General features: G+C 35.8%; 8 protein-coding genes across 10 annotated transcripts; 5 read left to right on the top strand and 3 right to left on the bottom strand.

Moving 5' to 3' along the window:
• The first annotated feature begins 8,055 nt into the window (after positions 1 to 8,055).
• Positions 8,056 to 8,734, top strand: LOC140892221 (histone H3.2). The gene has a single exon (XM_073301038.1). It carries the CDS (start codon positions 8,146 to 8,148, stop codon positions 8,554 to 8,556), a length of 411 nt encoding a protein of 136 aa, XP_073157139.1. The 5' UTR covers positions 8,056 to 8,145; the 3' UTR covers positions 8,557 to 8,734.
• A 1,090-nt stretch (positions 8,735 to 9,824) lies between these two features.
• Positions 9,825 to 10,641, top strand: LOC140888632 (uncharacterized). Its single transcript, XM_073296331.1, has 3 exons — positions 9,825 to 9,894; positions 10,210 to 10,521; positions 10,625 to 10,641. The coding sequence occupies exons 1-3, from the start codon at positions 9,825 to 9,827 to the stop codon at positions 10,639 to 10,641; spliced, it is 399 nt and encodes a 132-aa protein (XP_073152432.1).
• A 947-nt stretch (positions 10,642 to 11,588) lies between these two features.
• LOC140892216 (SURP and G-patch domain-containing protein 1-like protein) lies at positions 11,589 to 19,075 on the bottom strand. The gene is made up of 9 exons (XM_073301033.1): positions 18,917 to 19,075; positions 17,940 to 18,364; positions 17,295 to 17,421; positions 15,465 to 15,571; positions 14,796 to 14,960; positions 13,484 to 13,618; positions 13,164 to 13,343; positions 11,937 to 12,115; positions 11,589 to 11,856 (listed from the first exon to the last, which is right to left on the bottom strand). The coding sequence occupies exons 2-9, from the start codon at positions 18,325 to 18,327 to the stop codon at positions 11,830 to 11,832; spliced, it is 1,308 nt and encodes a 435-aa protein (XP_073157134.1). The 5' UTR covers positions 18,328 to 18,364; positions 18,917 to 19,075; the 3' UTR covers positions 11,589 to 11,829.
• Positions 19,076 to 19,795: 720 nt separating this feature from the next.
• Positions 19,796 to 23,332, top strand: LOC140892219 (uncharacterized). Its single transcript, XM_073301036.1, has 7 exons — positions 19,796 to 20,071; positions 20,212 to 20,312; positions 21,551 to 21,619; positions 21,756 to 21,814; positions 22,051 to 22,111; positions 22,195 to 22,248; positions 22,903 to 23,332. Exons 1-7 carry the CDS (start codon positions 19,936 to 19,938, stop codon positions 23,182 to 23,184), a joined length of 762 nt encoding a protein of 253 aa, XP_073157137.1. The 5' UTR covers positions 19,796 to 19,935; the 3' UTR covers positions 23,185 to 23,332.
• A 1,497-nt stretch (positions 23,333 to 24,829) lies between these two features.
• Positions 24,830 to 26,230, top strand: LOC140892217 (uncharacterized). The gene has a single exon (XM_073301034.1). It carries the CDS (start codon positions 24,915 to 24,917, stop codon positions 26,019 to 26,021), a length of 1,107 nt encoding a protein of 368 aa, XP_073157135.1. The 5' UTR covers positions 24,830 to 24,914; the 3' UTR covers positions 26,022 to 26,230.
• Positions 26,231 to 28,190: 1,960 nt separating this feature from the next.
• Positions 28,191 to 29,697, bottom strand: LOC140891647 (large ribosomal subunit protein eL31). The gene is made up of 2 exons (XM_073300244.1): positions 29,597 to 29,697; positions 28,191 to 28,611 (listed from the first exon to the last, which is right to left on the bottom strand). Exons 1-2 carry the CDS (start codon positions 29,680 to 29,682, stop codon positions 28,335 to 28,337), a joined length of 363 nt encoding a protein of 120 aa, XP_073156345.1. The 5' UTR covers positions 29,683 to 29,697; the 3' UTR covers positions 28,191 to 28,334.
• Positions 29,698 to 41,266: 11,569 nt separating this feature from the next.
• On the top strand, positions 41,267 to 44,359 carry LOC140891698 (sm-like protein LSM7). Of its 3 annotated transcripts, none has more exons than XM_073300304.1 (6): positions 41,267 to 41,391; positions 41,806 to 41,871; positions 42,006 to 42,087; positions 42,936 to 43,001; positions 43,468 to 43,520; positions 43,983 to 44,359. In XM_073300304.1, exons 2-6 carry the CDS (start codon positions 41,869 to 41,871, stop codon positions 44,070 to 44,072), a joined length of 294 nt encoding a protein of 97 aa, XP_073156405.1. In that variant the 5' UTR covers positions 41,267 to 41,391; positions 41,806 to 41,868; the 3' UTR covers positions 44,073 to 44,359. The 3 variants fall into 3 exon arrangements, with proteins under 3 accessions (XP_073156405.1, XP_073156403.1, XP_073156404.1); XM_073300302.1 differs by having other exon boundaries at positions 42,930 to 43,001; positions 43,983 to 44,345; XM_073300303.1 differs by having other exon boundaries at positions 41,284 to 41,401; positions 42,930 to 43,001; positions 43,983 to 44,348.
• A 1,379-nt stretch (positions 44,360 to 45,738) lies between these two features.
• On the bottom strand, positions 45,739 to 48,749 carry LOC140887140 (zinc finger A20 and AN1 domain-containing stress-associated protein 4-like). Its single transcript, XM_073294203.1, has 3 exons — positions 48,665 to 48,749; positions 48,463 to 48,518; positions 45,739 to 46,555 (listed from the first exon to the last, which is right to left on the bottom strand). The coding sequence occupies exon 3, from the start codon at positions 46,541 to 46,543 to the stop codon at positions 46,031 to 46,033; it is 513 nt and encodes a 170-aa protein (XP_073150304.1). The 5' UTR covers positions 46,544 to 46,555; positions 48,463 to 48,518; positions 48,665 to 48,749; the 3' UTR covers positions 45,739 to 46,030.
• Positions 48,750 to 60,948: the final 12,199 nt, after the last annotated feature.

The following is a 60,948-nucleotide window of genomic DNA, read 5'->3' as shown; positions in this document are numbered from 1 at the left end:
ATTTGGCCTCGCTCGATCGATCAAATCTTATCGATCGAGCGAGCAAGAAAAATAAAGTTTTTGCTCAAGAAATGCAGGCCTCGCTCGATCGGTCAAATCTTGCCGATCGAGCGGCCTCTCTGCCTATAAAATCTGCATGACTGATTTGCTATCAAAGCTGAATTCCAATCCCATAATTCATGCAAGATCAACTCAAAACATGATATATAAGTTCCAAATCATGCATATAAACATAAACAAGGTCTCAAGCATCTATACATGCATTTGGTACATCGAACAAGTCTCTAAATAACGATAAAAGACATAAACTATCTTAAGTTTCATACATGCATTCCAAAACCAACAAGATCTAATGTTTAATGCTTCTAGATCTCAAGACTTCATTTACAACCCGAGTCCTCACATGCTAGACTCTCTCCCAACTGTCAATGACGTCGTTGATCAGCTCCTGCCCTCTCTGTTGTCATGCACACATACAAAACAAGACAACAGCCGGATAAACTCCGGTGAGAAACAATTCTCAGTATAACCAACATATAGAAAGCGTTAAATAAATCACATTGACTCTATTTAAAACTCGACTCAATCAAATAGAGTAAATAACGCTTCAATAAGAATTGATTCATATCACTTCATTGCCATCAAGATTCGTAAACGATCTTGGCATGGATATCCATCTAACGAGTTTGTAAACGACTCGCAAATAAGGTTAACAGCAACCTTGGCTTAGAATCAATTCAATATAATCTCATATTGACTCAAATTCAAAGATCCACTACCTGAGATGGATCGACAACATCACAATCAAATCAAAAACATAAACAAGTATGTGGTTTTTGGCGGAACAACTCAAGAATAGTCGTTTTTGAGTTTCAAAATTCCTAACTCTCGATGTCGTCATTATACCTTCGTTTATCTCGATTTTGAACTCTTCAAATCTAAAAGATACAATCAAAATACATATATCAAACTTCATTCCAATCTATCGTATCAAAATCGAGTCAAAAACATCATAAGATCATCAATCAAACTCATTTCAAACCTCAATCAAACTTCTTCGGTACAAAGTCGACGTCTTGATTCGTTGGCCTTCCAAACTCAACTGAAACTGAAGAATAAAAATGCTATAACATTCATAACATCTATATAAAGGCTTCAGATCAGATATAGACCATCAAAACAGTCTAAAAACTCAATTCAACGGCGTAGCGATTGAAAATCGGTAACCGACGAAATACCGAAATCATTTTTATCTTCAAAACCATTCATACGTGCATCTAGCTCAATAAATCATCATCCAAATCATCCTAACATTAGCTATAAACTTCAAATCATAACTGAATTCAAGATTAAGAACAAATATGATAAACTCTTCGATCCGATTTCGAATATAAAATTGTATATACGTCGATAAACATGATCAAGAACTCAGAATCTGATATCTGGCAACTACTGATTTCGAAATCCATATAAAACAACACAAAAATTACACGAGATCGAATCCCTCGTTGTAAGGATTCCAGAACAATTTACGAAACCAAAATCGGATAACCGGAGCAAAAGTTACAAGGATTTGAAGATCACAATTTCAAAGGAAAATGAAAATTCCCTCGGCTATGTTCATGCTATTCTGAATTCTTAAGGCATGAACACGTATCAATCCGACTAAAATAATAAAAATCGGATATGTTATAGAATAATTGCAATTTAGTCCCTCGTGCTTCAAAAATTACAATTTAGTCATCAACTCTCTTTTTAATTTAATTTCAATCCTAAATAATTTAAGAATATTATAATTTAAATCGAAACTCTAAATATTTCCAAATTAAATATACTCGGATTAAAATTAAATAAATTCGGATTAATAGTAATTAATCTCGGGCCTTACAACAACAAAGCTCATTGAAAGAAATATTAATTCCTTGATAATCTTTGCCTAAGCGTGAAAAGATTGATCATTCGAATTTTGCCTTCTAGACAAAGATATGATATGATATGTTAAATATTTCTATGTTATTATCGAAAATCTATGTGATAAATATTTACCTAGATTGATTATTATCTTGATAAGGAAATATCGTGTATCATTGTTATTATATATTAATAAGATATAATCAAAAGAATCATATTCCTAATAAACACTTGTTTTCTTATTTGTATAGGACTCTACAAATAATTCTTTCCAAGCTTGGATTCCTGTTTATAAAAGAATTAATGCGCACAAACAAACCAAGTACTTCAGACAATAATTCACAAAGCACTCAAAGAATAATCACGTCCAAGAATTCAAAGATTTCTGAAGCAAGTTTTGTAGCAGATCGTCGCTGCTTTTCCCGTGTTGCCGTTGGTGTTGAAGACATCGGAGACAACACTTAGTGCATAGTGTTGATCGACGATTTTCGTGTTCTTCAAGTTTTGACATGCGGGAGTTACATCTGATTAATTTGTAATTCTTATAGTTTAGGATACGATTTGATTTCTCAACTTGTTGATAAATTTAGTATTTACTGTAGACACCCGCACAAGTACTAGTTGGCCGAGTGCCGATGATTCTTCAATCTTCATCGCGAGAGCTGAAAGGCCAAGTGCTCGAGAGTTGAGAGTCGAGAGTCGATAATGCTGGACCAAGTTGAGAGTCGAGCCCAATCCGACCGACAAACAAGTATAAGAGTCAAGCAGTGGCTCGCCGCTCGTGGCCGTGGGGTGGGGAAGAAAGTGAAACCCTAGCCGCTATTCTAATCGGGAATTGAAAGAGAGAAGAATCAATAAACTACGAGCTCATGACTTACACTTATCAGGGCCCTCCGTCTATGAGCTTCACATTGCATAGTTCATACTATATGTATATATTTATCAAAAAAGTTGAAATGTACATCGAGTAGCAAAAAAACTACCGACACCAACCCTACGTTCAAATTATCTGACCCGATCAGTTAAAACCTGATCGATTAAAACCCGATCGGGTCGGATCGGATACCCGAAATCCGACCACAAACACCCACCCGTAGTTATACCTTACACATCTATACGATTCAAAGATCCATCTTAATGCATCAGCCATAAAGAAGGTTACATCTCATCATTATTGTCTAAAAATTACAAATCATTTTGTTTTTTTATTTAAAAAATTACATATCATTTCGTTGACCCTATTTTGATCCCTTAGGCTACGTTTACTTTGAATGATGGATTGAGCAAGGATAGATTAAAGTATGATTATTAATATAATTTGATAGGATAGAGAGTGGTTATGGATAAATAATAATATGTTTAGTTGGATGGATTAATTTTGGGATTGAATTATACTTAAGAACAAATTACAATTTCACCCTTAAGCTATCATAATAATCATATGTTCTGCAAAGAAGGGAAGAAGATGAAAGATAAAAAGGAAGGTCATAATTGATTTTTTTTATTCTCTCACTCCATAATATTTATAATCTCATTAAAAATTTAGGACTAAAAATCATCTCACAATCATATCATTAACGGGCCTAAAGATTTATACAATTTCTCAATTTTGCAAGTAAACATATGATTAGTTGATATTATCTATGTTATCCTTCATTTATCAAGGCAAGTAAATGCAGCTTTAAAAAAAAAAACCAACTAATTAGTGGGAACTATGTTTCAACCCATAAGAGAAAGATATTGCAAAATTTAATGGGCATTAAGTACGGTACAATTAGTTTATCCATCTTGCTAGAACTTTAATATGGACTTTGTAGCCCGTCGTCTATGGTACTAGGGTGGAATCCAAGCTCAGTGTAGCCCACAAAACGAGGTAAGAGGTATATTCAACGTGAGAAATTAATGATTTTAAAAAAGTATGATTACTTTTTTAAAATTTAAGATGTATTCAATTTAAATTATTATAAATTATGTGAAAAATTAGTGGTATCCAAAATGATTTTTAAATAAAATTTTAAAAAACATATAGTATTATTTAGACTTTTAATGACTTTATGAAAGTCTTTCGAATACGAATATTAAAGCATAAAATACAATAATAAGATAACGTGGTTTCTCTTTGATTTATTAAGCCAATGATTTTGGATGAACTTCTAATAATTATTTTTTCATCTCTATCTCTTCACATTCAAATCATATTTATAAACATCTCTCGTCTATATTTCAAATAACATTTCTATATCTTTCACCTCTTCTCTATCTCTCCACATTCAAAATTCAAATCATATTCCTAAACATCTCTCCCCTCTTTCAAAAACATTTTATTATTATTTGTACAAATTTTTATTTCACTCTTTAATTATTGTTTTCCGTTTTCAATTGATTTAGGTAAAAATAATTACAACTTGGAACCAAACGCAAAGAGACAAATTTCAGTTTGTTTGAACTTTGAAAGTTGGAGTTTTGGAATTGATTGTGTTAATGTTTATATATAATTTACACAACCAATTATAATATTAAATTATAATAAAATTTAGTCCAATAAAATAAATAATTTAATTTTTTAATATGAGAACATTCCCAAACAAAAGTTTTTTAAAAAAAATTCTATAAAATTTGTTTCAAAAAATGAAAAAGTAATATTTTGTGATATGATTAATAAAAAAAACTTAATATATCATATATTATTCTCTTTATTTTGCAATCTATTATCTTAAAATAAAATTAAGTATAAAATTATAATTATGAAATTCTTTAATAAAATTATCACGTTATGTATAGTTTAATAAAAAAAAATTTGCCATGGAATCGAAAGTTAATAATTTAATTTCAATAATCAAATGTCATTTGTATTCACTATAAGGATGCTCATGGAAAAAAATATATAAATATGTTATAATGTACTTTTTCCGAGTATAGTTAATTTATTGTCAATATTCAAATTCCAAAATTTATGAAAAAAGTTTATAAAAATAAGGAAATATCTCGTGCTACTTAAATACTATACCGTAATTATGTCATCATATGATCACAAGAGCATGTTCAATTATGCGATAATGTTACTGTCATGAAATTGATAACTTCATTGCATACTAATGTTAGCAATGATAACTTTGTTTCATGGTTCTGCGATGGTGAGATAATGAAGCAGATCTAGATGATGTTAAAATATTAATTTTTTATGTTGAAATATTAGTTTTTGATTTAATTAAATACATGGATAATTAAACATAAAATAAAATTACATATGATTGAAAATTTTTAATATTACACAAAATTAAAATTTAAAAGCTTACACATAATTTTAAAAATTAAAAATAAAAATATAACACACATGAATATAAAAACACACATAATTAACAAAAAAATACATAATTAATTTATGCGTCCTCATGTAAACTCTAGATATGTTCGATCAAATCATTTTAAATTCTACTATGAAAATATTTGTCCCGAATGCCGACACATCATTCCAAAAAGACTTTAAACTCTATGGTAGAATCTCTCGAAAACATCCGATGACACATATTCATCATCTAAAGCAGGAAAATCACGATCTTCGGTTATATCATCTCTTTCGTCCTCCACAGTCGTGTTACAGAGAATGATGCAAGTCTTCATTATATAATCTAAATCAACTTGATCTCACATGCGAGATGGACCTCTCACAATGTGCCAACGTGCTTGGAGTACACCAAATATTCGCTCAATATATTTTTTCACGCCCTCTTGATATCTTGCAAAAATCACATGCTTTTGTGAGAGAGATCGAGAGATGGTTTTGAAAAAAGTAGCCCAAGATGGATAAATATCATCGCCAAGATAATACCCCATGATGCACTCGTTGCCGTTCACCTCAAATCGTACCGGAAGGGCTTCACCCTTTGCAAGTTTTTAAAACAAATTGAATCTCTCCAGCACATTAATTGATGTCGTTATTGCATCCTGGTACGCCGAAGTATGCATGTAAAATCCATGAATCTTTCGATGCAACTGCTTGCAGTATGATTGAAGGTTCTTTTTGTTGTCAAATTTAATATTGTCATGCCCAAGCTGTTGGACAGTTTTTCCAAGCCCATTGCATACAATCAATGTTTCCGATCATATTGGGAAATCCCTTTTGAGTATTTTCAGCAGTTAGTCGAACAACATCTTCACATGTTGGTTGCCTCAAATATTGCTCAGAAAAATATATCATACATCACTCTGCAAAATATTTTCAAAACATTCCAACGTTGTTGATAAACCTATTCTCAAGTATTCGTCAATGATATCACTCGATACATCATATGAAAGCAGTCGAACTACAACCGTAACATTCTGAAGTGATGACAACCAAAGCATATCGGTTGCGTCCATCCGTTGAACAAATTAAAGCACATTTGTTTGTAAAACTTCAACAATTCTAAAAAAAAAAGATTTCCTCGGTCGAAATCGCCATGAAAACTCTTTCTCGCTGTAGACAAGACTATCGGCAAGTAATCTTTATACAATTTCTCAGCCCCGACAAAACGTTCTCGATCTTTTTGTTTCCCTTTTTAGCCACATTTTCGGCTTTAACTCTCACATTTGATGGAAAAAACGACGTGCTCAAAAAATCGATAGCTTGATTATAGTCTTGTCGTGAATAAAAATTGATCAATCATTGTGGGATCAAGGATTTCATCATCCAATGATGTCGATGAAGAAGAAGAACTCTTGTATGCCACAAGAAACAAATTGCGCTTGAAATTTGTTAATTTTTTTAAAGAAATTGGACCGTATTTTAGAATGAAAGTGGAATAAATTTTAATTTTTGAAGCTAAAATGAAGCGAATTTATAGGAAATTGAATAATATAACCGTTACTAGCCATTGGAGATTTCTATGCAATTTTTAAATTTTTTTTAAAAAATTCTGAAGGCTAAAATGATTTTGACCATTGATCCATAACAACCAAATAATCTCATTCACTCTTTTATAGTTTTTTAAAAATATATTATTATTATTTTTAAAAAAATTAACAGCTAGATTGAATATGATAAGGTTAAAAAAAATTAAAAAAAGAAATGTTGGAGACAAACTTCACCACGCGGAAAGAATCTACACGGAGCTCATCTGCAACATTGCACGAGAGCCATCCCTCGTGTAACATTCTCGCCCCTTGAACTTGAAGGGGCGATGATTGAAATGGGTGAGAGCCCGCTTCATCGCATGAGCTTCCTCGCCCAATGCACACGACCAAAGAATAACGAGATGGAATGTTAGCCTAACTTTCTTATTGGACCACACGTCCAAGTAAAAATATATATAATTAGATGCATTTTTTGAATATACCTCCAAAGATAACATTAAATTTTTCATAAAAATCCCAAAAATCTTTAGCTATTAGATTGGCTAAACTTAATAAAAAAAACTCATTCAAATATTTAGACAATATTTTTTCATTCACTGAAAATTTATTTTATATATATAAAATTTACCGTGTTTCACTGTTTTTTGTATCGCAATTTTGAATTAATATAAAAATTATGAATTAATATAATATAAAAATAAAAAATATCAGAAAAATAAGTTACCGACGTTCATTATTTTAAATAATAAAATAATAATAAATTTATAATCTAATCAAATAAAATTTACTGTCAAATTTGAATACAAATACCTCTAAATAAAAAATATTCACAATTTTTGTTAAAGTTCGAAGAACATAGAACTATAATTTTTGGATTATATATAAATGATAAAGTAAAGATAAAATTTACACGAATTTAATTCAAAAGAAAAAAAAAACATCAATAAATCATATTTTATTAAATTATCCGAGTCATGTATACTTACACAAGGTTTATAAAGTTTTTGTTATAATATAATATGTATAATATGCATTAATTAAGTCACTTAAAACAATTTATACATAAAAAAGGTTAAAGAACCTGAATCAAAGCACAATCCACGAAGAGCCTCTCTCTATCCTATGTGGCAAAGTATCATTCGATATGAGATCAATCACGCGGATCAAGAACCCAAGTGCGTCATCTCTTCCAATTCCAACCGTCAGATCAAATCCTAATCAACGGCCCACCGTCCTCTACTCAGTCCCCCAAATTCAAACACCCACCAAAAATTTTCACCACTCCCGCTCGTTCACCTTCTTTATAAGCATCGATCCACTCCATCTCTCAATCACTCATCTTCTTTGCAAGAAATCTCTCCGATATTTTTGGGTTTTTCTCTTCCTGTTTCGATCTTTGAAATGGCTCGTACCAAGCAGACTGCTCGCAAGTCCACAGGGGGCAAGGCTCCGAGGAAGCAGCTCGCCACCAAGGCCGCTAGGAAGTCCGCCCCTGCCACCGGCGGAGTCAAGAAGCCCCACCGTTTCCGCCCCGGAACTGTGGCTCTGCGTGAGATCCGTAAGTACCAGAAATCCACCGAGCTTCTGATTCGAAAGCTTCCCTTCCAGAGGCTTGTTCGTGAAATTGCGCAGGATTTCAAGACTGATCTGAGGTTCCAGAGCTCCGCCGTGGCCGCGCTTCAGGAGGCCGCGGAAGCGTATCTGGTCGGTCTGTTCGAGGACACTAACCTCTGTGCCATTCATGCCAAGAGGGTTACTATAATGCCTAAGGATATCCAGCTTGCGAGAAGAATCAGGGGTGAACGTGCTTAGAACGAGTATTTCCGTTCTGGTGTCCTGTTTCGTTTTGGGCTTACGATGTTTGTTCTCAGTTGGTGTGATATTAGGATATTAGCTTTTAGCTTGAAAACCTCTGGTTTTTGGTACAATGAATTTCCTATGTAATGAAATTTGAATGGTATTTGGTTATAAATGATCTGTTTCTTGTTTATTTTCTTTGAATTCTTTATTATCTTGCTTCTGATTTGTGAATCCATTACCTTCCAAGTCAAATTGTTAATGATATTTCTTCTGCTGTGATGAAAATTTGAATTGAATTTGTGGTTGCTGCTCTGTACTTTAGCTGGAGGATTTGTCTGTGTATGATATAATTTCGTGCAGCCAAGAAACATCTTATTGCCTTTCATTGGGATTAGAAACAAGCGCAGAGTTTGTAATATAATTCTTTCTTCCCTTTTTGGCAAAATGAAATGGGCAATCGACGCTAACGGAACACCAGTAAAATGATATAAGGCAATAACATGAAAAAATTGCTATATCAAATCCTCCATCTGAATTAAACCGATGACTTTGTAAAAAAACTCAACTTTAAAACTGAGGTTTGGATTGGATTCCCGAGTTGAAAAAAATCTCAAATTGTAGGCTACAAGACTACCAGTTCTTTGGACTGGATCAATTGGTGATCACAATGTCTATGGTTTCAGAATTCAGCATTTTGCTTCTGTTACCCAAATTACAGACCGTGTTATTGTACAAGGGGAAATATACTAACATCCAACCAGGGTTGAATGTCCAATTGAGGGTTGGGATTATTGTATTCTCAGAGCCATTGCTCTTCATGTGAATTTATCTAACGATCCATTGATTCCAACCTTCATTACGCGTTTTACCTTCTGGGTTTAGTTATACAAATATTGCATTTCATTCCTCAATAATTAGAGCCATTCCATTCTTCTAAGTTCCAAAGCCATGAAATATTTCAATTCAAACATAACCTAAAGGGTGTCAAACTCTTGTTTGACTAACTGTTCTATGCTCATGGTGCAAATCTGGATTCAAGTACTTGATATTGCATTTTAAGCGCCATGTTACTTGTATATCTCGAATAATCTGATTAGCCTTTCGAATTCGTTGACGCTTTTGTTATTTAGGTTACCAGTAATCTTGACACTTGACATAAAGCATGAATCATGTATTTCCTTAAAAATATAGTCGTTCTTAAGACTATTCTCACTATGTTTTGTCCCCCGTGGTTGGTTTAGTAGGAAATTTTATCTTTAACGACAATGGTTTAGGGAGAAATGCCAAGAAATAACATGGTCCGATACTATACATCTATTGGAATGAAAGTTATTTCAATAACTAAGTGTAGTATGAAATCTGTTTAAAACTGGACGTTGGATGAGCATTGGATGAGCAACACAGACTAGTATTTTCGTCGAAAACTGAGAGGTGATCGATAACTAAAACAATCCAAAATTAGGAAATCAACTCAATGCCATAGCTCTCAACCAAACAATGTGCTCACTAGAAGCATGAATCAACTATAACATGGAGTTAGATAAGAAACACCAAACACGCAGCCATTATAAATCAACACTCTATAAAATCCAAACACTGCCCACATCCAATTTCCACACCAAGAAAACTTAACACCTTTCATCAACACCCCATTCCAAAAACCAGCCAAAATGAGCACTTCTATCTCCAAAGCTCTCCCCTTTTTGATGCTTGTAATGCTGATAACATGCCAAGTTCAAGAGAGCAAGGCGCATCCATGTGGTGGCACGTTTTTCTCGGCTCTCATTCAGCTCATTCCTTGCAGGGGAGCAGTGAATCCATTCAGCCCTGTTCCACCAAATGAAGCTTGTTGTGCTTCAGTCAAGGCACTTGGTCAGCCTTGCTTGTGCATTCTTGTGAATGGTCCCCCGATTTCGGGTGTCGACCGTGAACTCGCCAAGCAGCTGCCTGAGAAGTGCATTGCAAACTTTGAACCATGTATATATATACTATAATTTACTTGATACCCCCCACTCCACCTCTATCTTTTATAAGTGGTAGTGCGAGTAATCTGTGCTGATTTCAATGTTTCGTTGTGCAGGTGAAATTGCAAAATGAGAAGGTTAAAGCGCGGGGAGAAGAAGTGCCTGAATAAGCGTGTGGCTTTATGAAGTTCTTTGGCCACTCTTTATTATCATATTAGTTTCTTATGGAATTGTGGTAGTCTGATATTTGCTGCTTATGTTTTCTAATTTTTACAGTCTTTTTGGTGATTCCAGTTTAATATATTGCAATTGCAACGATCATAAATTGAATTTGAGATTTTTATGCATTCGTCAATTCTATTAACGTTCGAAAAGTCTTAGAATGTGTTCTCGAAACACAATTTAAATTGATTCGATAGACTGAAGTTAATTTTTGAAATCGTTTGTACGGAGAAACTTTTAAAATTTCTAGTGACACGAAGAATGCTTAATTTTAATGCGAAATTATGATTGATTTTGTTTGTTTTCCGAAAACAATCAGTTTTTGCAAGGGTTTGTTTCAATTCAGTCATACATTTTCTCGAACTTAAATTTTTTTTTGATATTAGATAAACTACGACCATCAACGAAAAGATAAATAATTTTGGGAGAGGTTCACTGCAAATTATAACAAAATTCAGAAATTTTTTTAATATTTAATAAACTGTTTTGTAAAATAAAGACAAAAGTAAGCTTGACAAATAACAAGCAACAATTTTTGATAAAAATAGTTTGCCTTAAATACTGCTTCTTAACATATAATAATTAATCTCTAATAGATTATTTGAATAAAATATTTTTAAAAACATATTCTAAACAAAAAAATAAAAAAATTGCCTAATAGATAAACAAGAGTGATATACACAGAGTAGACCACTCTTTTCAAGACTTGTCATATCTCAGTATTAGTATTCACGGTAAATCATGGCCCTTAAAAACCTGGGCACAGCGGAAAGCAAATGTGCATCTTTTGAACTGTGTTGAGATCGAGATTAAACGTTAGTATTCAAATCTATTCCGAATACAAACCATTCATCGAAATAAACAAAATAGATGATCAAAAGTCAAGCCTTAGGTTTTGATTACAAGAAATTGAATTTATGGAAACTTTCAAAACAAATCCCACTCCCAAATATGGAGAAATAAAAATTCCAAGTGCTTGATAGAAATCTATATAAGAATTGGCGTCGGTTTCAGAAACCTTGATATGACGACCATTTGTTTAGGAAGAACACACACAGCTCTGATTGTTCAGAAGTTGATGCTGCACTCCGAAAACATCTTAATAATACGATTTTCGTGGATTATTCTGCAAATCGAACAAAATGGCATCGAGTAAAGACAAATTAAAAGCCTCTTTCAGGAAAAAAGAAGGTATGGAAGCAATACCAATGGATTTGGTCTGTGACGATAACCCAGCATCATTCGTTTCTTATACTGCTCATAAATGTCATCATCGGCAGTGACCTCTCCTGGAGCATGAGCACCAACACCCAGGTGATCTTTTTTCACTTCGCCTGCCATGATTGGAACTGAAATTCCACTTCTCGAACTTCCCAGTCCCTCGCCTACAGTTTACAACCAAGTTACAGTAACACATTAGATGCATTTTCCACATATCCTTGCATGGAGATAGAGAGTGTAACAACCATAGCCATCAGCGTAAATAACCGTGAACAATATATCCAGTAATATAATTGGAAGAAGACGAACACTGAGGAGCCACTCAGCTGTAAGCCTGTATCCACAAAATCTTGGAAACATCATCGAGGCTTCATTTGAGTTGAATATCAAGTTCGCAACCAAACTAAGGCTTAAAGTTGAATGTTGAAGCACACGGTTTGGTCTTATTATTGGAGGCCCCGATGCGCCCAGAGTGTTCTTCGTGGTTTCGTTACAAACCAAAGCAAGGCATTCAGGTTAGTATCAGAGGCCCTGATGTGATTACAGGTGGATCTTGCTCTGGCGTGAGCAGTCAAAATGGTTAAGCAATTGGAGTACAAGTTTTTAACCGAAGGCTCCTTCCTATTCTTAGCTTAAGTTCCAATTTTATGACCACCGGTATGGATAATCGGCTCCAATTTTGGAGCAGAGACCCCGATCAACAGGACTAAGAATATCAATACACGATAATGGCTAGCTTGAGCCTTGAAAGTGGTTATATCTCGGGGTTACAATTTAACGTATTTGGGCCAAGTCGAGCATAAAAAAGTGTTTTTGGACTGAAGAGAAACTTCTACAAGTCAATGGTGACCAAAGTTGGCGCAAGTTTCGACGCCTAATTTTCCTTCCGTACCTACATTTTTACTCATACTAGTTTGACATCCATTGAATTCAAAAATACCCCAAGGAGCATAATGGGTTTGGACCATGGCATTAAAATCACTAATTTTGAACCCTCGAATCCAAACACATCCCAAGGATCCTTTTGTCTTAAACAACGGATGAAAAGAAAGAAACAATATCTCGTAACAAACCATTTAGCGTGCAGTGGTTGGTTTCTAAGGACTTAGATTCAAATTCAAGAATCATAGAGTGCGGATGTGAGTTAAGAAATTGGAAACAAGAAACATCATCCATAAATTAAAATCAATGCGCAGGAACAATTATGCTTACCTTCTCTCCAGCCCATTCTAGACAAAAGTTTGTGACCGACATTATCAGCCTGAATTTTTGCTTTATCCGCCATTTCCTTCAAGGCTTTTTGCGCAGATGCATCATTACATGAAGCAAAAAACTTGTCCAGCTCTTCAGGAGGAATAAAATCACCCATGTGATGCCCTTTCTCCACAGGAGCTGCATGAAGCATATTTATGAGAAGCCATTAAAATAAAAATAGGAGCAGAACTATGTCCAACTGAACTCTGCATACTGCACCAGGGATCAACTATAACGAGGAAAAAGTCCTTCGAGTAAAAAATAAAATGAATGCCAACCTTGGAGGGAAGCAGGTGGTGGCATCTCATCCTTTGAGGCTTTTGGGGGCCTCCGCATCTCTTCTGCTGCGGCCTTCTTCATGTAATATTCCATCATTGCAATAGGGTCCGAACCAGTTGGCGCGCTTGATTCACCTACCAGTTGAATTGGAAAGAATGAGATGCCAGGCATTACTAATTGCTTGTGTAAAACATTAAATGGACATTTTGATCCCATTCACTTTTGTACTGAGAATAGTATGGATTATTAAAATAATTAAATAAATAAAGATCAGTAGTATCTTATAAAGAACTGCCAACACTTAGTCGAAAGTATAATTACAACCGACCAAGAAAGTTCCACAATTCACCAGTCAGTACCTATGGCTATAACAATGCCAGAGCATGCAAGAACATTGTAAATGAAAAATTAAATTGTACTAAAAACACATGCCTGAACATTAAATTACACCAAAATCCAACGACCCTAAGTGAAACTTGATTCATATCATAGGGGAAATTACCAAAAAAATTCGCTTAGTAAAACTTCATATAAAAAAAAACCATTAAATAAAAGCGTCATCTAACTCAGTGCCTGTTTGGTCAAACAATTAAAATTTTTCCCTAAATCACACTTATAATATGCTTGGAAAATTTATCATTTTGACTAAAAAAAATCTTAATTTGATTAAAACATCTTTCAAATTAATTATTTAAAATAAAAGTATTGTGATAATATTTTTAAATAATGAATACACTTAACAACCACATATCATTTTATGCATAGTTTAATACTATATCATTAAATTTTGATTAACAACCACATATCATTTTTATACACAGTTTAACACTATATCATTAAATTTTCATAAAATAAACCAAACTTGTATGAAAATAATTTATTTTTTAAATATATTATTAAAATACTTAATAATTTAATTTTAATAAATCAAGATACAAAATAATCTAAATATAATTTTTTGAAAAAACTGAAACAAATGATGGAAAAATAGTAAAACATACATATTAATATATAATCAGCTCATAAGTTATTATCTACTAAAACAAATATAGAAAATGTATTACATTTATATCATATAATATTAGTAGGTTTAATAGTATTTTTATCTAGGAATAAGATTTCCATTAAATAACATCATAATACTTTTACTTAAATGCATTTGACTCCATTGATTTTTTTAATATGAAATTTTATAGAGTTTTTTTCATAATTTTCTTCCACATTATAATACCCTCACAGATGCACCCAGAGATTAGTTTTAGAACTTGAAAGCCAAAACTAGAAAAAACAAAGGGAAAATGTAACAAATACCATATCTTCCACTTGTCTGCGATGAGGCACGAGTAGATCCAGCACTCTCCGTGGCTTCGAACAAAGCTGATGCAGGAGTATGATACTTGGCATGTTGATGATAAGATGCCTGAAAACTACTTGTTGTACTGGGAGTTGCAGCGCCTATGTTACCCGCAGATCCACCTGGAAAATATGACAAACGATGGATTAGAAAGAGACAAGTTTTGAATGCAAATGATGAATGCAAATATTGGATTACTAGTTCTTTGACTCACAGTTACTATTCCAAATTAGAAGCTCATGGTTTTACCACCCAAAACAGCAAAAACTAGTTTGTTCATGCGACCAATAGAAAATTAATAGTCTTTCTTATCGCATCTAACATGAAAGTAAAAGTAAACAGTGGATGTTTTATAACATGTTGACTCCATGTAAACCAGCCATTCGTAACTCAACGTGTAAACAGTAAATTAGCTCCTCGTCAACTATTAGCTAACAATAGGCTATTTCATCAAACAGCAACATGCAACATAATGATTAATACTGTTCAATCAGGGCAGTATTCCTCATATGCACAAGAATTACAAATAGTTCATACTGTTCAAGTTTAATTTCCTTAAATATATTCCACTCAAAGCAATCAGCAGGATCACTTCAAAGCAAAACTCAAGGAACCAATACACTAACCACTTGATGATGATTGGGAATCCCTGGTTTCAGACAAAGCCGTTTGCTCTTCTCTAAGCCTATATTCATAATACTTGAAATCCGAACAACTTTCATCAAATAAAAACCTGTAGGAAATAATATCAAATAAAATTTGGGTTATAAAATTAAGCCTTTACAAAAATTGTACAATTAAAAATAAAGAAAAAAATCCTTTTCCAACATCAAATGGCGTAATTCCCAGAAATCAGAAGGATGATGAAAAAAATCAAGTATAAAAGAAGGCCTTGGCAGGGTCAGGTCCGACATGAATGATCAATAAATACATTAGAGTGATCTACTTGTTAAACAGCCAACCCATGTTTTGAAAGAACAATATTCTGTTGGTCTAATCATCTTATAATCACATAAATTGATGGACCAATGAACCTACAAAATGCGACAAAAGTTTGAAGTTTAAGTAGAAGCAACCTATAATTTGTTATTGCATATGTGGTGGCTTCTCACAAACCTAATAGTGAATCTTAAATACTGAAATAAATAATCACTGTAAATAAGTAAAACAGTCAAACTCACATTTAATACAATGAAGCTTTCTTAATAAAACATTTTAATATTTTATCATCACACAACTGATGCCCACAAAACTCTAACCTCAAAAATTGTTGTAGGTGGAGAGGACGTGGAAAAGGAGGACATAATCAACGGAATCATACTAAGAGACGTGGCAGACATTTCAGGGCATCATTGATAATTACACAATTCTTCTAAGTATGTAGTAACATTACCCAGGGTAACAAAGTACAAGAGCAAAACATAACACTAACAAGCAAGCGGTGTTGAGGAAGAAAGATAATAGCTAGTAACTTCTTTTACAACCATGATCACTTGAAAAACTTCTTCAACCGTCTCATTTGAAAAAATAATTAACAGGCTATATAAATTTAAATAGAAAAAAAGAGAGGACAATGAAACATTATGATGCTGTTTGAGGGTGAGAGGGGCATTATTTATATTGGATTAAATTCTCTATCTCAGTAGATTAAGTTACACCTCTTTTTTTACCGAACTGATTAATTTTTAATGTTCACAAAAACCCGAAGCATACCAATACGGCTATCTTGCTCCACAAGAATGCCTAATGATAATACTCCATAAGTAGGAGATTTTACCAACCAAGTCCCAGAAGCTTTAAATGGATTGCAAGGCACACAACATTGCACACTGATCTCTCTATTAAGGCAACTCATAATGCCTTGTAAAAGAAATAAAACAATGACGGGAAGGGGCTGCTGAGTGCTGAGCACCGGTGCGTGTTTTATACTTTTGTGAGACATGAATCCTGCTCAAAGTTGATGTTTCAAACAATCATAAGTTCTTAGATTGGCACACTATCATTAGGTATTACCAAAATTGGAAGATTCATCATGTGGGATGCTTTCATAATAGCATGCATCGCGATTTTGACACATACATGGAAGCTTCCAGAGGTGGAAAAGCACTAAGATATACCGATTAAATTCAAAAAACTTTACCCGGCACAAAGTTTACATATGGGGACATTTCCACTTACCACACAGCAGAAATATCTTTCTAACATCAACTTGAGTTAAGCCTTTTTCTACATGGTTTATCAATATTCCTAAAATTAAAAAATAGATACCTGGGCTCAATTTCACATGAAATTTAATTTCTAAAAAAACCACAAGGTTACCGAAATAAAGTAAAAATAACTATACACAGAAAATTTGATTCAGAAGTGTGTGTCATATGAATGATAATAAGAAAAATACGTCTGTATAACAAAATATTAAATAAATAATTTAGCCAACAGAAATATAGACTACATACTTGAACGGAGTATCTCCAGGATTTTTCTGTCGTGTTACATGCTCAAACTGCCTTCCATTCTTGGCCACAAAACTTGCTAATTTGTCTGCAACTTTCCTCACTGTAGGATCACTTGGGAAAGGAGGTACTGCATGTACTTAAAGAACTGATTAATACTCAAGGGCATGCAAGTGAATTCAAATTACTCTTGTAGCAGCCGTGCCACAATATCCAAATCTTTCTGTGAACATCTCTTCCCACCCATGTTGATAGAGACTTAAGATATATGCTGCATTCATTAGATAAAAGTAATTCAAAAATATCTTTCCCTATTTCTCTTTTATCAGTTCAGGCAAAAATTTTAGCTACTATGCCCAAAATGTAATGTGGTGCTCTAATGAAGACTCTATAGAAGAGCAAAGCAATAAGAATATAAGACTCCAAGCAACTCAGAAAAGCTTTGACTTCAACAAACATTTAAAGTCAAAACAATAAAGGGATCAGACTGACTATGACAGAAACATGAAGGGCACAAACAAAATTTTTGGAAGTGTAATTTGAGGAAGCGATTACAAGTACAGACAGCTAACAAACTAAATTCGAGTGATAAACTAACAGGAATTACAGAAAAAGTGCTTGAACTCGTAAATAAGAGGGAGTATTTACCAACATCAACTTGCTTAGGTGAACTATAAGATGCATCAGGCTGACCCAATTTCTGCCGCTTCATTGGAACATCATCTGAGTGATTTTTAACATCTTCATCCTCGTCCTCATCAAGCTTGACAGCAGGTGCAACAAGTTTTGACTTTTGTTTCAAGCTAAAGGCAAGTTTTCCACTCGAAGATGTTTTAATTGTTTTTTGGATGCAGTTTGACTTCAATTCCATGGCTGTTTTACTAATGACAGTTTTTGGAGCAGAATTTAGAAGCGTGCTCGAGACTGCCCTAGATTTATTGGGTATTTCATTCTTCTTTTCCTTTTCCTGTTGAAGCTGTTTGAATCTCTCCAAGAACGATCCATCATTGACAAATAAACTAGCATTTTTATCCATCGCGGAACTCCAAGTTCGTTCCCGCCACAAATATCCACTGCGTGAAAAATAACCTCAAAAGCTATTAGGTCATAAAACCCGTAGTTTTAACTGTTCCAACTCTTAAAAATGCATGTACTGCAGAATAGAACAAACATTGTCTCCAGGAAAAGAGTGTTTTTTGGATCAACCAAAATACGACCCATAATTGTTAAGATGCAAAGTCAAACAAAAGGGCTACCAAAATTAAATTTTGACGACATTTCCATCAATTATGACCCCCATATGGATTAAATCAAACAAACAAAATTACAAAAAAGAAAAAGAAAAAGAAAAAGAAGACGACATGGGGCAAATCACATATTCTATACAATCGATGACCGAATGGCAAAATTGCGAAGCAAACTTGGAATGCACATTTTAGAAACTAAACGATTAAAATCATAAGCGATCCACCAGAAAAACCTGGAAAAACAATGAATAATTAGCAAAAGCAAACCAACCCAAAGGAAGAATTTACACCCAACAAATTTTTTTTTTTGTTTCAAAAAAATACAAAAACCAAATACAAGAACAAACCGATTCGTTTTCATCTGATAATTATTTTTACCTGTCAATGGCAAACTCACACGATCGATTCCCGCAGAGCAGATGAATAGAAGATAGTGAGCATTCAGAAGGCCAATCGAGTTTCAAGTTTCAACTATTCCCCAATTTCCCAAGAAATAAAAGGTTGCTACGCCGGAGACTGTTTTTTTATTTATAAAAAATTGGATTTGGATTTTGGATTAAAATATATAATATATATTCTTTGTTTCTAATTTGTAGTCTCAAACATTCTTTCACTATTTTGTATATTTGGCCTCGGATTTTAAGATTTTATTTTTTTGATTAAAAGGACAGTGAGGACTGAGGACTTTATCACGAATCTCCGTCTATTCACGAATTGATACGATCAATTGGACTACAAGCTCAATCTCAATTTTGAGATGTTATTAAAGATAAATGTTTTAGCGTTATTTGGAATAAAATTTATATGTATTATAAAAAATAACTTTAAAATGTACATTAAAAATTTGTAATTTTTAAGTAACTTATTAGTTATTACACAAAAACTCTTATATATCGTCTCACGATCATGAGTGATTCTTATAAGATAAATATCTGACCAATCCATCGAAAAATAAATTACAACTTATGTAAAAAAATATTAATACAAAATCGTGAGATCGATTCTTAAAATCTATAATTTATGGTAAAAAAAATATAATTTATGACAAAAACTTTTATGACACGGTTTCAAACATTATTTTTTTAAACGAATTTCTTATATGAGTTATCCATTTAAAAATATTATCAAAAATATTATTTATTATTATAAATCTGAGTAAAGTTACCCGTCTAACCATCTCACGAAAGTGTTACTCATCGTTTATAGTTATTTGGACTTTTGCTTCAAATTGTATCCAACCTAAACTTGGGCTTCTTTTCTTTTAAATCTTCAAGCTCCTGTATCCAACCTGGACTTCATCGTCAGCGTGAAGGCCAGCGAACGAAGGAAACGGAACATATCTTTTATTGCAGTTGGGATAAGAGCCAAGAACAGCGGCTGCTTCCTTGCTCTTGAAAATGGAAACCGCGGGCTTCAGAGCCCTAAGCGCCATAACCTCCTCCTCCACTTTCCGAGCTCATTCTTTGCTCCACCTCCAATTTCCATCGGCCCGGAGATTCCCCTCTCCGCGCTTCTCTCAGCTTAGCTTTTCGTGTATGTGCGACTGTACAAGTTATTGACTCCCTTTTCACTTCGTATATAAGTTTGCGTAGTTGAAATTAGTAGTAGTGCAAGTGTTCGATTTATTGACCACCTTTTTTGTCTAAGTTGGTCATTTCTGGAAGAAAATGCAGCGAAGAGGTGTCAAGTGAATGCATTGCATGATGGGGTCGGTAGGGTAGCGGTTGAATCTGTGGAAAACAATTTTCTTCAAGTCGTACTTGTGTCGCCACAGGTATAGTGAATTTATTTGGGTGCTTATGATGGTGATGACTTTAGTTTTTCTTCTGGAAAATAATAAGAGTAACTTTATGGTGGTGTCCAATATGTGAAGCTGTGCCAGCATGGCAAAGTTGCTAAAAAAATCCAAACTTTATGTTAATGCCATGCGATTCACCTCAAATCTTATGCAAGCCTCCATCACTTCCACTACGGAAACTTTGATTATTCCCCATTGTATGCTCATGTTATGAATGAGCTGTTTTATCCTCATTATGTCTGTGAAATTAACAATGGAAAGCTAGTTAAGGTTACTTCAATATTTTAGGAGGGATAATAAAGTTGTATTTTTAAAATTTTAACACATTAAAGTTGTTTTTTTTTTTGGCTCGAGGTATTAGGCAACCTTATCTTGTTGTGGCATGGTCGTGGAGCCATCAATATATTCTTTCTAGTGATCGATTAACCTTACTTGGGCATTTGGTGAATTAATGGTTGTTGCTGGGGATATAAGGTTGTGTAACTCTCGAGTTGATTTGAGGGTTTCTTAGAAATTAGTCCAAGAATCCATGTAGAGTGTCGGTATTAATGTTGTTAAATGTTCATGAGTTTCCTACTGACTACTGTTGTATGTTTCCCAAGATGTTGATAAACGTAAGAACTTGTAAAGTAGGCTATTTTTTTTTTATTATGATGTTTCTTGGGAGATGATGAAATGACTTGAATATAAAGGAAACAAGTTGATCAAGCACTATCACTTGTTGCTCATATTAGTGATAAAAGGGTAGGAGAAGGGTGAAATGGTGCAGTGTTAATGACAGGAATCAAAAAACTTACAGCATGTTCACTCTTCAAAAGATAAAGTGACTTCCCCTGAAGGAAAAATTACTTTAACAATGTATGGAGAGATGTGATCAATGATTTGTGGGTACTTGTGTTGATTTTCTCTCTCACATTGGAAAGACATTATATTGTTCATTATGTAATTATTTTTTGTAGTTATAAATCACTGAAGTTCATGTCTTTTCTCCATGTTCGACCATTTTTTATCGGTCTCCTTGTTCGACCTTTGTTATTTCATTTAGTTTCAGATGGAAAATTCTGCAAAGAACTAACTATGAGAACTAGAACAGTACATAGCTCTGATTCAGTGGAATCTGTAGTTGATTTACCTGCTTTCTTAAATTTAAAATAAATGCTTTCCTTTGAATTCCAAACAACTGTTATCACCAAGCTGGCTGTTATCCTTGACAGATACCTGGAAATACAGGATGTATTGCCCGAACTTGTGCCGCATCAGCTGTCAAGTTGCACTTAGTTGAGGTAAATGGTAGCAACCTTCCATAAAATTTCGAGTCAAGTCTGTGGAAACGAATGGACTAAGAATTGATATATATTTCTTTGTACTCTCTACTTAGACCTGCAACCAAGCTTATGTCAGCCTCTTTTCCTGCTTTAGCCACTGGGGTTTCAGGTTGATGATGCAAAGTTAAAGCGTGCTGGACTTGATTACTGGCCGTATCCTTCATTACAATAAGCTGACTGCTTGAAATTTTATTGTTGATGATCAAGCTATGCATGATTTAGCTTAAAATCGCAACCGCCAAGAACAGTATCTCCAAATTCGAGTTTGTATCCTTGAGAATTAATATTTTTCAGTGTCAGCCAGTGACCTTGAATTATGATAGCAATACTTTTCAAAAAATTTATAGCTTGTGGACAAATATATTTCAATCAATTAACAGCCACATCAGATTTGTTGTAGTTAAAGTGCACTCTTCATGGTCAGAGTTTCGGGAATACTTCAAACAAGAGGTTTCTTATTTTCATTCTCAATATGATTCGAGTTAATTTGTTATTTCTATTATATGAGGACAACTCTGTTTTTGATTGTGCAGGACGGAGAAAAGAGGTTGCTAGCATTCACCAAGAGAGGGACAGATATTCACTCAGTAAGTCTAATATAAAGTAACTTAGCTTCTGGAATTTTTCTGCTTGAGAAAAGATTTAAACCTTAAAGACCTACTTACTAGGTCTTACGTGGTGTTCGGTTAAAAAAATGATATTAGCATTTCCTTCATCGCCACCTCGTTTAGCTGTTGCCAACTCTGCGCAAAGAAGTGTATGTCTTACATTCCCACAGCCTTGATAATTTTGAGAAACGACTAGTACAGCACACACCTTCGATTTCTAGACCACATAGCCTCAAGGAAAGCATACATGTGTAATGCTAACAACGTTGATTTCTATTTTATCTAGTAAAATATTAAGATGATTAAAAAGTAGGGAGTTTATTTTTATCATTAGGTTTCGCCATCACATGACAAAAAAATTATCAGGAAATTCCATTTCCCCTTGCATAAATTGATTCTTAGAAACTTTCACGATGAGCTGAGAAATATGAGAGTTAACTGTATGTTAACCACTGTATGTATGCCTTTTTACTGCTTGTATATAATTCTTTATAATAAAGGGGCTGTGATCAGGTATTTATTCAAGAAAATCTTCTCTTTTTTTAAAAAAAATAAATAATAAGAAAATCTACTTTAAGCTAATAATTGGCAGTCTTTAACGATTTTCTTGACTATAAATCCTCCCGTATGCAGGAATTTTCCTACAGAAAGGGCGATTGGCTTGTATTCGGCTCGGAAACAAGCGGTTTGCCTCCGGAAGCGCTGCTGGATTGTAAAAGCGAACCACTCGGTGGAGGCACCATTCGGATTCCGATGGTCGAAACTTACGTTAGATGTTTGAATTTATCAGTGAGTGTTGGCATTGCCTTGTATGAAGCGTCTAGGCAGCTAAACTACGAGCATCTGCAGAATTCGTCCGATCCATGTATCAACAGCGTAGAGACACCATTTCTAACCGAAGATATTTTTGCTTAAAGTCGCAGAGTATCAAAATATTTTGACTGCTAGTTCAATCTTTATTATGCATCAAGGAACATAAAATGTAGCAAATGTTACATAGATAAGCCAATGACAATTTGAATAGCTGAAGAGTTTTCTTACTCCAAACACATCGTTTGCATAATTATCCAGGTGGTAACTATCACCAATCTATCAAATTTGACGAATGGTGTTTGCCATTTTTAAATGGATAGAACAATTTAAGCCACTCATTCCAGCAAAATCATGCTTGGACTCAACATTGTTTTTACTATTCATGAATATTAATGTACAATAATCGACAAGATTCAACTAATCAAAACATACAATAAATGAAATTAACATTTGTAACTACACCGACATGATCTAGTAACTTAGGGATCTTGATTATTAAGGGGCCACACAATATTCACGTTATAAATTCAGTGATTATGTCTCTATCCTGACAATGCAAACCCACGTTGCATTGGCTCTTCTTGGGACCCTCCCACCCCCATTCTAACCTCTCAATACTACATGTGATTATCCATTTTCTAAAGTGTAACAGCTGATGAGATTTAAAAATCTGCTTGAGCTAATGAAAAATATATAGCTTTGTGTGTATATGGAAAGGGTCTCTCTTTCATTTAACATTAATGTTTCTGATATGAGATGATATTTTGAGTTCGAAATCCGATTATAACAAACTATTTTTTTTATGAGATGATATTTTGAGTTCGAAATCCGATTATAACAAACTAATTTTTTTTTAAAAAAAAAAATCAAAGCGTGAACTTTGAACAAAAAAGAAAAGGAAAAGGGAGTGATGATCACCATCCATGCATCACAATCCTGTGGATCTAATTTGGTTTGTTACTCCTGTGGTCTCACATGTACAAATGCTTTATGAATATAAAAGTCACGATGCATCTTTGTATGTGCACTCACAATCACATGCCACACTTGACAAATACCTAAAAGGCTATTAAAACAATCTTTTATTATGATATAGACAAGAACAATTCTCGGTTTCCATGAATTGAATCTACAAAACATCACACATTGAAATTGGAAATCGAACTTTCATATATAATCTCAGCATTCTGTCAAGTTAATATCGATTGTATAATATGATATTGAATACTAGCTAATAGGCTAATGAAGGGTGACATATATAGGTATTTGAATAAAGTTTAAATTTCATGCTTATATAATTAGGGTGCTTCATAAAAAAAGAATAATAAATAAAAGAATAATGGGAGCATAGATTTACTGCGAATGCAATAAAAGCAATACAGAAAATATGGTAGAATGCAGTGAGCTAGCTTCTAGTCACATGCTTTGCTACATCCTATTTATTTCAAACCAACCACCCCCATTCATTATACCAAGGATATTTTTTTTTTATTTCTTTAATGAATATAACATATAATAACAACATATTTAAATTAAATAGATCCCATGTATGTTTAGCATATTTATGTTTAAAATGTTCGATTCTCTATTTATTTTACTCGTCTATGTTTGTTGCTAATAAATTAAAAGTTCATATTTTTCTAAAAAAAATTGTGTAAAAAATTCATGGGTATTTTCGGAATTTCATTTTTTTGTTAGGGGCATACTTGTCCCCCTAGGCACTTATATAACGTTACATTACTTGCGAATCCATCTCCCTAATATTTCACAAGTTCACCATAATCACGTACACGTACATCTACTTGCAGAGATATACACAGAGTCCAGAGATAATGAAGCTGCCCGGAGATATCTTGGTCGGCACAATGGCGGTCCTGTTGGCCGTCAGCGCCGCCGTGAACGCCTGCCTTCCGTCGGATCGGGCGGCGTTGCTTGAATTCAAGTCGCGACTCACCGAGCCTTACATCGGCGTCTTCAACACGTGGTCCGGCGACGACTGCTGCACCGACTGGTACGGCGTCAGCTGCGACCAGGACACCAAAAGGGTGGCCGACATTGTCCTCCGCGGAGAGTCCGAGGACCAGGTTATCCAGAAAAGCGGCCGCTCTGGATACATGTCGGGTTCCATCTCCCCCTCCCTCTGCCAGCTCGATCGCCTCACCACCTTAGTCATCGCCGACTGGAAGGACGTCTCCGGCGAGATCCCAGCTTGCCTCACCTCTCTTCCGAACCTCCGGATTCTCGACCTTATCGGGAACAAAATCTCCGGCCATATTCCGGCGGATATCGGCCGGCTGAACCGACTCAAAGTGTTGAATTTAGCTGACAACCAAATCTCCGGTTCGATCCCGGCTTCCATCGTGAACCTCAACGGCTTGATGCATCTCGACCTCAGCAACAATCAAATCTCCGGCGTGATCCCACAAGATATCGGAAAATTGTCCATGATGAGCCGGGCTTTACTCAGCCGGAACCAGCTCACCGGTTCAGTCCCCAGTTCTTTTGCCAACATCCACCGGCTGGCAGATTTGGATTTGTCATCGAACCGGATCACCGGTTCAATCCCGGCTCAGCTGGGTTCAATGAGGGTTCTATCAACCTTAAACTTAGACAACAATCAAATCTCGGGCCAAATACCAACAAGCCTACTAAGCAGTTCGGGCCTAAATATTTTGTACTTGAGTCGGAATATGTTAGAAGGGAACTTGCCCGATGTATTCAACTCGAAAACATACTTGACGGCCCTTGATTTATCATTCAACAACTTGAGAGGTTCAATCCCACGGTCACTATCTTCGGCTAGGTACATAGGTCACTTGGATTTGAGCCACAACCACCTCTGCGGCCCCATTCCGACAGGGTCGCCGTTCGATCGTCTCGAGGCCTCATCCTTTGCCAACAACGATTGCTTATGCGGCTCTCCCTTGCGCACTTGTTAAATTTTCCATTCGTTATTTAAGAAAATTTATATATTTGATTATAAATGTGTACTCATGTGGTTGTAACCATACAAATGTGAGTTGTGGTTTTATCTAAGAATGTGATTTTGATTATTCTTAAGTAAAGGAATTGTACAAGCTTTCACATAAAAATGTGTCATTAAATGTTTTGAGGAGAGAGAGATCATATATACAAAGTACACATTTTCCATGCCCTATTTTTGCATGGGTATATGATCCTCCGTTTTTTTTTTAACGACTTTACGTTAATCAGATAAATCACACTAGATAAGTAGAAAAAATTTAACGAGAAAAAAAAAAAACAAAGAAGATGACTGACCGATATAAGAGCTTCGAGCAGAGAAAAAACAATTTCTTCGCTCTTCTTTTTCTGAGAGCTTCTGCACCTCATTACTATCCTCAATCAATTGAGATAGTATATATCTCAATTAATTGAGACAAATGAGTTGTCGATTTGATTTCAATTTTTTTTACCACTGTTGGATCTTGAATCTCTATTGTGCCCAAGACGCAGCGAAAGTTTAAAATTTTATTTTGACATTCAAAATATTTTTGGACACTCGTATGGTTTAAAAATAACATTCATAGGAGTATATGAAATTTATACCTATCAATCTTAAAAGATTGATGATGGCTCCAATAATTTCGAAACAATTTCGAAATTAGCTCTTGTTGTATATCCCTACGAACAATCAACAGTAGTTTCATGTGAGAAACAATCAATAACGTTGGTTTAAAATAGTTCAAAATCTATATGATGCTGAGACATCGAAACTCGAAAGTGAAAGAAAAGGAGACTCGTGTTAAAAAAAAAGGGTACTATTGATGCAAGAACTTATCATCATTACACAATGGGGGCTTGTTTTCTTGAAAATAGGCAAAATTTCAGTACGTGTATCAAATGAAATCATCCATTAGATAATTACCGTTGTGATTACAATATTTGATACAACTGCAATAGTCATTTGTAATGACTTAAATTGAGGAATTGTAGCTAGCTGGTGTGCGAATGGATCACGAAATTTGAGACTTTTTTATTTTAAATTTCTTCCTTGTAGCCGATCAAGAAATGGTGGGTGGATGAGTGTTGATGCATACGTACGCATGCAGATTAATTAAACAAACAAGCAAATGTTGGAAGGGAAACATAAGCATCAAATTATGGCAGAATTTAATTAGGAGAAGACAGGAGTCAGGAGCAGCATATGCATGTTCCATCCCATGTGACTTGCTTTTTGAGATGAACATGAATCTTCGGTCCCACCTCACTAAATTCCCACCAACATCACATTTACTTTCGAATGCTTGAGCTCGATTTGGCGAGACAAGCTGCTCACGCTCCAGCTCGTGTATTAAACTCATAACCAGAAGTCCTCCTTCATTACGTATGAGCTCAAACAATGAAAAACATAAAATGTGATTTGATCAATTTTATGAAACGAATCTCGGATTTGATTTTTAATGCCCTATGATCTCACTGAAAAAGCTCACAAGAAACTTACCGAAAAATGATTCATTCTCGTTAATTTGGGAACACCTTTTCTTCTTTCCTCACCTACGGCAAGTTTCAAATACCAGACTAGCGAGATTATATGCTTTAAAAATCTAGTTTTACTATTTTTTTTACAAAAAATTAACCACAAGTGTTTATCTTTTTAAGCTTCTAGTTGTTTATCTCACATATAATGAAATATAATTGTTGGCCCTAAAAATTTAAGGTGTACACTGTACAGTAGATTTATCTTTCCTTTGTTTTCTTTTTTTTCCCAGTGACAAACCAGCATTTATATTCAGGGTAAGTAAGTCTTTACTGCACCACCATTTTTCAGAACATAAGCTACTACTACGACAAAAGAAATAATACGCATTTTTAAGAACATAAGCTACTACCACGACAGAAGAATAATACGGAAGAATAAGTTTTTTTGTGAAACGACAAAAGGATGATATGCAAGAAAAGATTTCTTATGAGTCGAGTCACTCCCTTAATTACAATAAAAAATAACTTTTTTCTACGAGTGACTAAAATAAAATGTCCATTGCACAAAATTTGATTGCAAAATCATTTCATTAGAGTTTTTGTTAATCTATAAGGCCATTGCTGATATTATGCTTGGTCGATTTCCAAATAAATCAGAACACATTAGGTAAACAAATATTTCAAATTCTCAAGCAAAATAAAAAAAAAAGCATGTTATCTTAGACGTCTGACATTGATAAACGGCCATATCTTAACACGATAAACTTTTAAAGAACATCAAAATTTCAGTAAATGCTAAAAATGGAGTTCATTCATCCCTCTGCAATGACAACGGTGCCCAAACCCTTTAACCCACCTTCAGGTATTTCAGCAACAGTCACCAAAGAGTAAAGCTCCTCTTTAGCATCTTCATCATCATTTCTCTTCCGAGCAATGCGGACGCGGATTCTCCTAGGCACACTACGAATTCCACGACTCCATATCTGTTTGTTTAACTTCACATCAACTCTGACATCAGTGGTTCCCATTGCCTTCTGGGCAAACTTTCTTATTTCTTTGATAGCAGTAGGAGCCTTCTTTTTGAAGGTGCTGCAATCAGGAGTTGATACCCAGGTTATTAGTTCGTACAGAGGCAACACAGATTACAATCAAATACTCGTGTTCACAACGAAGTAAGGCAAGACAGAACGCCAGCAATGTTAAAAACCCCACTAAATAAGCTGATCGAGGCATAATAAGATAAAGCACCCAAAAACAAAAATCTTATTTAGCACGTTCATAACTACAAAGAATATCGATTGAAATTTTCTCTCATCCTCATATATAATACCAGTAACTATATATCGTACTGGAATACAGCTGGCTAGTAGAAATTTTGGAGAACGTAACTATCAAGTATCACACAACCTCAGGATATGCATCCAAAAAATCATATTCCCAATCGCATTTTTCAACTTCATGATACATACAAACCTCATAATGGTGATAACTATACTTTTGTTTGTGATGGGAAAATTCTAACAATAAGCATTCAATCTCTATATTTCATAAGTATAAAATAGTAAGATATTACTTCAAAAAGACTATTGTTCAACACACCTAATTTTCAACAATAAATGCTACTCTCAGTAATGTTCCTGGAAACAGTGACCGACTCAGTACAAATTACAGGAACCGGACTTCGAGATTTTATTAGTGATGATGACTAGCATAGCAAGGATCCAGTTTCACAAACTCAACCAATTTATCTTCTCAGATCTACTCAATAAAGGCCTCGGTACGAATAAGCAACCAAAAAACAGAGCAAGAGAATACCACGAATCAAGGGGAAACAGTGCAAAAAACATCAGCCATCATAAATAATAACCATAATTTGAAGCCTGAGTAAAAAAACGAAACGACAAATTTACTGACACGGTGACTTGAATAAAACAACGAAGGCGAAACATAGTAAAACATCAAACTTTACATCAAACTTTACCTCAAACATTCAATAAAAAAGCAACAAACGGATAAAAATTAGTTCTTAAAGATCTAAATCATGAAAACACCAACAGAAAGATTGTAACCGTACCATCCATGGAGGCGTTTGTGCAGATTAATGGTGTACTCTCTTTCAACGACCTCCTCTTTTCTGGCCTTACCACCCTTCTCCACCATTGTCGCTGTCGACTCTGTTAACAAATGCACCGCCTTCTTCTTCCCTGGAGCAGGAGACAAACCCTAGATCATTTCGACCGAGGTTTATATAGCTCTGGCCTTTTAGGGCATTGTTGGGTTATTATTTTAAGGCCCAAAAGGCTTTCTAAATTTTGGGCCCAATTTAGATTTTTGTTTTTTTTAAAAAAAAAAATCAAAATCTGATTGAGATTTGAGAAGGTTCACATCGATTTTGATTTTTTAGACAAAATTTTGAATACTTATTTATGTGTATCTACAAATTTTATTATAAAATGTGACATCTGTTAATTAATAATTTTAAAAATATATGAATGAAACCTAGGGATGGTAATGACTCGGATTTAAATCTGGTCCCATGTGAAACTTGTCTAGTCTGAGTAGATTCAAACCCAGTCAAACGGGTTACGGGATGGGTCTCGGTATGGATATAGACTCGGACTTGCCCCATGTATATATATAATGTATATTGTGAACATATATATATATATATATATATATATATATATATATAAGTTTTCAATTGCCCAACAAATTCCTTCTCACTTCATCCTCGACCACTAAAACATGGTGATGGGTTTAGTTGTTTTGGTTTTTGATTTTTTGCACCACTAAAACCAACCACCCAGGTTTTAGTGGTCGGGCATAAAGTGAGGAGGAATTGTTGGGCAACTGAAACTTTTAATATATATAATAATGTAATTATATAATACTTAATTTATATATTATATATATGTATGTATATATATATAACATATATCATAAATAATAATTAATTAAAAATTTGTTAAAATTAAATGTTAGCGGATTGGCGGGTCGTACAATATATATATATAGTTTATTTCAAGTGCCCACCTATCATGCCCACTAATGATGTGGCACTATTCTATTAGACCTATAATTTATCACATCTTTATCACATCCAATAGAATAGTGCCACATCATTGGTGGGCATGGTAGTGGGCATGATAGGTGGGCACTTGAAAGAAACTATATATATATATTGTACAACCCGCCAATCCGCTAACATTTAATTTTAACAAATTTTTTAATTAATTATTATTTATGATATATATTATATATGCATACATATATATTATATGACATATATAATGTATGTATATATAATATATATCATAAATAATAATTAATTAAAAAATTTGTTAAAATTAAATGTTAGCGAATTGACGGGTTCAACTTGGGGTCGAGTTTTGAGATGAGATAGAGCGAGTCTAAAAAAAGTGAGTGATTATGATTTTTTCAAGTGGAACGGGTCTCGAGTTTGACAAAACTCGTTCCGTTGTCATCCTTAATAGAACCACATGTGAGCTAAAATTCAAATAATTTGTGGAAAATAATGGAAAGAAATATATAAGAATATATATATATATATATATATATAGGGATAATTGCATTTTGACCCCCTGTGAAACGTCCAAATAGCTGAAAACCCCCCGTAAAAAATAAATAAGCTAAATACACCCTATGTTATACAAAATGTAGCACACGTACCCCTAAATCCGTGAAGTAATATTCACGCGCTTGTGATGTGAGTATTGTTTGCTATTTGGAGATTTTTCAACCCAAAGTACCGTAAATGCCCTTAACCCTTTATTAAATCATTGGCTACTTTTTGCTCTTCTTCAATAATTCCATCGGGACAATTGTGAAAGATTGCAATGGAGTCTTCTTACAAACCCAGAAATCCAACCATTTTGGAGCGCTTGGATTTAAGGTACCCAACTCCTCCAACTTGTTCTTGCAATGTTAGAGCTGATATCAAAGTTGTGTTGTCCGAAAAGAAGAAAACCAAGGGCCTTTTATACTACTGTTGCTCGAAGAACCTGTGTGGTTTCTTCCGTTGGTGTTACCCCGATGATTATACTTTGTTTCCAAATGAAGATGGAGATGAATCTGATGGTGAATTTAAAGGTCAGAGTTACAATAGCTATGGTGGTGTGAAGAACAGAGATAAAGGCTTTGAAGAGGAGGCTACTTCTACTGCGCGAGGAAGAAATTCTGTTGAAATTGAAGCTGGTTATGTCCATGTTTCATGGATTGCTTGTGCGTTGCTTCTACTAGTGCTAACCGTTCTTTTGTTCAAGTAGTGGGAAGACAATATGTGTCATAGCCCATTGTTGATGTATTTGAAGTTATTGTGTTTCATTTGAGTTGTGTTTCATTCTGTTGCATTGTGTGTGTTTCATTTGAGTTGTGTTTCATTGTGTTGCAATATGAAAAATTCGTGTCATGTATTGAATCCAAGTGTTTAGATATGAAATTTCAATTTCTGTAATTTCTCAGTTCATCAATGAAGCAATTTATGTCTTATAATTTCAACTAAAGATCATAACTTCTTTGAAGGAAAAACAACCATTACATAATTCTAACTTCGAATAAAACACCATAAAGCATCAACAAAAGCAATTTATGTCTTTGTAGATATTGCATTCCATACAAACCAAAAATAATTAGTAGCCCATCATTCATGACTTAATACAAAACACTAGAAAACATCAAAAATACTATCATGTAGAGACTACGGCCCCCATCTTGGCAACCTTCTTCCCAACCTAGCAGTTGCAGTAGCTCTAGCTATTGCATTTGTTTTTCCAATTGCAGTTGTCGTAGCTATAGCTCTAGCACTGGAGTTTGCACCAAAAACACTTGAATCACCAGCTGCAGTAGCAGTAGCTCTAGCACTGGATTTTGCACCAAAAGCACTTGAATCACCAGCTGCAGTAGCAGTAGCTCTAGCACTGGAGTTTGCACCAAAAGCACTTGAATCACCAGCTGCAGTAGCAGTAGCTCTAGCACTGGAGTTTGCACCAAAAGCACTTGAATCTCCAATTGCAGTAGCAGTAGCTCTACCTCTACCTCTTGTAGTTGCATCTCCAATTGCAGTGGCTCTGGCCTTGGAACTTTCACCTCCAGTTGGTTTTGCAATATAATTAGAATCCACACTTGCATTTGCATGTAGTTTTGCCCTATTCAAATGACTCATTTTCACCCTTCTTGCAGTAGTGTTAATATCCTATCATCATTTTGTACATGTTAAATTCATAAAATGACACTAAATTACACAACACAACACACAAAAGAGGCACAGTACCCAATACCATCAATCTATTGCTTACACTTGAACATATATTTGATGCAAATGATGTAGAACCAATAAAATCTTGTTTTCCAGAACTTTGAGGTGTACCACTCAATGATTCATAAGGCATAGATCTAGCACTTGCATCTTCATTTGTAGCTGCTCCTGCTGATTCTTGATTTCCAACATGTCCTTCACCAGTCCCCTACATTAAAATTAATGTCAAACACATTCAGTTATGAATATGCAATTCAAATGATTACATGTGATTGAAATGTAAATATGAATTCCCACAGCTGTGTTTCGGGGCCTAGCAGTTTTGGCTCTGCTTTGGGACCTAGCATGAACAGATTGTGTATTAGTTCCAGCAGATTCTTCATTAGTCCCCTGCATTGAAGCCACTATCAAAATAATTCAATGTTATGAACATGTAATTGAAATATATATATGAAATTACCTTGAAATATTTGGATCTTGGATGTATTGGATTTTTACAAGTTGACTTGTTATGAGATTGTTTCAAACACCTTGAACATGTATGAGTAAGACCCTTTCTTGTAGAAACACTGGTTTCCTCATCAACTTGTCTCCTTCTCATTCTCTGAGGTCTGCCCTTTTTGCTCTTATAAACAGGTGCATTAAGTGGTTGATACGGTGTTTTGCAGTAATCAAGTTCCCCTGGAACAGCATGTATCATGTGTGAGTACACCTTTAAATATTCATCCTTGCTGTAACAGTTGTGTACAAAATCCTCCAATCTCAACCTACTATGACCAATAGCAGTGCATGCATGAGAGCAGGGATAACCACATAACTGGAACATCCCACATGTACAAGTCTTCGTCAACAAATCAACCACGTGTTGTGTTAAAACTCCGTGTACTGACAAACACTGAACTTGATACTCATTTTCACCAGAATATATAGCAAAAAAGTTTCTGGAAAACTTCTGATTCTTGTTAATCCTTCTCAAAATGTTAGGGCATATCTGACCAATGTATTTCTCCATACCAGTCTTCTTGACTTGAATTCTCTTCATCAACTTGTTTCTAATACACTCAAGCATTGTTATGATAGGCTTATCCCTTGCATCTATAATGAAACTATTGAATGACTCGGACAAATTATTGACTACACAGTCAGACAAACATCTTGAGGAAAAATGACTTCTAGCCCAATGAATTGCTGGAATTTTCTTCAGCCATTCATATGCTGTCTCTTGACCTTCATTTGACTTAGGATTCACTTGTTCAATTTTCTTCAGTAGCTCCTCAAACTGATTCTTGTTTCCTGTTGTAGCAGCCTTCCAAAATAAGTCTTTCAACTCTAAACTTTTGAATTTTTTTTTGAAGTTTTGATACATATGCCTCAAGCAATATCTATGCTCACAATTAGGAACAAGTTCTCTCAATGCTTCTACTAATCCTTTCTGTCTATCTGAGATGAAAGTCCACCTATCTTCTCCTATTCCTCCTATATCTTCCAACAGAATTTGAAGAAACCAAGCCCAATTCTCTCTGTTCTCAACTTGCACTACTGCAAAAGCTATTGGCACCATATTATCATTTCCATCCCTACCAACAGCTGCCAATAGTTGTCCACCATGTGTTGTTTTCAAAAAACAACCATCTAGACCAATAATAGGCCTACAACCTGCTAAAAATGAGCATTTCATTGCATTCAAGCTAAAATAAAGCTTATCAAATGTTGGGGGCTCAAAATCTTCCTTTCTTTGGAGAAAAAGAGAACTTCTTGGGTTAAAATTTCTCACTGTTTCACAATAATCCCACAGTCGATGGTACTGTAAACTGTTGATCCCTCGTAGATTCTGGACAGCAGCCTTCTTAGCTCTAATCACTTTCCGTTTGCTCACTTCAACTCCACATTTTGTCCTTATCGTGTTTTTGAGCTGGTCAATCTTAATGTAACACCCGGTATTTTTAATTACTTAAATCCGCCTGCATAATTAGGATATTTAATTATTTAAATTTATGATTTATGGGTTAAATAATTATGTGAATTATTTATGCATGATTTAATTTATTTTTAAGCATTTAACCCATAATTAGTGATTTTTATGATTTTTAGTATTTTTATTATTTAATCGCGTAGACGGGACCGTGGACGGACGAGATGACAACTTTCCATCCAAATTATTTTATGAGTCTTTTTAGAGCCTTAAAATATTATTTTGAGTTTTATTATCTCAAAATTTTAAGTATTTAATTTTATTTAATTTTAGGAGTCATTTTTATCCAAAATTAGTCAAAATATTGACTTTTTAGTATTTTTAAAATTCCCCTAAAATTATATTTCGAGATTTTATTTTATGTTTCAGATTTTTTAAAGGTTTCTTTTAGAGTTTTAATTAAGTTATATTTTATATATATGTTATATCCTTAATTATATAATTAATTACCCTATTTCCTAATTAAACTAAAACCTAAACCTACTAGCCGACCCTTTCCTCCTTCCCTAGCATTAGCCGACACCACCCCCATTCTCCATCTTCATCTTCATCTTCTTCCTCAAGCCAAGGTGACTCCATAGCTTTTTCGAAGGTTCCAAGCGAGCCGTCGTCGTCCCGTCGTCCCGGAGCCCGTCATACACGCTTGTTGCTCTTTAAATCGGTGAAAGGCATGAATTCTTTCCCATTTTTCGTACGATATCAGTATTATATTATATGGATTATGGTAGGCATCGAAATTCCTTTAAGCTTTTCAGAAAAATCGTTTTTTCATGTTGTTGTTGTGCATTGTGCTTCGAATTCTTGACATGCTCACGGTCCTTCCTCTCTAGGCTTGGTTCGACTGATGGCTAGGGTCCCTGGGATGTGAGTGCGTGGTCTGGGTTCGGTTGGCTCGAGTGGTTCGAGCCAAACGAACCCAGGTGGTCACCTTGTTCAGTAGGGGCTTCGGCCGAGAGCACAGTTTAGGGTTATGGGTTCAGAAGCTTCGGGGTCTTGGTTCGGGTTGCATGGGGACGGGGGCCGGTTATGGTTCAAACCGGCAGGACCCTGGGGAGGTCCTGCCGGCGGGGCTCCGGCCACGGCGGCCGGAGCTGGGCTGCAGCAGGCCGGGAAGGCCTGCTGCACATGGGAGTCGGCGGCCGAGAGAATGGAGAGGTAAGGGGGTTCGGGTCCTAGGGTTTCTGATGGGTCCGGGTCGGGTCTTGGGTCCGGGTCGGGTCTAAAATAATATGGGTTAAGTTAAGTGGGTCCGGGTCCGGGTTATTTGATTTGGGCTCGGGTATTTTTTATTTTTAAGTTTTTAAGTTAATTAGGAATTAAATGGACTAATTAAATTTCCAAAAATTTAATTAGTACCATTTAAATTATTTTGGTGTCCATTAAATTATTTTGGGTTAATTTAATTATTTTTGGGTTTTTTAATGATTTTTATTTAAATCTTAAGTTGGCCAGAAATTTTTATGGGCTTTGGAGCCCATGAAAGTTATCGGGCCTGTTAATGGGCTTTTGGGCCCCTTGGGCCAGAGACAGTGTTATTGGGCCTAAGCTAGTCTTAATGGGCTTTGATATGTTAGTGGGCCAAGTTTTAAGTTAATGGGCTCGAGAGTAGGGCCAGCAGTTCAGAACCATCCATGAGAAAATTTGCATGTGTCCTGATTATATATTTAATTATTTTTATGCATTTAAGTTATTTTAATATTTATATGTTAGTAAGAAATTTAAATTAAATATATATGATGGACACACATATTTTATTCAAGTACATGCATTCATGAAATAATATTTTATGCATGATTTAATGTTTAAGTTGAGCAATAAAAATATTTTATGTTGGAAGTTGAAGTAATGTGACAATTTAAGGGGGATTCGTCCCCATATGATTGAAGGGCAGTTTACTGCCAATTTAAGAGGTGATTCGTCACCGGCCACGTACGTAGGTTTCCACGCTGATCAGTATTTAATGTATGATTTAAGGTTACACTACGGATACAACCATGCTATGTTAGAAAATAAATTGCTCAATATTGTTATGTATTATGTTATGTATTATGTTTATTTAAGTAAGTTATGTTATGTAATTTTTAAGCATGCTCATTCATGTATACGTATGTATTAGTATTAAATTGGTTTAAATTATTTTAAACCCTTGTTATGTTAGCATGTTGGGCCTCTAGGCTCACTACACTGGTATGGTGCAGGTGAGTACGCTGAGGATGACATTGTACCCACCGGAGGCGAGGGCGTATGAGCATGCATGCAGTGGCCCCGTGACCGTGAAATATTCTGAGTCGCTATGCATGTTATTGTTCTTGTCAGCATGATACATTTTTATTATTTTCAGTGATTGAGGGTCTAGAATATTTATTTAATATTTTCAGTGCATGCAAACTTTTATTTACTTATGCAGTATATTTTTAATTAATGTTTGACTCAGATATTTATTATATTTTTAAGAATGCAATTTTTATTTAAGTATTTAATTGTTTATTCATTTTAAATATTTTTATTCTGTGCATATATGTATGGGCATATATGTACATATTTTATTTAGTAAGCATAAAAAAAAAAAAAAAAAAAATTTCCGCATATTTATTTATTATAGAGTTAGGGTCGTTTCACTTAATGTCACAATTATCTCTAACAATCTTCTCAATTCTCCTACCCAAATACCTGTAATTTGCAAGCTTGTTCTCATTAATTCTAGCACAATTATGCTGACCTGAGATTGTCTTGATTTGAAATATTGGTCCACCCATTACCAAAGACGCATGAATCCTCCAATTACAACCATTTTTGCACTCACCTGTTATCCTAGTCCTTTCATTTTTCTTCAAAACTAATTCGTAACCTTGTCTAACACTATGATCTCTCAAAACCTCCCTAAATTCTTGTGCGCTCTTGAATTTCATGCCCACAACTAGTGAAAAATTCTTCATATCTTGTCCATCTTTGAAAGTTGGATGCCTAGGCCCCTCTTCATCAGAGCCCTTCATACTAAGATCATCAACATTATCTTCATCTCCATCACTATACCATTCACACTCAGCTGTAGTTTCACTTTTCTTCCTCTTTTCACCTACTTTACTCTTCCCCCTCTTCTCATTTCTAATTTTTTTTCCTTTGAAAAGCCATCACTCTCAGTACTCAAACTCTCAACGAATATATCTTCATCAGTGCTCGATTGAACATCATCCAAACCTCCTTTGGATGATGGATTTGAATAATTTTCATCACTTGAATCATCAAATTCGCTAGAATCTGAAATGTCATCATCTGCACCACTAACAACATTAGTAGGATCAGGGTCATGAGAGCTTGGTTTTTGAAAAGGAAGCGTTTGATGATAACTGTCAAAAATATCATCAAACAAGTGAAGGTCTTCATCCAAATGCTGGCCAGAAACATGAGCCTCACAATTAGTTTGGCCACTTTCATTCTCAAGCACTTGGTCAGAGGCAGGATTACATTCATTCTCAAATACCTGGTCAGAGACTTGGATTTTAGGATCAATTTCATTCTCACTCACTTCACTAGAGGCTGTAACATCTTTTTTATATTCAATATAACCCACGGGATTAGGAGGTACAATGTTTCCTAATTCATCTAACACCATTTCTGGTTCTGGCATTGTCTCTTCAATCCATATGGTTACCAAGTCGGAATCCTTATACAACGAATACATATTCGACACATCCATATCTCCAAAAATATTCACCAAACCGTGTTCAATCACTACACCAGGAATTCTATAAAAAAAATTAACATTCAACTTTTTTCCACCACAAAGCTTGTACAGAGCATATAAATCCATAAAATTAAACCTGTCGAAGTTAACTTTTTTAAACTCGTGCTTAATCCCTCCAACATAAATTAATTTGGGGTATGTGCTCTTGGGATTAACTTGAAACGTACCTCCATTCCATACATCGAAATTAATTGAAAGATCCATACAGCGTGAAAGAAATAGAAATGGGAAATTGATTTGAAGAATAGGGTTTCTGCAAGAAAGTGGTCAAAGATCGCGAAGATTTGAAGAATAGGGTTTCTGAAGGATTACGTTTAACAGTTGTGAGGGTATTATTATTTGAAGGGAAAAATAGTCTTCACCAAATTATATATAATTAAATAAACTAAAATATTAAGATGGGGCACGTGTGTAACTTGTTTAATAACATAGGGTGTATTTAGCTTATTTATTTTTCACGGGGGGTTTTCAGCTTTTTTGACGTTTCACAAGGGGTCAAAATGCAATTATCCCTATATATATATATATATATATATATATATATTTCAACCAATAGAAGGATTAATTTAAGATTGAACTAAATGATATACTAGTATTTCGCTGCACGTATTGCATGCTCGTAAAGTTTATTTTTTTAACAAAAAAAATAAATAATAAATTTAAAAATTAAAAAATAATAAAAATATAACATTTTCCTAAACAAATATTTCTAAAAAGTAGATATATCATATAAAATGAGTGTCATTTTGTAAATAAAAGAACATCAAAGGGCCCAAAATAATGTCATTTTGATAAATAACAAAACTTCTAATTGCTAAAAAAGAGGAAGCAATATAAATTGACAATTTTGTCTACTAATTTTTGTTTTATTGAAAATTAAGTTAGGAGATAATGATATTTTCAAATCAAGTTTCACTAATTAATTGGAAATTTGTTCATTAGAGGGTCTCTACTATAATAATATAGGAAGATAAATAAATCTAAATAATCTTTCATCCAAAGAATTTTTGCAATTTTAATAATTTGACGTATATTAAAAACGGTATATTAATAAACATATCAAAACTAAAAATTTACTAGTAAGGATGTATGTTTCAGGTCAATTATCAATTACTTGAAATGATCAAAACCGGTTCGGATAGTGTATTTTATGAACAATCTCCAAGATTTATTTAGAGTAGGTTCTTGGGAAGATTTTTTACCATCAAAAAATTATTTAGGGTACATTGATATATTTTAAATATAATTTTGAGATGTATGTTTTCAATTTTACTTTATCATAAAACAAAAATGATTTTGAGTGTCTTCAAGTGTGTATTCGACTTGGTCGAATAGATAAATTTTCGACTAAATTTTGGTTAGGTTTTTGTTTTAATAAAATTACATTTGAGGTAAATGACGGACAGTGTATCTATATGCAAGCCATGTGATAGAAAATTTAGCCATTTAAATCCTTTTTGTTGAGATAAATGGGGTCGACCTAGGGATGTCAATTTTTCCCGCGGGTTCGGGTCCCCGCGGGGAAAACCCGAAACGGGGACGGGTTCGAGGGAGAGTTTCGGGTTCGGGGATTTTTTTTAAAATCCCCGAAGTGGAGTGGGACGGGTATGAGGATGCTATCCCCACCCCCAAACCCGCCCCGATATCCCCGAAAATAAATAAATAAATAAATAAATAAATAAATAAATAAATAAATAAATAATAATAATAATAATAAAAGACACACACTCGTCATCATATAATAATTTTTTCTTGAATTTATTTAGAATTTTCAGCGTATATATGTTAAAGATATTTGAATCACTAAGTTGAATTATTTGATATTTGAAACTTGGAATGTCTCAAATTTTTTATATAAATCTAGAATTTATGAATATTTGTCAAAATTTTAGAGTTAGAGTTTGAGCATTTTCTAAGGCAGTACACAAAAATGTAATATTAATGATTTTTGGAATGTAAAAGATAATTGTTGGAAAATTGAATATTTTAAGTTTGATGTCTACGGGAACGGGTTTGGGGATTTCCCCACGGGTTCGGGGATCCACCTCATCACAATCTCATTTTCATATCTACAATGGGTTCGGGGATGGGGGTTTAGTCCCCACGGGTTCGGGGATGAGGATTCCCCGAATATGTAGAACCAGGGATAGGGATGGGGACGGGGACGGGGATGGGTTTTTAATTCGGGGACGGGGATGGGGATGACAAACCCGTCCCCGCCCCGCCCCGTTGCCATCCCTAGGTCGACCCTTTAATTAAATTTTTGTATGTGTGAAATTTTATTTGAGGTAAATGATTCACATATTTTTCTTTTTTTAATTTTTTTATAGTTAATTTTACTCATATTGAACTCAAATTATAACACATAAAAATTAACAGGTGCCAAGTTGGTGAAATCTTATGTCAACTAAGCAAAACCCGACAGATATTGAGAATTCTGGTAACATATGATGAAATCCAAAAAAATATCAAAATTATTGTATCTTTTTCAAAACATAAAAACATACAAGATCAAAACCAAAAAGATATCCAATTTATTGTATTGTTTTCAAAACATGATAACATACAAGACCAAAACCAAAAATATATCAAAATTATTGTATATTTTCCAAAACATAACAATAAACATGATCAAAACCAAAAACATGCCAAAATACATGACCAAATTGCTTATTTTGCACACGGAAAAAATAAATAATAATGATAATTATAATAATAAACAACTCTATTTACGGAAACGTTTAAAATCGGCTAGGGCTTGAAAAATCATATCTCACTTCAACTCAACGGCCAGTGCAATCGACAATTCCTTCACTCGCTGCTGGACGGGCGACGCCGCGACGGGCCGACGGCAACGCTGCGAGAGTACACACTGAGGTCTGAATTAGTGAGCCCTCTTAACTTTCTCGACTCTGTTGTCACGCTGTCTCTCGAGTCTAAATCTCTTTCAGCCTTGCTTTTTTATGCTTTTATTATGTTTATTGAGATTTGAGTGATGCCATGTAATGGATTTTTCGAAAATATGTTTCCATATGTGCAATTTGCAGTACTCTAGACTCAATCCAAGAATAACTGAGGCAGTGGGTGGGTTGGGAATTGCGATTGACTTCTTTCAAGGATGGCCGATAGGCTTTTTGAAATGGATTGTTTTTATTTGTGAAAACAGATTCTATTTTTCGCGTACCCTGTATCGGGAATGGTCACTTCTTTTCCGCTTGTAACCTCTTCTACGCATTCAGAACATTTTACTTCAATTTCATCCTGTTTATTCCATTTTGTCAATGGTTGCAGGCTTATTATTTTGTTGCAGAGGCTGTATCTCATTTCGCTGCTCTCAGTTAGGATTTGCAGAACATGGTGCACTCCTTGTCTTACTCCTCGTTTAGATATTGTTTTTGTTTTGATATATAGTATCTGCACGTGCTATTGAAGGTTTAGTTTGAAGTGGTTATAGAGAATATGTTATATATTGTTATATTTCTTTATTTCAGTCTGGCAGAAAAGAAACAGTTTTGGATTTAGCTAAATTCGTGGACAAAGGTGTTCAAGTCAAGCTCACTGGTGGAAGACAAGGTCAGTTGTTTGTTCTCTTTTTTGCTCATAAGAGATTTAGAAAGTTTTCAGTTCTTGAGTTCTACTACGGGTTAGTGGCGTAATGCCTTAATTCTCTAGCTACATAGCCATCCTTTAAACATTATTCTCGAGTGAAAACTACCTACGAGAGTTTCTTTCTTTTTTGGTTTGATTTTGCCATGACACTGCTCATAATGTATTAGAAAAATGATTGACATTAGTACGTCCATATATTTGATATTTTGAAGTTTGAAACGAGGGAAAAAATGTTGAGTCAAACACATCACACTAAGTTGGATATTAGATGTTTATTTTCGGAAACCCCATGTATACAGTGATACTTGTTTTAGCTAGAGGTATATAGAACAGTGCGATAAATTAAAATTTTCAACTATATACAGTTATTGGCCACCTTTCGACTTCCCTTTTTGAATCCTTTCTTTGATATTGTTCAACCAATCTGTTATCAGTCCAAAATCCCAAGTACTCCACAAGAACCCTGCTTCATTTACTTTGGCCACCATATTCTAATTAACAGGCACACCCTTCGGGTTTTCATGGGTAGTTCACTCTTCAATTTCACTAGCATTTTTTTCATTACGACAATAAATTGTCCTCACTTTTTGCAAGCTATTCTTTTTTTCTCAGAAAACATTCCGTAATTTGTTTGAAAGATATTCGCATTCAGGCGCCTGACATCATGAAATCTGAGACCTATGTTTCTGAAAACCAACAGCTTTATAAGCCGTGATTCAATGTCATATGTAATTATTATTATTTTTAATCTTTATTCATGAACAATAACTTTTCCTTAAAGTTGTATGTGTGACTTTTGGTTTCAGTAACAGGAACTCTCAAAGGGTATGACCAATTGCTGAATCTTGTCCTGGATGAAGCAGTAGAATTTCTGAGAGGTAATTTTCTGCGCTTTGTTGTTCCGGGTTAGCATATCTGGATTATGGTCTCTCTATTTTCAATCACTTGGGCCTTTGCATTAGCTTTCCGCTAGATGAATGGTTGAAACTTGAAAGTCTTGCATATGATGGGAATGTCTCTTGGGGAAGAAATTGTATGGATATGTATATTGTTTAGTGACACCTATTGTCATATTCATGCATATACAAGCAGCCAGACAGACCTTAATCTATTATTGCGAACCAAATGGATGATGCCAATTTTTGTGATTTTGTTTTTATCATAAATCGATAAATCACCTTTTTGGCCTCCTATCTGCATGATTGTCAGAGCCATTTGCTTTATCAATATATTAAGTGGTTATAGATTGCTTTTATATCTTCTTAAGTCGGAAATGGTTGCTACTTATTGATTCGTGAAGAAATGCATCACCACTGTCCACTAAATATTGATCCTGGACTGCAGATCCTGATGATCCATTGAAGACCACTGATCAAACCAGGCGCCTTGGTTTAATAGTATGTTCTAGCATCTTATACACATTAGTCTTACACTTCATATGAGCTGAGGTTTCAGACTCTGCATGTGGTCTTATTCACTTCTTTTCTTCGGTCATTTCAAGTTTTTGATATTAATAGGATGAAGTGTATATTTAATAGGATGAACTGAAGTTTCAGATTCCGCACGTGGTCTTGTTCACTTCTTTTGTTCAGTCATTGCAAGTTTGTGATATTTAATAGGATGTAGTGCATATTTGTTGAAAGACAAGTGACTACCCTCAGAAGTATGCCTAATATCAAATTAGATTTTGGATTTGTTAGTTGCAGTTTTTACAACTTCCCAAGTGTCCTCTACATACCTTATTCCGTGGTGGACAGCATGTTGTGTCAGAAGAGCTCTACTTTTTGTTTTTGACAAAGATAAAAATTATGCCGTGTGCTTGTATTACTGTTAAATAACATATAGTTGGTGAATTGCAGGTTTGTCGAGGAACTGCTGTGATGCTTGTTTCACCCACTGATGGGACAGATGAAATCGCCAATCCATTTGTTCAGCCAGATGGCGCATAGAGATTCTTTTACTCTGAACTTAGCTTCACAGTTTCTGGGAAATTTGAAATCTTGTATGCTTTGCTTCTAGCCATCTTTTTCCTTCAAACAACGCAGGAATATGTAAACAATGTCTGTCTTTTGAAGAACTGCTATTATAGAGAATCTAAGGATGTAATTTGAATGATTTTTCTTCCGAAGTTTAGTTTCTCGACCTATTTTCTGGTAGGGGACGAATGAAGTTTGATGATATATTTTTCCAGTCATCCGAGTTTCATTCAGTTATGGTTTCGGGTCCAATGTTACTTGATTGGATATCTTTTATTGTTTTATCAGGTGTGAGTGATCTATGCAAAAAGCCACGGTGATTTTTTCCCAATTTTTTTTCCAGTATATCCTTACATCTGCACTTCAACTCCATCTTTTACACACTTTTCCCACGTTTTTCTTTCTTAGTCTATTTTCTCGCTTCTCATCATTTAATCTACATACGTGCAATTATTGTATGGATGTTAAAAAATTGATTGACATATACAATTTTTTATTACATTTGGTTTTGTTAATTATTTATTCATACTATCTTCTATTTATTTTTCAACCTAGAAAATCCCGTGTGCTGCATAGACAAAAAAATCGGTGATATTAAAAAGTGAAAGAACTGCAAAAATCATATAGTTTGAGAATAAGTAAAATAATAAAGTAATTTTTTTTATGGGTAAATAAATTTTAAACACATGAAGCCAAGAGAGAACTTTTAACCAAAGACGGCTAGAAGTTGCAATGGTTCACGTGATACGGAAAAGAGTTGGACGTTTCAACTTTCAATCTAAAAATGAACACGTAGTAATTAATTAGCTTCGATTATAAATATATTAGTTTTTGTCACGATTTATTTCTTGATAAAATATAAATAGAATTGTGAAGTCACATTGAAGTTGAGGTAATACTTGAGGTAATACAGTCGTTACTCGTTAGATTAAAAAGAACAATGAAGGGGGTTTTTGACATTTAATAAAATAAAAAATTTAGCAAAAGCGTAACAGAGTGCAAATAATCCCACCCACTCAATATTCGACATACCCAAATAATTTTATAAATTTATTTTAAAAAAATAAAATTACAAAATTTAATATATCGAATTAGTTGCGAATATTTTCAGAACCACAAAAACTTCCATGCATTTCACGAATAAATTTTTTAAAAAAATTTTATGACATGACGAATCTCTTATTTCAATTATTTATTGAAAAAATATTAAATTAAAAAAATATTTTTTATTTTTTAAATTGTAAATGTAAACAAAAATTAACAATGGATAGTTATCAGGGAGACGGTCTCCCCAAAATTCCAAATACACTACGTAAATTGTGGCTTTGTCTATGTCACACATTAGACAGTGCTCATGTACTGCATCCAAGGGCCCATGTTTTTTGGAATTTAATATGATCTCATTTCAAATCCCGAAAAACATGAGCAGTTTGAATCCCCATTCAGAGTAGCATAAACAAAACCGTAAATTGTAATAATAATGATGGTCCAAGCTACAATTATTTTTTAATTAAAATAATCAGTATCTAATCAATCAGTCAATCACCATATTTCATAAATATTACTTCTGCAGTTATGTTTTTCATTGTTTTAAGCCAGTTATACAATCGATTCCAAACTCAAGAAAAGCAGATCAATCTGGAAATTCCAAGCGTTAAAGAAAACATTCCAATAAACCAACTAGCAGATTATTACAAGATCAAGAAAGCCACTTCACAAGAGATATCCAAGTCAACTACCAGCTTAGACCATAACACCATATCACGCTTCATGCACGAATCGAGTTTTTAAATGTCGGAAAGACACAAAAAACATTGGCATTTGACGACACCCACGACCTAAAAACGCATAAGAAGCAACACAAACCAATTCGCAGATGCGCCTGCAGGAAACAAAGTGCATTAAAAATTCAAGATAGCCAGCTTCAAGTTCTATATCTTGTCCAGTTTTTCTGCCTTGATAACAGGATTCGCTTTAGCTATAGCTTCCTGCCCAGCACTTCGATAATCAAAGCTGCATTCATGTTTGTCATAATGACGATGAACCGAACAGAAAATACTGCCACATCGACAATTAAAACCAGTCAAACCAACACGTTTCTTGCAGGCGCCACACCTTTTTGGGCCTTTTTTAACCTCCTTGCATTCGTCACTTGTTGCTGATGCAGAAGAAGATAGTTTTGATGCAACCTCGATCTCTGGTGAAGCATCCACCACGTCGTTTACAGCAACAATATTCAAATCACTTGAAACGGTGCTTGAGCTCCCGTTCATGATATTCTGAATGGAAGAAGCGGCCAAGTTGGCTTGTTCTTGCTTCAAAACAAGGTCTTTGTAACACTTCGAGCACATGTTCATAGTTGCAGCTGTTCCGAAGAACCCGCAATTGTTGACACAGAGAACGGGAGCTTGAGGGGTTTGGCAACCAGTCTCATTTTGTTCCATTTCGTTATTTTCCTGCAACAAGGTTTTATAAAATCGATACACCAGCATGCCTTTAAAATACGCAAAAGATGTCTACTCTGCTCTCATATTTGCATCAAATCTACCATTGACTCAACATGGAAATACCACAGTTGTCACCAACATTAACAGAGCGCAGCTGCCGTGAAAGCAATGGGCACAAATGGTTTATTTACCTATTTTTAACAAAGCATTTAGTTCTGACCAATATTAACAGAGCACATCTGCGGTGAAAGCAATAGGCACAAATGGTTTATTTACCTATTTTTTAACAAAAATATTCACAAGTACTTACTAATTAAATTTACCTTTAGAAGACAAATCATTTTCTCATTGGGATCGTTCTAGTTTCATCGACAGGCCATATCTTATTTTTACTGCAAGACAAAATGTTTTCCGCATTCGATTTGAACCAAGATGGTTTATGATAGAATGTTCTTTTGAAGTCCACTAGAATCCATATTGCGACCCAATACCTGATGCTTTTCCTATATTCAATTGCCATCCCCAACACTATAAAAGTTCACTTGTTCATCTCTCCTCCATATCTTCCCTTTTCTTTCTAGTATGATACTCAAGATACTGTTATCAATATATCTTTTCTGGCACTTTTTTCTTCTCCAGTTACCCTCTTGTACCCCTCTTTCCCCTAACTTTCCCCCGCTCTCGGCTCTTGATCTTTCCCAAACTGTCAAATATCTAATCTTGGGGAATTTATAATTGAGACATAGAGGAGATGATTGAAAGTGCCACTGAATTAGTAACACGCCCACACTTTCGTTAAAGTTCAACTAACATACACACGTATTGCGTCTAAATAGTGGATATAATACAGATTTATATATTTTTACACCTATTTCAATTTCTTACAATCTATATTAAAGTGGAAAAAAATTTGTATTTAAAAAACATGTGTTTGAAAGAAATAAAATAAAATTACGAATAGTGGATTATTATAAATAATTTAAAAATAATAATTAGTTTATGGGAGATGAAATGTAAAAAGTAATTGTATTTTTGGTGAAGCAAAAAAGACTTTACCATCCACACCAATTTAATTACTTTAAGAATCTCTCCCTTAATTAATAGTTATAGATGAGCTGATAAAAAAACAAAGGTATGAGCTGAAATAGTTGCAGCGCAACAAAAACTCCAATAAGCTGAAAATGTAACAAAATTACAAAAGGGTGATTACTCTTTTGTGCCCTCGATAACAGTGACTAGTAGTAGTATGCAAAGCTTTATCTTAAGCCAGAGAATGCTAACACCTCAAATGCACACGAAATTTATTGGTAGTAGTTCAAAATTAATTCAATAATTTTTGGAGGTGGCCACTTTTCTGCCTCTTACATGATTGCCAACCCATACATTCAACTCTCATCCTCCAGCATCCAACATCTTGTTCACTTCATATCTTGTATGAAAGATGCACTGATAGAGTCAAAACAATTCCACATAATTCATCACCCAACCAAGTTGGACAATTGCTTCCACACACAGCAATTATCAACAAAATCGTATCTTGTAAAACCCCTTGAATGGGAAAAGGGTCTCCGGTTTCTCCAAACCGACTCAAGCAAAATCCCAATTAGATGGAAGACTCCGTCTTCTACCCCAAGACATTAAATAGCCCCATATATTCTACGGGTAAACTTAGCATCCACACCTAGGTCCGCCAACCCAACATGGATGGCAGCTGTAAGACGCACTATTTTCATAATTAAGCAAAACTACAACGAAAACTCAACAGTCCAAAAAATTTTAAAAAAAAGTTTCAATAAATTGTTTACATGAAGTCCCAGAATCAAACACCTTCAGTACACATCAACAATTAACTAAAACATTAATACCCCAAACAAATATTTTTTAAAAAAACATATATTTCATAACGTTATACTGACCTGTTCGCAGAGGAGACAGACGGGAATATTTTGTCAGAGGTTACGCTCCAAATCCCCTGTTAATTAACAATAAAAAATAAACAAACAATAAATCAACGTCCAACGTAATAATCACAGGCAGATTATCGTATAATTAAATTGGCGATTATAATAATCATACACAAAAAAAAATAATAATTCGACAGAGAGAGAGAAAGGAAACCTCGAAGCGAACAGGAAGATGAAGAGAGAGAGAGATGGAGAAGCCAAACACATCATAGGTCATATTTTTAAAGGAGGTGGTGAGGATGAATTGGGTTGTTATCTGGTGATACGGTGTACGTGGTGTTTCACACGTTTCGTTTTCTGATTGGTCATATAGGAAATTGGAGCCAATGAAAACAATTATTGGAGATGAATCGAGAGGCGGTGAATGCAGAGATGGGTTTTCCATGTAATTGTTTAAATTTAAAATTTCATATCTCGAATGAGACACGTGGCAACCGGGTGCTAATCACGCCAGCTCAGTGTCACGAGCTTTTAAAAATAATAATAATAATAAATAAAACATAAAATTACTAAAACGCCGGTATTAATTTTTATTTCATGTCTGAATCAGATTTGTAAGGAAATAATAGTTGCACATAAACAGTTTGAGGTGTTGTCACAAGGTGTTGACAACACTTATTATAACACCTTGAGTAATTTGCAGCGGAATATAAGTTAAGCGTGTATAAAATAAATAAGCAACCAAATAAATAGACTCAATTGAATTAAGCAAGAGTATAAATACTCTTGCAGCGCCTCAGAGCAAAACTTCACTAGAAAACTAATTAAAGAGTGTTACAAACCCTAATACTAGTGACTATTGTAAAAATCAATTTCTCAAGACAAGTGAGAAAATAAATAATAAAGTTTCTCCTAAAAAGCATTCTATATGTAATAGAATAAAAAAACAGAATAAGGAGAAAAACTCTTGAAGCCAAAACACATGAGTAGCACACTTCTTCGATCAACAATCTCCGAATTGTTCTTCACGGCTTCAAGCACTATGTTCAACCGTCAAGCTCTAGCCGTTCTACGAACGTATTCTTTTGCTAATTAAAACTCACGGTCTCTCAATTATCGATCCTTCCTTGTAGGCGTATGTCATCAATAAATAGAGCAAGAGTCCTTTTTTAGAATGTTTTCTTGTAGGCGCAGGACTCTAGATCTTGATCAAGACAAATCTACACAATAAAGAATTAAATAAATAGATATTAGATAACATAATATTCTGATAACTTTAATTAAATCAAGTTATTCAAGGAATTAAATAACTTCATGTCCAAGAAAGGAAAAAGATAATTAATAAAATCTTTTTAAAAATAGGATGATTTTAAGGAATAAAATATTCCTTTCAATCTCCCCTTTTTGCCTTTCTGGACAAAACACAACTAAACTCCCCCTTAATCAAAACTCCCCCTGAATAGGTTCTCCTCCTAAGTATAAGCAGAGGTGTTGTCACAAGATGTTGGCAACATCTAGCTATTACATCTCAAAATTAATACGAAACATCAGTGATAAACAAAAAGATTTTGATTAGGGACATAGCAAAAACCAAAGCAATTAAAACTTAACCTAAAAGAAACAAATAAACTAGGAAAGCCAAAGAAAAACTAAAAATTAGAAAACCAACACTAAAAATTAGAATTGATTGCTCTCGGAAGCCTCATCACTGTCTTCTCCCCCTTTTTGTTCAGAAGGGCCAGCTCCCCTTAAAAGAGACTCATAGTGAGCCTTTAACCCTTTGTAATATGCAAGGTCAGCCTGAGCTTGTGCAATCTTCTGTTCAGCATGCACCAATTGAGCTTGAATAAACGTTGAGTCAACAGCTTGAGCAGCAGAAGGGGGCACAAAAATAGTAGTGGCAGAAGGGGTGTTGGCCACACCTGCCACAACACCTGCGGCAACATCTGACTCAGACCAAGGAAGATCAATTGTCCTGTTTCCTTTGAGAGCAGGTGCAATTTTCATCAACTCCCCAGGCTCAGTAAGTACTTCATCATTATCCTTCTCAATTTCTTGAGACAGCAGCATAGAATAGATCAAAGATGGATAAGGAAGCTTCAAGGTAGGTTGAGCACAATCTGCAAATCCCATTACAGTGTCAAAAACAAGTCTTCCATAGTTGAAACTTGCGCCTGTGCCAATGGCATAAAGGACAGGAGTCTGGTGCTTTGTCACAACTGTAGAATTTCCGGAGGGAGTCCATGTCTTCACAGCAGTCTTGTGGAGAACAGAGTAAAAAGATGTGAGCTTGGCAGCCCGCAACTTCTTAGGATGGGAGGGAAAAATAGTGACTTGACCACCTGTAATGACAGAGGTCATCTCATCCATAGACGGAAGTGCAGCATCATCAACAGTCAGAGTATGAAGGAAACCATTGATCATGGCAGGACTAAATGCAAAAATCTGTCCTCGCACATACACCTTTCCATACTTGACAAATCTTGGATCCTTCACAGCTTCAGTGAGATTGCAGTAGAATTCTCGAACAATTTCCCTGCAATATGGACCAGCAGTAGAGACAGTGGCCAGTAGATTTCTCACTTCGAAGAATCTGACCAAGTTTTGAGCTTCATAGCTCTCGACATCAATGTTACGCTCCTCAAGGAATTCACGATCAGAGTACTGATCCCAGCAATCAGCAATTTCCTTGGAATAAAAAGTAGAGGAATAGGAGGAATTTACCCGGTACTCTTCTCCTAAGGTGTTGTCCAGGGTGTCAGCAACACCTTCCTCAGCACCTTCTGTTTCTTCTCCTTCAGAGTCACCAGAATCTGACTCGTCTTCCAACTCATCCTCAGCATCTGAATCCTCACTTGAAGTAGAGCTGAAACTATCAGAAGGTTTAGGGCGATTGTCAGCAAACTCCTAAAGCATCTCTTCATCAGGTTTATCATCCGATTCCTGAACAGGGACAGTAGGAGAGGATATAGGCTTTTTGGCTTGGGCCTTCTTCATCTTAGCCATGAACTGGGCTATGGAAATCTCCTCATCATCAGATGGCACAAGAGGAGCAGTAGAAGATGGTCCCTCAGAAACTTGAATAGAAGCAGGAGCTACGTGTTCAGCAGGAACAGATGGAGTCTCTGATTCAGTGGATTCACTGTCAGAGGATGAACTTCCTTTAGATTTTTCTTCAGATTCAAATGGGACAGAGATGGTTTGAACTGAGGGTTCCATTGCACTTGCTTTTCCCCTCTTTCGATGCACCAGTTTGTAATCTTTATCATCACTTGCATCTCTTGAAGAAAACTATGTATCTAGCATAGAAGGCCTTGATGATTGACCCTTTCCACGGAAACGCTTTGAGGCTGTGTAATCTGGATTATATCCAGCTTGTCTCTTCGATCGTCGGGTCAGGGGTTTCGATGGAAACACTCTGTTCAGCACACTTAAGTCCGGCATATTTTCCACGTCGATGGCATTACCAGGCTCTCCTGGAGCGATGGAGTCCAGAGGCACTGGTTCCTCAGCAACCGGAACAATAACTTGTTCAACCAAGGGGTGTGGTGATGTAGGTGCTGTGACACCTTCCGCAACATCTTTATTGTAACCCATTTCAGAACGAATATCTTGGGGATCAAAACCCTTTTCTGCCATGAAATTACGTGAGGATAGAGAAAAGAAGCAGGACACAATAACACAGAGAAGATGAGGGAACGCGGGATGAAAATAGACAGAAAAAGTGTTCCCAAAATAAGATAAAATCCCAGATAAATAAACCCTCAAACCTTTCCTATTCTAACTCGGATTCAGAGTAGGCCCCAACGGTAACAGTGACCCTAACGGTAACAAAGTGAGAAACGGTAACAAATCTGTTTTAAATTAGGCAATAAATCCCATTGATTTCCTCCGATAATCTTGGCCAAATATTTCACCAAATATTTCCAATTTTAACTCCTCATCAGATTTTAACTCCACTGAAACAAAGTCCAATCACTTTTAAATTCAAAAATTCAGAGGATAGGGCACAATTCAAAATTTTTGTTAGATCGGAATTTATAACCTTTCAGCCGAAGATATTCACAAAATAAAATATGTATGTCCTAATTATGTCTAAAACAGAATGTGACATAAAATTAAAATGCAATTAGATGCGCAAATATATGTTGACAAATGAGGTGTTCTCCACGATGTTGGCAACATCTCCCAGCAACACTTCAGTATTCAGAAAACTTTAATTTCCTATATCATTATTATTGCAGAAGTGGTAGCCTGCACACTAAAGGAACGATCTTCAAATGGACCCCTCTAGGTAGCTTTTTCCATTTGCTTCTGACTATCAATCAAATTTGATGATTGACTTATTTCTCTTAACCATTTTGTTATTTTGAGTTTCTGAATTTGCGAAATCACTTTTCACTTGGGACAGGATCATGGAATACACGAACATCCCTCCACTACTTTGTGATTTAGTCAGAACTCTTTATCAATTAATTCTCTGTAAAATAATTTGCATAGAATCCTGAGTGAAAACTGTTCAATGATTACAAAGTATCAAACACTTCACAAAACAGAGTGAGTGCATGAATGCATAGATGCCTAAGATCCTAAAAATGCACATGCATGAAAAGGTGTTGTCACAGGGTGTTGGCCACACTCCTGACAACATCTCGATCCTGTCTATAATGCACACATACTGAGAGATTTTCTTAGGCTGGAAAATCTCTCAAAATCCAAAGCTTTTGTGAAAATATCAGCTAATTGGTTATTAGTTCCAACAAACTCAATTAAGATCATGCTTTTCTCGACCAAATCTTGAATGAAGTGATGTCTAATGTCAATGTGTTTGGTTCGAGAGTGTTGTACTGGATTTTTGGATATATCAATGGCACTTGAATTATCACAGTACACAATAGGAGTATCACTCTTAACACCATAATCATTTAGCATTTGATTCATCCATAGGAGTTGAGTGCAACAACTACCTACAGCAACATATTCAGACTCGGCAGTAGACAAAGAGACACAATTTTGTTTCTTGCTGTACCATGACACTAAATTATTTCCCAAATAAAAACATCCTCCCGAAGTGCTCTTTCTCTCATCTAAATCCCCAGCCCAATCAACATCACTAAATCCTACCAAATTTGAATTGGTTTCTTTAGTGTACCACAAACCCAAATTTATGGTTCCTGCCACATATTTCAGTATACGTTTAACGGCTTTTAGGTGAGTAATTTTTGGGTTAGACTTGTATCTAGCACATAGACAAACACTATACATGATATCAGGTCTAGTAGCACTTAAATATAAAAGACTACCAATCATGCTTCTGTAGAGGGTGTTGTCAACACCTTCGGCAACATCCTCCCTTGACAGCTTTTCATTAGACCCCATAGGTGTGCACATGTGTTTAGTGTTATCATTCAGAATCTTTTTCACCAGATTTTTAGTATACTTGCTTTGACTCAAGAATATACCATCATGCATTTGTTTTACTTGTAATCCCAAAAAGTAAGTTAACTCACCAACCATGCTCATCTCGAATGTAGAGCACATGCACTTCACAAAATCATCAACAAGTTTATCATTTGAAGCACAAAAGATTATGTCATCCACATAAATTTGGCAAATTAAGATATTACCTTGAGACTTTTGCACAAATAAAGTCTTATCCACTTCACCTCTTTTGAACCCAATATTCAGCAAGTACTCGGTGTGTAACACCCGGTATTTTAAATACGTAAATCCGCATGCATAATTAGGATATTTAATTATTTAAATTTTAGATTTATGGGTTAAATAATTATGTGAATTATTTGTGCATGATTTAATTTATTTTTAAGCATTTAACCCATAATTAGTGATTTTTATGATTTTTAGTATTTTAATTATTTTATCGCGTAGACGGGACCGTGGACGGACGAGATGACAACTTTCTAGCCAATTAATTTCATGAGCCTTTTTAGAGCCCTAAAATATTATTTTGAGTTTTATTATCTCAAAATTTTTAGTATTTAATTTTATATAATTTTAGGAGTCCATTTTTATTCAAAATAAGCCAAAATATTGACTTTTTAGTATTTTTAAAATTCCCTAAATTTATAATTTCGGGATTTTCATATGTTTAACTTAAATTATCAGATTTTAACTTTTATTTAGAGTTTTAAAATTTTATGTTTGTTTTATTTAAAATTTTTAATATCCTAAAAACCTATTTTATTAAAATAAAAACTCAAACCTAATCTACCCAAAACCTAACCGATCACTCACGCTTTTGGCCGCCTCCCTCCCCTCCATTCATCATCTTCATCGGCTTCCCACAAGAAAGAACACCATAGCCTCGGTTTTTGAAGGTCCAAGTCGGTTGTCATCGCCCCCGTCGTCCCGGAATCGTCCCACGCTCGTTTTTCTCTTCGTTTCCGGTGAAAGGCATGATCCCTTCTTTATTTCTTTGTATTATATCAGTGTATAACGGTGTGTGTGTGTATGCATTGGATTCTTTCAAGAATTTTCAGAAAAACAAGTGTGTTATGGTGTGAGGAGTTCATATTTTCCCATTCTTGATGCATGTTCACGTTCTTTTGACATGGATCGGTCAAGGGCTGTTTGCTGATGGTTATTAGGTCTGGTAGGGTCCTTAGAGTCGAGCCATGGCTGGGCTAGGGTCTAAATTGGGCTCGGCCGAACAGGTGAGGGCTGGAAGGGCAGATGGAGGCGCAGCTAGGGTTTCGAGGAAGGGGGTTCGGCTGTTGGCCTGTGGGGTGCATGGGTCGGGGTCATGGGCTAGGTTCGAACCGCCCAGACGTGGGCTACGTCTGGGCGGCGGGGCTCCGGCCAGGGGTGGCCGGAGCAGGGCGGCAGCAGCCTTAGAAGGGCTGCTGCACGCGGCAGCCGAGAAGGAGAGGGGAGGGGGAGTTTCGGGTTTAGGGTTTTAGGTGTGGTCCGGGTCGGGTCTGTGGTCCGGGTTGGGTCAGTAGGGTAGTGGGTCGGGTTAAGTGGGTCCGGGTCCGGGTTCGGTGGGCCGGGCTCGAGTCTTTTTATTTTTAAAATATTTTATGAATTAATGGGTTTTTGGGCCAATTAATTAGAAATAAAATTATTTGGACTCCCAAATAATTTTATTTGGGCTTTTAAAATTTTAATTAAGTTATTTCATTAATTTTATGGGCTTTTGAGCCCATAAAAGTTATTGGGCCAGTCTTTGGGCTTTTGGGCCCATTGGGCCAGTTTAAGTTGTTATTGGGCCTAGAATGTTTTATGAGCTTTAAATTATTTTATTGGGATTAAGAATGTTATTGGGCCAGATTTAAGTAATTGGGCTTGAGTGTTAGGGCCAGCAGTCCAGGACAATCCATGAGAAATTTGCATGTGTCCTGATTATATATTTAATTATTTTTATGCATTGAAGTTATTTTAATATTTATATGTTAGTAAGAAATTAAATTAAATATATATGAAGGACACACATTTTAATTAAGTACATGCATTCATGAAATAATTTTATGCATAATTAAATATTTAAGGTTGAGCAATAATAAAATATTTTATGTTGGAAGTTGAAGTAGTGTGACAATTTAAGGGGGATTCGTCCCCATATGTGAACTATTGAAGGGCAGTTTACTGCCAATTTAAGAGGTGATTCGTCACCGCCACGTACGTTGGTTTCCACGCTGATCAATATTTAATGTATGATTTAAGGTTACACTACGGATACAACCATGCGATGTTAGAAATTTAACTGCTCAACAATATGTATGTATTATGTTATTTAAGTTAATTTAAGTTATGTTTATGCCATGATATTTTTAAGCATGCTCATTCATGTATATGTTATGTATTAATATTTAATTGTTTTAAATTATTTTAAACCCTTGTTATATTAGCATGTTGGGCCTCTAGGCTCACTACACTGGTATGGTGCAGGTGAGTTCGTAGAGGAGGATGTAGCTCCTACCGGCGGCGAGGACATATGAGCGGACATGCAGTGACCCCGTGACCGTGATAGATGTCTGAGTCACATTGCATGTTTTAATTATGTCAGCATGTTACACTTTTTAATTATTTTTCAGTGGTTGGGGCTTTGAATATTTTATTTGAATATTTTCAGTGCATGCAAATTCTACAACATTTTTCTTATGCAGTATTCTTAATTAAATGTTTGACTCAGATATTTATTTTATTTAAAGAATGCAATTTTTATTTAAGTTATTTATTTATTTATTTATTTTAAATTTTTTTATTCTGTGCATGTATGTATGGGCATATATGTGCATATTTTTATTTAGTAAGTATAAAAAAAAAATTTCCGCATATTTATTTATTTAATAATTATAGAGTTAGGGTCGTTTCAGTTGGTATCAGAGCACGGTTCTTGGAGGGGTCATTACTGCTATGCGAGCTCAGAAATCCACGCTACCGGTCTGTAAGTTTTAAGTGTTTATAGCATGATTTAATTTTTAGAATTTAAGTTAGCATTAATTTTAAACAACTTAGTTATGCATGGCGATTTACGTAAAAAAATATGTGGTGGTGCAGAATGCCTCCTAGACCGATGAACAGACGTGGGGGATCTCCACCTACACCTCCACCTCCACCTCCACCTCCGCAGAACCCTCTAGCAGCATTGGAGCAGGCCAATGCAAATATGATGGCAGAGATTACTGCGCTGTTAGAGCAGCAGGCTACTCGCCCTAGGTTGTCCCATGAGGAGGACGTTGCTGAGAGGTTCCAGAAGAAGGGACCCAAGGAGTTTGTTGGTACCACCGATCCTTTGGTGGCTGATGGATGGATTCGCTCTCTGGAGTCCATCTTTGCTTATATGGGGATCACAGACATCGACAGGGTGAACTGTGCGACGTACATGCTGAGGGGTGACGCAGCGCTTTGGTGGGAGGGTACAGCCAGGGGAGTTCACCTTCCTACACTGACATGGGCAGAGTTTAGGCGTATCTTTTACGCCAAGTACTTCACCGAGGATGTGCACAGTCGCATGATCCGTGAGTTTATGAGTCTCCGTCAGGGGGACAAGACAGTGGTTGAGTATGTGAGACAGTTCGAGAGGGGCTGTCACTTTGTGCCTCTGATTTCAGATAGTCCACCAGAGAAGTTGAGGCAGTTTGTGGAGGGTTTGAAGGCGGATATCAAGCATGATGTTCGCATGACAGACGTCCTTACTTATGAGTCTGCAGTCAGTAGAGCCTTGCGTTCCGAGGAGGGTCGGAGAGAGATTCAGAGAGAGCAGCAGGGGAAGATGCAGTTTCAGGCTGGGTATCAGCGACCATCTTCGCAGCCTCCTGCGAAGAAGCAGTTTACAGGGCCGGCTAAGGGCCCGAATCCACAGCAGAGGCCACAGCAGCAGAGGCCGCAGCAGTAGAGGGGCGGGGCCCCTAATGCCATAGCTTATCCTACTTGCCCGAAGTGTCAGAAGATGCATTCGGGACCTTGTCTATTGGGAGCAGGAGTTTGCTACCACTGTAGGGAGCTAGGACATCAGATAGCTAACTGCCCGAGGAAGAAGAACACCGCTGGTAGGGTGTTTGTGATGCAGGCCGAGGAGGTAGATCCAGACACCTCCTTGATCACCGGTATATCTTACCCCTAACATTTTAATAATTTTCCTTTGGTTAAAATTTCGTCTTTAATTTGGAATTTGTTGTTATTTGGGTTATTTAACTGCATGTTAGAATAGGAAGCATGTTTTACTTGTGATTAGAATTAAGAATTAGTAGTGACTCGTTGGGGAAAATTTAGTAGTGGTATGAAACTGTTGGGAATTTTCTGCGTGCAGGGAGAATTCTAGTTGGAGGCAACTCCACGTTTGCGTTGCTAGATTGAGGGGCTACACATTCGTTTATCTCCCTGGAGTTTATCAGGCGGGTAGGCATCACACCTGAGAGTAGTGACAGTGGGTATGATGTTACTATGCCGTCAGGGCAGATTATTTCTACCTCGAAGGTTATTCGAGGACTGGAGTTAGAGCTGCAGGGACACTCCATTCGAGCAGATGTGGTGGTTTTCGATTTGATTTTGGGCATGGACTGGTTGACAGTCAATGGAGCTTCGATTGATTTTCGTCGGAGATCAGTGTCAGTGAGACCTACAGTAGGCAACCCGTTCACTTTTCATGCATCTCAGAGCAGTGATATTCCTCAGGTGATATCTCATATTCAGGCGAGGAAGTTGTTGAGACGGGGTTGCCAGGGGTTTCTAGCGAGTATCGTCACGACTTCAGAGCCATCTAGCAGATCATTATCAGAGATAGAGGTGGTTTGTGACTTTTCGGATGTCTTTCTGGAGGATGTTGCAGGAATTTCACCAGTGAGAGATGTGGAGTTCAGCATCGACTTAGTGCCAAACACCGTGCCTATCTCTAAGGCACCGTACAGACTTGCTCCTACCGAGATGAAAGAGTTGAAGGAGCAGATTCAGGAGTTGTTAGAGAAAGGCTTTGTTCGTCCTAGCTTTTCTCCGTGGGGAGCTCCGGTGTTATTTGTGAAGAAGAAGGATGACAGTATGAGACTGTGCATCGATTACCGAGAGCTCAACAGGGTCACAGTGAAGAACAAGTATCCACTGCCGAGGATAGAGGATTTATTTGACCAGTTGCAGGGAGCTTCAGTGTTCTCCAAGATCGATTATCTGCGATCTGGTTATCATCAGTTGCGTGTTAGAGATACAGATGTGTCCAAGACTGCTTTCAGGACACGATATGGGCATTACGAGTTCTTAGTGATGCCATTTGGGATGACCAATGCTCCAGCGGTTTTCATGGATCTCATGAACCGAGTCTTTCAGCCGTATCTAGATCAGTTCATCATAGTCTTCATTGATGATATTTTGATCTATTCTAGGAGCATCGAGGAGCATAGACAGCATCTTCAGACAGCCTTGCAGACTTTGAGGGAGCATCGATTGTATGCCAAGTTCAGCAAGTGCGAGTTTTGGCTTGAGCAGGTGGCATTTTTTGGCCACATTATTTCGAGAGATGGGATTGCAGTTGACCAGTCTAAGGTTGAGGCAGTGCAGAATTGGGGTATTCCGAAGAATGCTTCAGAGATTCGCAGTTTCTTAGGTTTGGCAGGGTATTATAGGAAGTTCATCAAGGGTTTTTCCTCTATTGCAGTACCCTTGACTTCCTTGACCAAGAAGAATGCGAAGTTTATCTGGAGTTCAAACTGTCAGAGGAGCTTCGATCAGCTGAAGGAAGCACTCACTACTGCACCAGTGTTAGCGATGACAGTACCACACGAGGAGTTAGTGGTATACACCGATGCGTCTAAACTAGGTTTAGGCGCAGTGCTTATGCAGTGTGGTAAGGTTATTGCATATGCGTCGAGGCAGCTGAAGATTCATGAGCAGAATTATCCGACGCATGACTTGGAGTTAGCAGCAGTGGTTTTCGCTTTGAAAATCTGGAGGCACTATCTATATGGAGAGAAGTGCAAGATTTTCACAGACCACAAGAGTCTCAAGTACTTCTTCACACAGAAGGAGTTGAACATGAGACAGCGCAGATGGTTGGAGTTGGTGAAGGACTATGACTGTAACATTAGCTACCATCCGGGTAAAGCTAATGTAGTGGCCGATGCTTTGAGTCGGAAGTCGTCAGTGGTATCATGTTTGACCGTACAGTTACCACTACAGAGCGAGATTCAGAGATTTGACTTGGAGTGTTATCCGAGTGGCCATGCACCGAGCTTGTCAGTGTTGACGGTGCAGCCAGTTCTGCGAGATCGGATTAGGGAGGGACAGTCTACTGATGAGGAGTTGCAGCGATGGAGACAGAGAGATGAGGCTAGGGGTAACCTCTTGTATACAGTGGAGGATGGTATCGTTCAGTACCGTGGTAGGATGTGGGTACCGAACGTCGATCAGTTGAGAGCTGAGATTTTAGCAGAGGCTCACACATCTCCGTACTCCATTCACCCCGGAAGTACGAAGATGTACAAAGATTTGCAGCTATTGTATTGGTGGCCCGGGATGAAGAGTGACATCGGGAGAGTGGTGTCAGAGTGCTTGACTTGTCAGCAAGTCAAGGCAGAGCATCAGCGTCCAGCAGGACTTCTTAGACCTCTTCCTATTCCGGAATGGAAATGGGAGAATATTACGATGGACTTTGTGGTTGGCTTACCGAGGAGTGCCAGAGGTTGCACAGCGATTTGAGTGATTGTGGATAGACTCACCAAGTCAGCTCATTTCTTGCCGGTGAGGACTACTTATTCTTTGACACAGTATGCAGAGCTTTACATCCGAGAGATTGTTAGACTGCATGGCATACCAGTGTCTATTGTGTCAGACAGAGATCCGAGATTCACATCTGCGTTTTGGAAGAGTCTGCACACGGCTTTGGGGACTAGGCTTTTGTTCAGTACAACATTTCATCCCCAGACAGATGGTCAGTCTAAGAGGGTGATCCAGGTTCTCGAGGATCTTCTGAGAGCTTGTGTCATTGATTTTCGGGGCTCTTGGGAGACTAGGCTGCCATTAGTGGAGTTTACCTATAACAACAGTTTT

This window comes from Henckelia pumila, chromosome 3 (assembly GCF_033568475.1).
Source record: "Henckelia pumila isolate YLH828 chromosome 3, ASM3356847v2, whole genome shotgun sequence".
Lineage (NCBI taxonomy): Eukaryota > Viridiplantae > Streptophyta > Magnoliopsida > Lamiales > Gesneriaceae > Henckelia > Henckelia pumila.
Note: the sequence above shows the minus strand (reverse complement) of the source record. Positions and strands in the feature narration are given on the sequence as shown.

Coding starts and splice junctions, on each gene's coding strand:
- LOC140892221 (XM_073301038.1), top strand. CDS start 8,146: ATGGCTCGTACCAAGCAGACTGCTCGCAAGTCCACAGGGGGCAAGGCT.
- LOC140888632 (XM_073296331.1), top strand. CDS start 9,825: ATGCCAAGAAATAACATGGTCCGATACTATACATCTATTGGAATGAAA. Junction 9,895..10,209: donor TATTTCAATAACTAAGTGTA/GTATGAAATCTG, acceptor TCCAAAAACCAG/CCAAAATGAGCACTTCTATC.
- LOC140892216 (XM_073301033.1), bottom strand. CDS start 18,327: ATGGATAAAAATGCTAGTTTATTTGTCAATGATGGATCGTTCTTGGAG. Junction 15,572..17,294: donor CCTGGAGATACTCCGTTCAA/GTATGTAGTCTA, acceptor TATTTCCTACAG/GTTTTTATTTGATGAAAGTT. Junction 14,961..15,464: donor TTCCCAATCATCATCAAGTG/GTTAGTGTATTG, acceptor CATATTTTCCAG/GTGGATCTGCGGGTAACATA.
- LOC140892219 (XM_073301036.1), top strand. CDS start 19,936: ATGGAAACCGCGGGCTTCAGAGCCCTAAGCGCCATAACCTCCTCCTCC. Junction 20,313..21,550: donor TCGTACTTGTGTCGCCACAG/GTATAGTGAATT, acceptor TATCCTTGACAG/ATACCTGGAAATACAGGATG. Junction 22,112..22,194: donor GGGAATACTTCAAACAAGAG/GTTTCTTATTTT, acceptor TTGATTGTGCAG/GACGGAGAAAAGAGGTTGCT.
- LOC140892217 (XM_073301034.1), top strand. CDS start 24,915: ATGAAGCTGCCCGGAGATATCTTGGTCGGCACAATGGCGGTCCTGTTG.
- LOC140891647 (XM_073300244.1), bottom strand. CDS start 29,682: ATGGTGGAGAAGGGTGGTAAGGCCAGAAAAGAGGAGGTCGTTGAAAGA. Junction 28,612..29,596: donor CACAAACGCCTCCATGGATG/GTACGGTTACAA, acceptor TCCTGATTGCAG/CACCTTCAAAAAGAAGGCTC.
- LOC140891698 (XM_073300303.1), top strand. Junction 43,002..43,467: donor AGCAGTAGAATTTCTGAGAG/GTAATTTTCTGC, acceptor CCTGGACTGCAG/ATCCTGATGATCCATTGAAG. Junction 43,521..43,982: donor CCAGGCGCCTTGGTTTAATA/GTATGTTCTAGC, acceptor GGTGAATTGCAG/GTTTGTCGAGGAACTGCTGT.
- LOC140887140 (XM_073294203.1), bottom strand. CDS start 46,543: ATGGAACAAAATGAGACTGGTTGCCAAACCCCTCAAGCTCCCGTTCTC.